The sequence below is a fragment of the Silurus meridionalis genome, chromosome 24, assembly GCF_014805685.1.
Source record: "Silurus meridionalis isolate SWU-2019-XX chromosome 24, ASM1480568v1, whole genome shotgun sequence".
Lineage (NCBI taxonomy): Eukaryota > Metazoa > Chordata > Actinopteri > Siluriformes > Siluridae > Silurus > Silurus meridionalis.
In genome coordinates, this window is record NC_060907.1 from 8288103 (window position 1) to 8360191 (window position 72089).

At 38.7% G+C, this 72089-nt stretch overlaps 5 protein-coding genes, 1 long non-coding RNA gene and 1 pseudogene across 14 annotated transcripts in view; 4 read left to right on the top strand and 3 right to left on the bottom strand.

Annotated features, from left to right (window-relative positions):
- Nucleotides 1-721: 721 nt before the first annotated feature.
- LOC124378206 (verrucotoxin subunit beta-like) lies at nt 722-7380 on the bottom strand. The gene is made up of 11 exons (XM_046837756.1): nt 7292-7380; nt 3875-5622; nt 3582-3701; nt 3259-3347; nt 2941-3136; nt 2075-2188; nt 1858-1959; nt 1632-1720; nt 1334-1529; nt 1141-1254; nt 722-1027 (listed from the first exon to the last, which is right to left on the bottom strand). Exons 1-11 carry the CDS (start codon nt 7359-7361, stop codon nt 983-985), a joined length of 2883 nt encoding a protein of 960 aa, XP_046693712.1. The 5' UTR covers nt 7362-7380; the 3' UTR covers nt 722-982.
- A 4959-nt stretch (nt 7381-12339) lies between these two features.
- LOC124378612 lies at nt 12340-33721 on the bottom strand. Its single transcript, XM_046838343.1, has 3 exons — nt 33608-33721; nt 27447-27582; nt 12340-13192 (listed from the first exon to the last, which is right to left on the bottom strand). Exons 1-3 carry the CDS (start codon nt 33719-33721, stop codon nt 12627-12629), a joined length of 816 nt encoding a protein of 271 aa, XP_046694299.1. The 3' UTR covers nt 12340-12626.
- LOC124378252 lies at nt 16689-23953 on the bottom strand. Its single transcript, XR_006924188.1, has 2 exons — nt 23715-23953; nt 16689-16757 (listed from the first exon to the last, which is right to left on the bottom strand). It is a non-coding gene; the product is annotated as an uncharacterized LOC124378252 (long non-coding RNA).
- Nucleotides 20511-22104, top strand: LOC124378251 (annotated as a pseudogene).
- A 7160-nt stretch (nt 33722-40881) lies between the features above and the next one.
- Nucleotides 40882-43057, top strand: lbx1b (ladybird homeobox 1b). Its single transcript, XM_046837711.1, has 2 exons — nt 40882-41454; nt 42314-43057. The coding sequence occupies exons 1-2, from the start codon at nt 41103-41105 to the stop codon at nt 42802-42804; spliced, it is 843 nt and encodes a 280-aa protein (XP_046693667.1). The 5' UTR covers nt 40882-41102; the 3' UTR covers nt 42805-43057.
- A 4239-nt stretch (nt 43058-47296) lies between these two features.
- cenpk (centromere protein K) lies at nt 47297-53361 on the top strand. Its single transcript, XM_046837644.1, has 10 exons — nt 47297-47476; nt 49488-49616; nt 49813-49869; nt 51249-51312; nt 51685-51731; nt 51815-51897; nt 52271-52369; nt 52681-52816; nt 52908-52961; nt 53052-53361. The coding sequence occupies exons 2-10, from the start codon at nt 49494-49496 to the stop codon at nt 53205-53207; spliced, it is 819 nt and encodes a 272-aa protein (XP_046693600.1). The 5' UTR covers nt 47297-47476; nt 49488-49493; the 3' UTR covers nt 53208-53361.
- Nucleotides 53362-59330: 5969 nt separating this feature from the next.
- The window catches only part of rims1b (regulating synaptic membrane exocytosis 1b), a 58603-nt gene continuing 45844 nt past the window's right edge, over nt 59331-72089 (top strand). For 7 of the 9 annotated variants that reach the window (XM_046837023.1, XM_046837024.1, XM_046837026.1 and 4 more), the window contains exons 1-2: nt 59331-59687; nt 70446-70659. In XM_046837023.1, coding sequence (XP_046692979.1) covers nt 59524-59687; nt 70446-70659 — 378 coding nt within the window. In that variant the 5' untranslated portion in view covers nt 59331-59523. The remainder of the gene's footprint in view (nt 59688-70445; nt 70660-72089) is intronic. The other 2 variants (XM_046837025.1, XM_046837030.1) reach the window with 2 other exon arrangements.

Here is a 72089-nt window from a genome sequence, read left to right on the forward strand (position 1 = left end):
AGAAGGATGATTTCTGGACTCTTCTGTTTACACGCCAAGCAGTAATGGGGATTCAGTGCGCAACAGACGGTGGACAGTGAAAACAGACTTTGTGTTAGATGAGAAATCCGAATCCGTTATGGATTCACATCCTTCTGAATCACTCAGTGAACTGACCCGATTCTCATGATTTTCTTGATTCAGTACTGATTCTGTCTGCTTTTTTCCATGGAATTCCACTAGCGGGCACTCACTGAATCCGTGGACTCATAAATCCTATTCACATTCACGCCACGAGTCTGACGGATCCACTGAATTCCATGGTTCAGGTCTTGAATCTTGTGTTTCTGACCATGCATCTGAACTCAGTCAGCTATTACAATAATCCCACTGCCATTAGTGCTTTTAGCAGGATCACCTTTAGTTTATTTGCTTCCTCTCTCTAGATATTTTTTACAATACATTATTATTTCTTTAAAGTAATCCAGCCATTAGGGTTGCACAAGCCAGTGCACTCTTAGTGCCGGTCCCAAGCTCGGATAAATGGGAGGGTTATATTAGGAAGGGCATCCAGCGTAAAACATGTACCAAATCTAACATGCGGATCACGAATACGGATGATCCGCTGTGGCAACCCCTAATGGGAGAAGCCGAAAGAAAGTTTTTATTATTTCTTTAAAGGAGAAGTCAGATCATATTCTTTTTTTTTCTCAGGAAAATAAAGAGCAGGCAATGTGTCAGTTTTTATTTAATGATTATGATGAGTACATGGGATAAAGAGTTAAGGCACAAAGTAAATAGTTTCCCAAATCATAACAACCCAAATCATATAGTATATTTGGCTAAATAATTGATGTAATATTTCATATAGTAATTTGTTTTTTTTAGACAGTGAGTGCTCTCAGGTTCAAAACAAGGCTGTGTTGCTTGGGGTATACTTGAGAATAGAGGACAACATAAGCTTTAAAAATGTCATCAGTGCTTCAGCGCCTAATTAGGATCCTCAAATTTTGACAGGAACGGTGGTGCTGACACTTACATTCTCCACCTGAGAGAAAAAAAGAAACATCTCTTTAATTTCCTTTTATATAATTTACAGTATACACACACACACAATTGTTAATAATGATTTCCCCTTGCAATCATATGAAAATGACTTACTTCACTAATGCCAAAGTTGTTTATGAATACATCTCCAGCAATATACATCGAATTCACCTTCTCTATTGCTACACGGTGTTTAAATGTGTAGCATCCCAGGCCATTCAATATTATCTGAACAAACAAAATATAACCTTCATTAATCCATCTGTTTAAAGTTGAGACTTTATTTCTTTTCTCTATAATATCATACCTCATAGCCTTCTGGTTTGACAAGCACAAAGATATCAAAGGCTGCTCCTTTGACAAAGGGGCACCAGTTAATAAGTTCTTCATTTCCCCATGCTCCATCCCTGCTACTGTTAAGGACTATATGGTCTTCACGGGCGCTGAAGTGTAAAGCGTTGTCATAACCATACCTCAGTGATGTCACAAAAGTAATTTCGAAGCTGCAAGAAATTATTGTCATATTTTAATAACAACATTTTTATGTCAGTTGATCCACATTAAATGATTCAAACTGTTGTAAAGTGAAAACACATTAAACATACATGCAACAGTCTGAAGGAACAACCCCTTGGAAGAACAAAGCCATGCCAGGTTTCATGGTTACTGAAAGTTTGCTGAAATAGCCCTTTGTCTGTTGTGGTCATAAGATTATTGGTTTATTAATGATAAATGCCTATTATTACAATTTTATTATTAAAATGCAAATGTGAAATTACTCAGTCATTTTTTAAAAGACATCACAATTTTCTTGATGTATCAGTTACTCACAGGGTTGCAGACTGCTTGTGGCACATCAGACTGGATGTTGGAATGCTTTACACGTGAGGTGCCAGAGTTTAATTCCTTAACAAAAGTAGAGTTGTTCCAGTTCTGTAGAGAGTAGACACATTTACAATGTTCATGAAAATTATGTTTATGAAAAAGGTTTTGAAACACACACAAAGACACAAATAACTGAAGAGTTTGAGTATGCAATATAACTTACAGGAACTGTACCAATGACATTCATAATGACGTCTCCACCAATGTAAAGAGTGGTCACTTTCTCTATCGGCATACGGTGCTTGAACAGGTAACGCCTCTGCCCATTTACATATATCTGTAAAGTACAGACGTGGCTTTCTTTAAATATATTACATTATTATTAAGTGCAGGGGACCTCTAAATACAGCCCCCACATTTGGAATGGCCCTATAAAACACACTAAAACACATTTTAACACCCTTACCAACGCTTAGCACTTCTCCTTGATACTGAGTATATATATAGTGTTGCTTATGATATACCACACATTCCAATGAAATGGAATTATAACCAAAAGTATATTTAAAATATTGCGCTATCAAATGTACTTAACACTCACCTTACAACACATGAACTAATTAGAGTAGCAGAGGACAGACCACAGAGAAACAGTCAGCCAATAGGAAACCACGGCTTACCACTACCCAATCATCTTTCAATCTTCCAATCTTTTCAATTATTCAACCACTTCATTATTAGCAAGTAAAGGCACATACTAGATAGATAGATAGATAGATAGATAGATAGATAGATAGATAGATAGATAGATAGATAGATAGATAGATAGATAGATAGATAGATAGATAGATAGATAGATAGATCGATCAAAACTGGTCCGTATGTGCATAACATAATAACTAATCTAGCATTAGAAGGCATAATAAATACATTTAAAATCATGATCAAATCTCCACTACTGGTACTTATTTCAGCTCATGCAATTATGTATTACAGACCAATCCATTCCCCCGTTAAATAAAGAAAAAATTATGTGGCCCTCGCAGAAAAAAGTTTGGTGACCCCGATTTAGTGGGTCCACTTTCATACCTCATAGCCTTCTGTTTTGATCACCAAAAAAACATCAAAGGCAGATCCTTTAGAAATGGGACATGATGTCTTTTCTTCACCCTCCCACTTCCCATTCCTGTAGCTGTTATAGATCGTCGCATCATTGATGCAAAATTTCAAGTGAAAAGCAACACCGCCAACTTCCCTTTGTCCGGCTATAAGATTTATTTCAAAGCTGTGTGTAGAACAAAAATTTATTTTAAAATACAGTACAAAAAATCCATAAAAAGTACATAATATTTATTATATAATAATATAATACAACTGTGTAATGTGGTCAGTAACATGAATACATACACATTTCCTGCTGCAGGAACAACCCCTTGGAAGTACAAAGCCATTCCTGATTTCAGTCCTCCTCTATTTGTATCAGTGTAAGGAATGCTCTGTGATGAGTAAAAGATCATACAAAAGAACATACATCAGAAGGTCTCATAAGGTTTGTTTTTTGTTTAGTTTTGATCTTAACCAAACAACACTGAATTCACTGATTCATCAAAAGTTGTACAAATTCTTGCAGCCTTCTTGCTCAGCTTTGGCCTAACAGAACAAATGAAATTTTTTGTTTTTGTAACTTTTTTTAATATGTTGAGTGTGATTTTGGAGCTGTTGCTACTCACAGGACTGCTGACAACATTTGTAACCTCTGACTTGATAGTAGAGAGAGACCATCTTGACATCCCCATACTGCTCATTATTTTATGCCTTATTTTATTAAAGAGCGAAGGCATAGAAAGGTCCTGTGGAAAATAAAATTATGTGCCACATGAATAAATGAAAATATAAAGTATGAATTACCAACATGCATAACCAACACATTATATATTTTAATCAATTTCTTTTGATAAAAATGGAAACCAAACCTATATTCATGCTTGAACATAAATAGAAGACTAAGATTATCTTAACTTACCCATTTGTCCACTGTGACATGGTCTTTCCCAAGGAGTGAGAAGGAGACAGCATCACTGGCTTCACTCACTCCTACATCACTAACAGCTCTGTATTGGACCCAGTATTGTTCTCCTGACTTTAGTCCGGTCAGTGTGAAGCTGGTCTGTGCATCTGAAGTGTTGATGACCGTCCATGCAGCAGCATCAGTTGGTGGTGTTGTCCTGTACTCAACTCTGAAACGTATTGTCTCTCCAGTTGGGGACTTTGAAAACTTTAGGAGGACTTTCCCTTCACTGGTTTCCACCACAGGTAGGGAAGGTTTGGATACAGGCTGGAACTTGGGAGTTTTTAGACTGCTGTTTTGGTAAAGTTGGATGGAGGTTCCTGGATTGCTGGGGTCAGAGAAGGCGGCAATGATGAACTTGATCCTCTTGTTATTTATATTGGCCTTAAAAAAACTTGTGAAGAGAGAAAGATTTTGCCTCATGCTTGCAGAAATGTCACGAGAAGTAAACCAAGGCTGTGTTGCTTGGAATGGGAATGCATTTACATTTTGTTGCCCCAAATTAGCAAACATGTTAGACTTTACAAAGTCTTTTATAGTCACTATGTAGGGGTCTTCATTCTTTAGAGATGTAAATGACAAGCAGACCACCACATCAACATCAGGATCAAAGAGGAAAGAATTAAGTGACCCTAAGGATCTGACAACTTTCACGTCCTTCAGCCCACTGGTATAAGAACTCAGTATGTTTAATTCAGCTGAAATGTCATCCAACCATTTGTTCATGTGGGTATTTGTGAAGGCTGTCAAGTAATGATTGTTCAAGATGTTCTGCAGATCTTTTTCCTCCACTTCCCCATTCCGAATAGTTGGCAAAACTTTGGCCAGTTCCTTCAGGAATGATGACTTATAATAACCCACTAGTTCCTGAAACTGTAGCAGCCTGTTTTTTATATCATGGAAAACATCTACTATTGGGTTTGTGATGAAATCATTGCTTCTTCTTTGTACTTCACCAAGGTCCTCCAACACATTTTCTGTTTTAGTCACCAGGTTCAAACTGATTTCTCTCACCAATTTAGCAGCCCTATCATTCAATAGTGTGAGAGGATACAACCACACTGTCACTGGTACTCCTTTACTCTTTCGTTCTTTCAGCAAAGTAGGCAATCTCCTGCATGCCCTCAAAGCCTCTGTGTATGTTGTGGGGTTTTCCTCAAGCTCATAGTCACCATAAAATGTGACATTCATATTCTCCGTTAGATTTTTTTCATTTTGATTCATTGTTAGGGACGCTTGTCCCTCAATAGAAATAGTAGGTATCTTCTTAATTGTTGCATAAAGGTTTCCTTCAATCTCCTGTTTGTTCTCATTTTCTGCACTTATATAATCAAACACTAAGAAAGCACTAGCACCGTACTGTACAGCTGTAATTACATGAGTGGCTGATTTCTGCTCAAAGACTTGTGGATAAGTGATATTGCCCAGCTCCTTCATAGTGAGTTGCTCAAATTTTGTTGTCTGGCTGTACTGCATGGTAACTCTGGACTGACGTGCTGAGGATTTGGTATCATGCAGGTATTTGGCCGATCCTCCAACTTCTACCAGCCCACATAAGAAACTTGCTTTTAGGGAAGCTTTCACATCTAGGAGGTTGGCCTTTTCACTAATACTGTCAGAGGCAACTAGCTTGACAAATGTTTTAGTCTGGTCATGAACATCAAGATTGTCATACATTGAATTCCTGTCCCATAAAGTAACACCTGAAACAAGAGAATTAAAACATTACTTTCCAGAATATTACTTGACTCTTGATCTACATGTGTGTGCCCCCCAAATTACTTGATTACTTGACTCTTTAGAAATAACCACTGGTGTAATTTTGTATAATTTTTGAATTTGTAATTGTATAATTGTGTTTTTTATTAACAATAACAAGGTTTAATCTAGCTTCGAGTCCAAAATGAGTCTTAATCCATATTTAACTAGTTTTACACACAAAGGTGTATACAACTAGACATCCAGTGACTCCTGTTCACTTTAAGACATATGCAATGACACCTACTGCACATCTCGCTTATCAAATGTCTCTTTGTGTCAATTTACATTTAGAGCTTTCGACCGACACAACACAACACAACACAACAACTGAGAAGTTGAGGGTTAAGGGCCTTGCTCAAGGGTGTAGCAGTGGCAGACATACATTTACTTGCAATGCTGAACAAAAGAGAAACAACTTAACACAAAAAACATCTAAAAGTTACCCCTACCACCCAATTTGTGTAAATGGTTTTGTGTTTTGAAAGTAACTTAATTAACCCCTTTTAAACGCTTCCGAATTACTAACAAAGTGGATGTTATTACTGCTTTAGCAAAAGGGATTCAAGAGTGATTTGCAGTTTTACTGTGTGTATAAATAGCAGTATAACACATGAGCAAAAGAACAATCATATTAGCATACAATCGCCATTGTTGATTGGAAATAAATAAATGAACAATTAGATGCCAAAAAGGTTCCAGTTGCAACTCGAATTTTATTTAATCGAACTAATTACTTCAAACTGAAGGAAAGCAGAATATGTACACAGACCTTTAAATGTTGGTACTGATAAATGATTTCATTAATTATTAATTAGTCCTAATTATTAATTACTCCTAAATTGCAATTTTATTTCTAAGACACCAGAATTAAAAGCCACAAAGAAGTGGGTTGCAATATGTTGCTTTATGTATCTTTTCATTTATGAGTGATGATTTGCTACAGCATTATTTCAATATGTCAATAATCTACTACACATTGTTGTAACTTCATGGTAACTTTGTTATTGTAACTTCATTTATACAGAAAAGTTATTTTACAAGCATTAAATGAATAAAGGTAAACAAAAGCAGATATTAATTTTAAAATAAACTAGACCTTATTAGAACATTTATCTAAGAATGAACACAAATATTAAAGCTACAACTTATATATATAATAAACCAATTTATGAATTTCTCTTTAGAATGAATAAAGTGATTAATGTATTAATCAGCTGCCAATATGAAGTTTGCAAAAGCCTTCTCCAATGTTTAATGCGAAAATGAAAGTTCTGCCACTGACACTTTCATACAGCTCTGATTTTTTTCGCTAATGTGCAAGAAACTTTAACTGCAATTATTTAGCTGCATAAACGACAAACTTGTTAGTCAGCAGATTTTTTTTTTTCTTTCTCTCTTAATCTTTTTATCTACACACAGCTACTTCTACACACATACTATTTCCAAAAAAAGCAGTGAATGTTCAGTTATATATATATATATATATATATATATATATATATATATATATATATATATATATATATATATATATAGTGTTCTTTCTTTATCATGTATAATGAACATTACAAACTACATAAATACACTAAAAGAAGAAAATAAGAGGTTTACCTGGAATAAAAGAATCAGTGCGGCAGTCGTACAACATGCCAGGATACAGGGCCCTTCCCAGGGCTGCCATCTCAATGATTTTTTTATCCATGTCTGTCAAGAAAAACAGTGTCATTAAAATGCTTTTCTGGATTATCTATGCTGAGTGGCCTCCGTATGAATGGAGCATGTTTAATTTTTTCAAGATTTATATAAATAAACATTTAAAATATGAATATAAATAGAAAGATTAAAGATTGATAGAGCTACTTAGATATAAAAAAAAATATATATATATATATATATATATATATATATATATATATATACAAGACCTTATGAGTAAACGAGACCTTTCGAGATCTGTTGAGACCAGCTGTGTTGTTCTATTCTTCTATGCAGTGTTCCTCTATTTATACTGTTTTAGAGACTTGTTTCCTTTGTCGATTTTATTATACAAATTAGTAAATAATCTAATAATGTCTTCGGGTGACAATTTGTGTGATCCACCCTGTTTTGCAAATGGGATGGTTATTATGTTATCCCATAAAGTAACAGGACACGTTTATTATGAAACTTCAAAGAAAATAATTTATGAGGTTTTCTGCCTAATCCCATGGCATTTCGTGGTTCAAAAACACGAATTTGCCTCTTTTTTCTTTTTATGTAATGTATTTCATTTAAAAGTATTTTTGGTGCCTTCACAGTTTCAAAGACGCTGTATTGTTTTTTTCTAGTTTGTTATTGTGTTGTTGTTTTTTAATCTTCAAGCACTATTACTCAACATTTAGGCAGGAGATTTTATACTTGTTTTTATTGCTTTATATTCAGTAAACTACTCACTATTAAGATCTTCAGTGGTTCCTTTCAATCAAAATACAATAAATATATTCACCCTGTTATTTAAGGACACTTTGTTCACTAGAGGCACACATTTATTACAATATAACCCGAACCCTTACCCCTAACCTAACCGTATATTTTCTGCCTTATTCTGTGTATGTGGGGGGGTTTTCCTCAAGCTCATAGTCACCATAAAATGTGACATTTATATTCTCAGTTAGTTTTTAAATTTTGATTCATTGTTAGGGATGCTTGACCCTCAATGGAAGGTATCTTTTTAATTGGGCTCAGGGTATTGTCGGAACTCAGAGCCCGTCTCTGAGGCGACACATCGAGGGTGGATTTCTTTGCTCAGAGGATTCCCAATAATGCCCAGCCAATTCTAGAAAAAACACAAATATAATAGACACAAACCGCCAATGAAGGATCCTCAGTCCTGGATGAGTAAAAGCAAAACTTCTTTATTTCCATGCACGTTCCAAAGAGCTCAGTAGAAGGTGGGTACTTCACATCAAAATGAACAGCACATCAACAAATGATAGAGCACGCCATAGTGAGGAAGTACACTGACTGTTCGTTTCGCGCTTGTATTTATACCCTGTAGCCACCGTGTCTTTTCTATTTTTTCAAATTCTTTGGCCTTGAGAAATTCCCTTATGTCTGCCTTCTTGCCGTTCCTTGTCCCCTTTGCCTATCCTTGTCAATTCCCTTATGTCTGCCTTCTTCTGCCAAGTCCCCTTATGTCTCGGATCTTGCCTATCCTTGTCAATTCCCCTTATCTTTGGCCTTGGTGTTCATTCTTCCAAATAACACCATATTTGGAGTTCCTGTTTTTCCAATTTCCTTATATTCGGCCCATAATTTTATACATAAAAAATATGAGTGAGTATAAAGCCCTTATTTCTCTCTGGATTCAACCATACGTTCTTCAGTCTCTCAAGTGTGAACAACCTTTTTGCGGCCTATTTTGTCCTCCTGCATTTGCAATGGGTAAGTGTTATGCTTTATTCTTTTATAATGCTGTTTTGCTATTCTACTTTCATTTAATTGAGTTATAGCATTGTTTGTATACTGTGCTTGATTATAATACTTTTAATTAATAGTTGTATGCGCCTAGGTTATATTTTAATTGTGCATTCTGAACTGAATGTTACACTGTGTGTAGAATCTTTTTTCTTGCATGAGTGTTATCTTTTGCTTATGCCCGTCGTCACCGTGATTTGACCCTGTCTAATATCTTATCTCTGTTGGTCTCTTTGCTCAGCTCCACCACGTTTGCCTCCCAGAACGACTCAGTTGGGCATTCTTCACGACAATTTCGCCAGTTTCAGCTCTCCTTACTTGCCGCTGAGCTTACTCATTTTCTTGAACATCTTTCCAGCCCAAGTGTCCCTGAGGATGCCTTCCTGCCTCCTCGCATTGTGCAGAGCACTTCTACGCGTGACAAGAGCACACAGACTTCTCCTGAGCTCAACAGCCGTCACGGATGCTCCTACTTCCTGACACTACACCACAGTTTTCTCCCTATCCTTCACACTGGCCTGTTGCTTTGCCAAGTCACCGTGCTCCTGTGCCTTCACCTGGCTTGGGCCAAGCCGCTCTTTCATGTCTCCTGCCCATGCTTCTGTGTCTTCACCCGGCCTTGGGCCTAGCTACTCCTACATGTCTCCTGCAGCTGCTGAAGCCCGTACGCCTTGCTATTTCAATAAAGATGCTTAATCTCCCTCAAGTTTGTTTCCTGTCCTTCTTTGCCTATTCTATACACTCATAACATTCAGTCAGATTCTATCCTACTCACACATGTAAATACCCTATTATTATTATTAATACTTGATGTAACTAAAGGTTTGATTAACATATAGATCAAATAGGTTTTGTCAGACTACTTCTATTATATCTAATAAGTTCTATATTGCTTTATTAAGTTAATTAGGTTAATTTAGTTTGATAATATTAGTTTGATTATAACACACGCTAGATATGGTTGATTAAAATATTTTTCTCGACATTACTCCCCCCTCTGAGACTTTATAGTCTCACATTCCGCTTATAACCACTTATAACCATTTCTCAATCATACATGTCATGTAATACAGCAGTAGAACAAAGTAAAAGTCTTTGACTTCTTTGGCATATGTAGTTTTCTTCTGACCCAGATACTTTGCGTATCGCAAGGGGTCTTGTTGGAGCCCTGGAAGAGGTTACTAGCACTTTACCAGGCACTCGTGTGTTGAAAAGAATAATAAAGCAAAACAAAAGTAAAAGAAATAAAAGCAAAATGATTAAGATCGACAATGCAACATTATAAGATCGACAATGCAACATTATAAGATCGACATTACTCCCACCCTCACACTAATGGGTGCGCCAAACCACAACATCGATGAACTAGGAGTGGGCGAAAAACCCTGTAGACAAACATGCCAGGAAAATTCCCACCTGCCCGCCAGTGGCGCGACCGTGGAATCACCACCAAGGTCATCCTTAGTCGTGGGTGTACATGCAGTTAAATATGAGACACATAAACAAAATGAAAATTGAAATTAAACAATGTAGTCCGCATAATGTGCGATATCTGTGAATCAGGATAGGGCGACAGTGCCAATCCCGATGTGTTGCTGGTTCCGTTGTCCATAGAACATAGCCTCCTAAGGTAATGGTGTAGTACGTTACAGTAGTGCGTTGCATGACGAAGGTCGTAAGCAGGAAACTATGGGTGTTTCGGGCTCTTGTTGAGAAGGAAAGAACCCCAAATGACTCAGCCAGGAGATTGCAACGTATTGTGAAGACTCGGGTGACCATCTGGAGTCCACCAGGAAGATTATAGACAGAGTTCTGAATGGAGTCTAACCACGTTCCCTCCGGAGAAAACATGTTAGCATGGCGCAAAATGGCGGTCACTGGTCTACGCTGGTCCTCATCTGTTTCCCAAGCAAACTCATCCTCTGTGGAGGAAAACCGAACCACTCATGGGGTCCATCATGGCACCGGTCACCCAAAGGACAGTCGTCACCGCCTTGGCACCACAAGCAATGTGTCTGATGGTCATAGGTTAGGGCTGCACACGCCTCACAGGGACCCCTGAATGTGTCGAAGGCGAAGCGATATCCCTCATAACATGTTTCTGCGAATGCACACACACCAGGAAACAGTCGCAGATTCGGCTGTAGCCACCTGGGTTCACCAGCGCCATGTTCCTGCACACAACATGAAGAACTCACAACAACAACATGGTTCATACAACATAATTTGGACAAGCAACGACTTAAAGCATTTGCCATGAAAGTGGGAAATATAGAAGTAAACCTCCACGGTATGTTATTAGTATCAAGATCAGTAATCAGGCACAGATAGATAGATGGCTAGACAGATATACATCTGTATACATAATACAAAGGATATTAGTAAAAGGATATGTTTGGTGTGCAGCACTACGTGAGTGCATCCAGTTGGCACCATAATCAACAGCAGCTGAACCCAAAAAACATATAGCTGGACAAAGATGAGTGGTGTCATAAGGTGCTTTGTCACATGCCTCTAACCCTACTGTCGGCATAACACGAGGTGGACGCCGAGATCTTCTGTCACATACAATGCACGTAGAGTGGGGCACTGCTGCATGCCCCGAATCCACCATCCATTGTCTGTACAGGTTAAGGTTTGGCTGAATGTTTGTAGTTTCAGCATATTGCTTTACTGATGTTACATTGATTCTTTCCGCGCATCTGAAACAGGTCGGGGCTTTTGGGTTAGAGGGATAGTTGGGGTTCTTGTATCTGAAACTAAATTGTATTCTAGGTAAGTTCATCCCTTCCTGCCAGTTAGGGACATATACTAGAATTTTATACAAAACATCCCCATACGCTAGAGATTCTACTGAGGTTCTTTCAAACGTGCCATGCGGGATCCCTACTTGGGGAAAACCGAAATACCATAAAAGCGTAATATCAATACAACTGCGGGTGCCTAATATGCGAGGTATAACTCTGTGGGGTACTCCAGTGACCACTATAATGTCTGTTTCTTTATCCGTGTCAGTCATTCGAGCCTCAAGTCTCATCTCGTATTCAGGAGTGTTTTTTATCTCTGTAGAGTTGCAGGGATGAAAAAGGGATATAGTATATGTTATAAACATATGTTGTGCAGTTACTGGAAAGGATGGTAGGACCTTGGTGTTATTTAAAACGCCCAATGCACACGGAACTGTTCTGCAAGCACGCTTTCTGGCCATATGTACCGAAACCTTTGCAGCCTGTTCTGAAGTGAGACTAGTTTTAGCAAGGTGACCTAGAGACCCTAGTGGTTTAGACCTTTTGTATCTATTTGTGGACATTGTGCGGGTTGGGAATAGTTATTTAGGGAAATGTTGGACAAAGGGACTGATATATCTGCTGGACGATGTAAATTACGGTTAATGAAAATGTAAGGGCAAATGAACCATACTGCTAAAGCCATAACGAGTACTGCCCAGTGTCTGTTGGTGAGAGTCCGTTTGGACTTTAGGAATTTTTCATCATGGTTCCACAGGTAGATCGATATCTAAGTCTACTAGATCTTGTAGATTAAGAGTGTCAAACTGTTCAGGTGGAGTGACAGTGTTTTCTTCGTTGCCTAGTAGTCTCTGCACAGTCTCTTCTAGTTTGTCAGAGTCTAGTGTGTCATGTGGTGGTCGTGAATCAACCTGATACGAACAACCTGGCCTCGGTTCTCCTTCAACTGGCCGTGGTTGTGTGGTTTTGGCACGTGTCCTGTATGCTGGTCCTCTGTCCTGTGCTGGGCCTGCGCCGTCGTCGTCGTCTTCTGAGTCATCAGAGTGGGCGCAGCGTGCCAACTCAGCCCGAGATTTCCTCCACTCTGGTCCTTTCACCGCAGCTCTGCAACAATGGTTAAGATGATACCAGTATTCCTTACCTTCAACCTTGACTGCGGTAGGAGTTGCTAGTACCACCTTGAATGGGCCTTCACGGCGTGGCTCACTCCAGTGTTTCCTTTTGAACACTTTGATATACACGTAGTCACCTGGTTGCACCTGCTGTAGTGGCTCATCAACCTGTGCCCCGTGTGTGGCTTCACGGACCTGTAAATATAAAGTTCTGTGTATTTGCGTCAGATGTTTGCAATAACTAGACATGTCTGCTTCAAGTTGTTCAAGTGAGGAGCCTGTGTAAGGTCCTTGTGTAAAAGCAACTGGCATGGGTCGTCCTGTCAGCAACTCATGTGGTTTCAGGTGTGTGTTGCGATTTGTTTGAGAGCGCATTTTCATCAATGCCAGTGGGAGAGCCTGTACCCAATTCAGATCTGTGCTAGCACAAATTTTTGCTATTTTCTCCTTCAACACTCCATTTGCTCTCTCAACCATTCCTTGTGACTGTGGATGGTAAACACACCCCATTCTTTGCTTGATACACAAAGCTTCTGCAAATGCTTTGATCACATTATTTACAAAATGTGGTCCATTGTCAGAGCTCAGCTTGTCAGGTATCCCAAACCTTGGAATCACTTCCCTGATCAAAAACTTAGCTACAGTCTTTGCGTCATTCTTGGCAGTAGCTGTTGCCTCTACCCATCTGCTAAAACGATCTATTACTACCAAGATGTATATTTTCCCTTCCTTCCTATCTGCCATGTCCACAAAGTCCATCATCAAATGTCGAAATGGTCCCCTTGGTTCAGGAATGTGGCTGATTGGTGCTGTGAAATGTTTCCTGACATTTCGTGCTGCACATAGCTCACAGGACCTCAGGAATTTGTCCACCATACTGGCCAGATATGGCGACCACCAATTCCTTCGGATTGTGTCTATGGTCTCCCAAAGATTACAGTGATCTACCCCATGTGCTTCAGTAATGAGCTTGGTAAAGAGCTAATGGTGCTACCCACACTCCATCAATACTTCTCCATAACCCTGTGTTGGGGTCTTGTACTGCCCTCGTTTTTCCATCTCTTTCTCCTCTCCACTTGCTACATCCTGATATTCCCCAAGATCTTCCTCTGTTACCTGCCCTCGCACTTCCTCATGTTCTTCATCTTGTACCATCATCACTTTCACACAGTCTTTTTCTACTGCTGCACTTTTAGCTGCCTCATCTGCTGCCGCATTACCTCTACTGACCATATCTCCATCAGATTTGTGGGCTTTACACTTCACAATGGCTAATGCCTTTGGAAGCATCATTGCTTTGAGCAAATCCGAAATTGCAGGACCATGTAAAATGGATGATCCATCAGCTCTCTGGAAACCCCTTTGTTCCCAGATGGGTCCAAATGTGTGACATACCCCATGTGCATATGTTGAATCAGTGTAAATAGTACACCTTCCTCCTGCTCCCAGCCTACATGCTGCTGTTAACGCTTTTATTTCTGCCAATTGGGCAGAACAAGGTTGTGGTACACTTACACTAGCTAGTACTCAAACGAGTCATCTTCCTCATTGTGCATGACCACAGCATATCCTGCTTTATTGCCATCATTCGCACGATAGCAAGAACCGTCCACAGACAAAACAATTTGGGCATTTTGCAATGGTTGGTTCTCTAGGTCATCTCTAGCTTTTAGAAATTTCTCTGCTTCTGTAGTGCACTCATGGGGAATTCCCTCATCTGATAAGACCACTCGATCAGCTGGATTGATTGTGAGGCACCTCTCAATTGTTAGTTCTGGTGCAGACAGGATGACATCATACCCTGTCTTTCGTGCATTCGTGATCACAAACTTTTGACTTGTCAGCAGAGCATGTAATGCATGAGAAGTGTACAGGGTCACTGGATGACCCATCGTGATTGTTGATGCTTTTCGATAGGCAAATGCTGCGGCTGCCAATCCTCTGTAACAAGGTGGCATGCCTTTTTCCACATTGTCAAGAGCCGTACTATAGTATGCAATTGGCTTCTTTCCCATGCTCTGTTGCTGTTGTGCTAAAATGGCTGATGCAAAACCTCGCCTTTCTGACACATAGAGGTGAAATGGTTTTGTGTAGTCTGGACAGGCTAGTGCTGGGGCAGATTTTAGATCACTTTTGATTGTTTCAAAAGCCTTTTTTTCTTCCTCTGTCCAGACTACACGTGCGCTAGACTTTGTCTGATCAGCTGCTTTCATCATGTCTCTGAGAGGTTGTGTTTTCAACGCAAAGTCACAAATCCACGGTCTGCTAAAACCTGCTAAACCCAGGAATGACAACATATGTTGCACTGTTTGAGGTTGTGGTGTTTTCTGAATTGCCTCTACATGAGAGGGCGAGATTTTGCGTGTAGTGCCTTGAGCACTCTACCCAAATATTCTACCTTTTGTTGGCAGAATTGCAATTTTTCCTTACTGACCTTGTGTCCATTATGAGCTAGGGTTTCCAGGACCTTTAACGAGTCCTTCATGCACTGTTCTTTAGTTTGACTACAAATCAGTAGGTCATCCACATTTTGAAGCAAACTGCTTTGAATGTCTAGATCTGCCAGATCTCGTGCTAACACCTGGTTAAAATTGATGGACTTTCACAATACCCTTGTGGCAGACGCGTGTAGGTGTATTGTTTTCCCCCGTATGTGAATGCAAACAGAAACTGAGACTCAGGATGCAGAGGTACACTAAAAAATGCTGAGCATAAATCAATCACCGTGTAACATTTAGTCCCTTCAGGGATGTTTGTTAACAGTGTGTGTGGATCGGGTACTACAGGATTTTCTGCTACCACCACACGATTTATTGGTCTTAAATCATGGACCAATCTCCACTTGTCTGAATTTGGTTTTCTGACCGGAAAAATGGGGTGTTGCAAGGGCTGTTTGTTGGAATTAACACTCCTGCTTCAACTAGTCCTTCAATGGTTGGTCTTATCCTTCTATCGCTTGTTGCGACAATTGGTATTGCTTCTGGTAAGGTAACTGCACATTGGGTTTTAATTGAATTTTCTCCAACCCTGATGACTTAACTAACCCTACATCTGTCTGATGTTTAGTCCATAGCTTTTCCGGAATTTGTTTCAGTACCTGTTCTTCTTCTAGTTCAGCCTGTTCTTCCTTCTGTTGCCATTGTCCTACCTGTCCTACTTGTGTTCTCACTTGCATCTGTCTGTTGATCAAAATAGTGTGAGCTACCACACTGTCTTCAGCTGTTAGTTTTATTCTGAGATATTTCCTGTCTAATGTCATGCTCATATTTTCTACCACTGGTATCCATTCAGTTATCTGGCTTGCTTCTCTGACCATTGGCCCTAAGTCTTTTGATTTAAAATTTTGCCCGATCATTAGGGAGACATGTGGAACAGAGTTCTCGACTGAATACCACTGTGCAATGTGGTCTGGTAGTTGTACTGTTGCAGCTATCCCTTGGGGACCAAGGATCATGTTCTCTGCTTTGAGACTGTACTGGTTCCCTTCTACATGTTCTCCCCACAAAGTCTCATATTCTTCATCTTGTCCCCCCTCATCGTACCTTATTGTGCAATGCCATGGTTTTCTGGTTTCTTCACAGTCTGGACGCATGTTTGTAAACCATATTTTCCAGTGGTCATATAGCTTGTGAATTTCTGAGGATGTCCCGTCGAGTTCCAGCCAATAGACTTTATCCAGTGTTTGTTGTTCTATTTTTCTTTCTACCATCACACACTGTTGAGCTAGGATTTCAGGAAGTTCGACCCACACTCCTGTAGGTCCTGTAAGACTTTTGCTTGATCCTGACCAAAAGGTCGGCCCGCCCCCGAGAACACAGCATGGATGCCCGAGAGGGGTGTGGGCCAGGATGTGGGCCCTAACACGTTTTCCTCCAGGACTCACGGCAGGGGACTAACGACCCCGCAACCCCCCTTTCGAGAACCAGAACATTTCCTGGAATACAGTAGGCTCCCCGGAGAGCTACCCTTGGTCTTGACCACCACATCTCCATACAAATGGTGGATCTGCAGACAAGTGTCTGACCCTCTTCCCTCCTTTTCCTGTTACATCCTCAACACAGAACATTCTACAGCACACGGATGATTATGTGTAAGAAAGGTCATATCACATGTAAATAACGACAGAAAATGTTCATGTTTCATTTCTTTACAAAGGTTTATCGCGACTGGTACACAGGTCCCATTCCCACAGCAATAGAACAAATAATAAAAAAAGGTTTTAATAAAGTTAAAGAAAACATAACTCTATACAAGGCGTGCCCACTACAGATGTATACAGGCGAGGTGCCTCCCACAGGTCTGTAAGAACCAATCAATGCAAACTTCCATGACTAAATAATGTTTACATAATGCTTACTCTATCTGGGTATTTAAGGAGAACTGACCAACAATTCAGGGAATCTGTAAACAGATATCCCGCACGATTACTGTGTGTAGTCTCGTACCAGGTATGAAAGGTTTATATTTCCTGTTTAAATGTAAATACTATTGGTTTGTATTTATGTTTTATTTTAATTGAACTATAAATTGGCTTTGAATTGTGATTTTCTTACCTGGTTAATAAATTGTTATGTTTAATTTTATTCTGTGTTGCTCGGTAAATGTTGACACTGCAAGTAATAACGTTGCATCCGCAGTTACCGTAAGGACTGGAAATCAGGCTAGGATCGGCCTAAATCCCAGTTAGATAGTGAATAACACATCAACTGAGGATTTTAGAGATACGACTAGCACTTGGCGTTAGTTTAAGTGTACTTAGAAGCGTGGAGGCTAACAATATGTATTTCCGTTTAGAGTAACATTTCTAATCACTCTAAATAGGGTCAGCCTCAACCTCTGATTATTTCAATATTATTCTATTCATTATCTGTGGTTAGAAATAATTATTGTAATAATTAAGTGTCACCTCTAAGGGGACTAAATAAAGTATGTTTAAAGTTGAGCACGCAGAGAGCGGCCGCTACATATAGTCCAACCTCTGGCAGCGACCAATACTGATTCGCTTATGACCGTTGACCAGTATGTTAATTATAGGGCCCATACTAGGATCTTGTGCGACTGTGTGAACCGAATGAACGAGTGTAATGCCAGAGCTTAATCAGAATAACTAGACAAACATCCATCAAAATTATACTATTAGTAAAATAACAACCTATGCAAATATTTATTGTTTTATCTAAATGGAGTCAGATAAAGGTCAATAACAAAAATGAATAATACATTAATCCAAATCTTATTATCTAATGTGAAAGGAAAGATTAGAACGCGAGAATCCTTCGCCACGCCTCTGGAAACCGTCGTTGGACCAGTGGGTGGTTCCCCGCCTACAAAGTTGGTGACCTCGACGTGATCTCTACCTGCACAGGCGAGTGACATCTTTCCGACGCAACTACTCAGTTTGGATTCCCACAGAAGATATGAGGTTTGATCTTCTCCTTCTCTGCCTACAGCTGCTATGGTAAGTTCCTTCCTTTTTGCCTATTAGAAGTGTTGAGGGAAAGTTTTGCACACCCAATATAGACACATAAATTAGAACGGGCCGGTATGCCCATTGTTAGACCGGAGACCGTAGAAATCCGGTGGGGCATAAGAATTTAGAGGAAACATGGATTCTCAGGGACATTATAGAAGCAGTATAGAGGAGGAACTCATAGAAACAGCCACGTTAAAGCTAAAAAACACCCTTGTTCTGTTAAAAGAATAGGGACTAAATCTCACATAGAGCAATAATTAAAACGTATCCTGGTATTTTGCCACGGGCCATAAACTGGAAACAAAATCTAAATATAAACTCAGAGATGGGAAATACATCATCCCAGAGGCCCTCCAGAAACCAGTGATTAAATTATACCATGATTATGCACATGTATCAGCTCCCAAAACACAACAGCTGATACAGAAAAACTTCTGGTGGCCAAAAATGGCATCAGACATTGAGAGATGGTGCGACACATGTCTCATATGTGCCACCATCAACCATGGTAAAACTGGACGTACAAACTTGTGTCGCCCAGAACCACCCAAAGGACCATGGGAATTCTTACAGCTAGAATTTATTGGTCCATTACCCACTGCCAAGGGGGGATATCGCTATTGTCTCGTCATAATTGATAAATTCTCTAAATGGGTAGACGCAATTCCAACTCGCGACAACAGCGCACGCACCGTGGCACGAGTAATGGCAAATCAAATCCTGCCAATCTGGGGAACACCAACTCAGATCGAGTCTGACCAAGGAACACACTTCACAGGTCAGATAATGAAACACATATGTGAAATGCTACATATCAAACAAAGATTTCACGTTCCATACAGGCCGCAGAGCTCAGGTATGGTGGAACGGGCAAATCGTTCGATAAAAGAAAGCATCTCAAACAAATAATGCAACATCAAAACAGGTGGACTGATGCACTGCCAACAGTTCTGACAGTCTTGCGAGCAACCCCATCCAAAGCCACAGGCATCAGCCCGTTTGAACTCATGACAGGCAGAGTCATGAAACTACCCATAGACCCAGAAATCACCCCAGCAGATCTGGGACCCCTTGTGCTTGCAAAACAACAGACTGTACTAACACAATTACAACAAAGACTGGCAGTGTTACAAACACAAACCACCTTAAAACAGCAACAGTCTGACCTAATGAATGATGCACAATTTAACCCAACTTCTGAGATCAAATTTACCGAGGGTGACATGATCATGATTCGGGTGTTTATAAAACAGGGTCCATTCACACCCAGATGGCATGGACCACATGAGATAAAAGCTTTATGCAATAGCTGTGTGGCCATAAGTGTCAAGGGGAAGTTGAAATGGTACCACATGTCCCAGTGCAAAATCTTCAAAGGTTCTGCTAATCAATAATTATTAAAGTTTCTCTCTGTTTCATCTCCTAGGTTGACTGCAGCAATTCCATGGAGACCGGACGAGAGGAAAGTTTCTGGACCCACTTGCATCAAGCTGGGTCAAAGGGTTTCACTCACACACACACTGGAATGTGGGAGATGGGTATGGAAATACACTAAGAGGTCATCCACATTTTTCAGTACACTTTCAACCAGAGAACTAGTCACGTGGCCTCCCGGAGTAGTACCGGAACCAAATTGCGCAACTAAAATTTGCTGTAAAGTAGGCTCCGACCATCTCCCTATAGTAAACATTTCAGGTGACACACCGGCACGCACATCTTTTCACAACATAACGGCCTGGTATCAACTTAAAGCAGAACCAGGAGCAAAAATTGGGAGTATGCGCACTCTCTATGAAAAAATCAACAATGGATTAGATCCTAAAATCTGTTATTTAACCAAAAATTTAGAACCCGCAATATATAGGTGTACACACACTGAAACAATCAACACTACGCATATGAGTTATACCGAATATAAATTTGATATAACTTCATATGTACCTCATAACAATCAACCTGAAGCCTTTGTCTGGACTAGCCGGAGAGAAGGCATGTATTATGGGAAAATGTGTCAATGACCCAGATAATTACACCGGCCACAGAATTGCTCATGGATAATGAAACATTGTTTTAATTTAACCACTTGTGGATATAGCAAACCAAAGGAATGTCCAAAACTATATCCTATTCCTCCTGGTGGACTGATTAAAGGGAATATTAACAAGACATTATTTCATGATGTGAATCTAGTGATGACACATGTATCATACAATATTTCCAACATCCTATCTGCTTATATCAATCACTGTGATTACAATGATAAGACCTATGCATGGCTACAGTCACGAATCGATGATTTAATTTATGACTACAAAACAGACTTGCCGTGCAAATCTCACCTGCGCTCAAAACGAGACCTGCTCGGAAACATAGCAGGTCTCTTCGGCTCAGTTAATTCCATTGCTAACAACTACAAAATTACCAAACAATCACAATTCTCAACATGGTTTGCGAACCAGGTGGCCACTGGTTTTCAACATATCACAAATAGCAATGAAAATATCATAAAAGCGGTTCGATCCGAGCGCAGGCGCTTCTTGCGATCAGCCACATTATTCAATCAAACCCGTACCATTGAACGTGACTTAGCCTGTAGGACATATGCACAAGATCTATTCACTGCTGCTAGACAAGAAATCCTAGATCTTCGCCTGTACAAAACGCCTAGACATGTTTTGAATGACCTCATAGACATCTTAGATCTACATAGGTGGTATGAATCAGGAAAATGAAAATGTAAGATATTCTGAGTTACTATCCACCATAATGATGTTTACAGGAAATGAATGTAATGGATGTATTGGATTTTTCGTCAGTTTTCCTTTGATACACCCAGATCAGGTTTTCCAAATTCCACTACCATACGCTCGATTGGCGTGGTAGTGAAGGATCAGGTAATTAAATGGGATCACCTCACTGGATACATGACACAAAAGGGTACTGAGACCTTGTTTACCAGTCGCACATGTTGCCATGAAACACACAATTATGTTATCTGTACATGTAACACTTTGCAACCTTTCTCTCCCAACAACACCAAACTTATTAATGTTCAGTCACTGCATGGTTATTCTGATGTTGTCCAGGTGTCTCACACACAGTGGTGCGTTGTCAGTGAAATGAATTCCTTTACCTACGGAGGACTGACCTGCTCTGCTAATCACTCGTTCTGTTTGGAAGTGACAGAGGACTTTCAATGGGCCAAGTCAACATTTTAGGAAGAATGCCACTGGACACAGAGACCTCACCATGGTGGGATGACACTTTCTATGAGCAAGGCACCCAAGCTGTGGTTGACGCGATGGACCTGACACAAAGACTGAACCTGCAAACTGAATACCACCTAAACCAAGCACAGGTTGAAACCAACCTGGCACGACAGACGGCACAACTTTTATCCAGTTCATCCACTCAGTCAGCACAGTACACCTACACCTGGTGGGACTGGATGTTCGAGGATGTGCCATTGGCAGTGCCCTGATCTTCACCTTCACCATGCTCCAGTGCTGTTACTTCAGACACCTCATACGATCTACACACGAATCCACACACGCTGCCCTTGCCCTCAGCCCACTGCAGATACCCGTGTTCCAAAGACTCTAAAAAATAAATAAATAAATTGCTTTGTCTGACCCCGCAGGTACCCTATTCAAATTCGCCCACGGGCCAAGTGGGAAACTGTAAGACTTTGCTTGATCCTGACCAAAAGGTCGGCCCGCCCCCGAGAACACAGCATGGATGCCCGAGAGGGGTGTGGGCCAGGATGTGGGCCCTAACACGTTTTCCTCCAGGACTCACGGCAGGGGACTAACGACCCGCAACCCCCTTTCGAGAACCAGAACATTTCCTGGAATACAGTAGGCTCCCCGGAGAGCTACCCTTGGTCTTGACCACCACATCTCCATACAAATGGTGGATCTGCAGACAAGTGTCTGACCCTCTTCCCCTCCTTTTCCTGTTACATCCTCAACACAGAACATTCTACAGCACACGGATGATTATGTGTAAGAAAGGTCATATCACATGTAAATAACGACAGAAAATGTTCATGTTTCATTTCTTTACAAAGGTTTATCGCGACTGGTACACAGGTCCCATTCCCACAGCAATAGAACAAATAATAAAAAGGTTTTAATAAAGTTAAAGAAAACATAACTCTATACAAGGCGTGCCCACTACAGATGTATACAGGCGAGGTGCCTCCCACAGGTCTGTAAGAACCAATCAATGCAAACTTCCATGACTAAATAATGTTTACATAATGCTTACTCTATCTGGGTATTTAAGGAGAACTGACCAACAATTCAGGGAATCTGTAAACAGATATCCCGCACGATTACTGTGTGTAGTCTCGTACCAGGTATGAAAGGTTTATATTTCCTGTTTAAATGTAAATACTATTGGTTTGTATTTATGTTTTATTTTAATTGAACTATAAATTGGCTTTGAATTGTGATTTTCTTACCTGGTTAATAAATTGTTATGTTTAATTTTATTCTGTGTTGCTCGGTAAATGTTGACACTGCAAGTAATAACGTTGCATCCGCAGTTACCGTAAGGACTGGAAATCAGGCTAGGATCGGCCTAAATCCCAGTTAGATAGTGAATAACACATCAACTGAGGATTTTAGAGATCGACTAGCACTTGGCGTTAGTTTAAGTGTACTTAGAAGCGTGGAGGCTAACAATATGTATTTCCGTTTAGAGTAACATTTCTAATCACTCTAAATAGGGTCAGCCTCAACCTCTGATTATTTCAATATTATTCTATTCATTATCTGTGGTTAGAAATAATTATTGTAATAATTAAGTGTCACCTCTAAGGGGACTAAATAAAGTATGTTTAAAGTTGAGCACGCAGAGAGCGGCCGCAAGCATATAGTCCAACCTCTGGCAGCGACCAATACTGATTCGCTTATGACCGTTGACCAGTATGTTAATTATAGGGCCCATACTAGGATCTTGTGCGACTGTGTGAACCGAATGAACGAGTGTAATGCCAGAGCTTAATCAGAATAACTAGACAAACATCCATCAAAATTATACTATTAGTAAAATAACAACCTATGCAAATATTTATTGTTTTATCTAAATGGAGTCAGATAAAGGTCAATAACAAAATGAAGTAATACATTAATCCAAATCGTATTATCTAATGTGAAAGGAAAGATTAGAACGCGCGAGAATCCTTCGCCACGCCTCTGGAAACCGTCGTTGGACCAGTGGGTGGTTCCCCGCCTTACAACCACAGAAGATTTTTGCTCCTAGCTTACACAGTACATCTCTGCCTAATAGATTTGTTGGGGTATTGGGGAATACAACAATGGTGCTTGTATTGTGATTCCTTCTACTGTTATGTCTTGTGGCTCTGTGAAATGCAAAGTTTGAGTTTTACCCGAGAAGCCTACTGTCTTTACTGCTTTGCGTGAGAGGGGGAGCTTAGAGCCTTCTTTTCCAATGCTTGTAAATGTTGCTCCTGTGTCAATCAAAACGATGTCTGAGCTGGTTATTCACATCCACCATTATGGTTGGTTCTTGTGCAGGGTACAGTGAGGTGGGGCACTGTACCAGCTCCCCCTCTGGCTTCTCTGGGCATCTTCACATGTTACCTTGAGGTGGTCCCGAGTTTGTTGATTCTGCTGATTCTGGCCCATCCATGGTCCTGCCCAATTTCGCGGGGTCTTGCCAGCTTTGATTTTGTTGCTGGTTTCCTTGCTGTTGTCTTATTGGATAGGGGCAGTTTCTCATCATGTGATTGGGATCTTGACAGTTCCAGCATCTTCCTCCTCTCGGTGGTTGATAATTTCTTGGTTGAAACATTCCTCCTCTTCCTCTGCCTCTTCCTTGCCCTTGCCCCCACCCTCTGTTTTGTGGTGGATATTGTTGATACATTGGATAGGTCATTATTGGTTGTCCCACAGGCATTAGTTGCTGATTTCCTTGATCTGATATGGTTTGACTAGCTGGATCCTGCTGTGCATTTGTTGGTATCATCATGACTGCTGCTTGTTTAGCTGAACTTTTCTCTTCTTTGCGTTTCTCTTGATTTTCTTGTTTGCTCCGTGCTATCTCTCCGAGCTGTGCTTTGTGCAGCAATGTTATTAAATCTTCTGCTGCTTGTTTACTTGCTTCCTTCTTTTCCTGTGCATTTCCACAGCATGTGTGACATTTGCCTGGAAAGCTGCCCAGGGCAGTGCATTAAGTCCCACAACTGATTCAAGCTGTTCTTGTACTTCACTTGGGCGCCCTCTTCAAAATTATTTTGAATAATGTGAGGTTAGCCGTTGTCTCATCCCATGCTGACCCCATCTCTTCAGCCCATGCTTTCTGTAACTTAAGAATGAAGGCCGCAGCTCCTTCTTTTTCGTCCATTTTCAGGTTTTCCACCTTGGTTAGATCAGATTGAGTTGGGTATGCAGATCAAGTGCATTCCATACGTCATTTCTTTTCACTCCAAATGTCCAGCGATCATAATCTTTCTTGTACTTTAGGGGTGCTTTCACACCTTTCTTGCCTCTGTTTTTTGCTTTTTCTGGCGATGTCTTTGATTCTGGTCATGCTCAGGTGGTTCTAGTTCCTCTCGCTTTCTTTCCCATTCTTCAGGTGGGATATCTAAGTCATAATCATGTTCATAATCATATCTCCCTTCATTGCCGCTTTCTTCATTATCTCCCTCTTCTCCTTCAAGATTCTGAAATAACACTGTTTGTTTGTCTTGCTCTTCCTTTGTTCATTTTGTTGTCTGAAGCTAGTAATTCCATCCTCCCTTCAATGCGTCCTCCTGTTATGTCTAGTTGTATGTCGTGATACTCTCTCTTTCCTAGTACTGGGTAGAAGCTAATCACCTTTGGCTTCTTTACTTCAGCATATGGTGGTGCTTTCTTCTGTTCCTCAAACTCCTCCAATGGTGGGGCTGAGGCCTTTTCTGACCCTTTTCCCTCCTTACTTCCTGTTCCCTTCTCTGTCTTTTCTTTGTGCACTTTTAACATCTCCCCCTCATGCTCAAACCATTCAATGATGTCTAATTTCCGTTTTGTCTTTTCCTTCTTCTCTTTTTTTATTTCTCCCCAATTTCTTATTCTGGTCTTCATTACATCACACTTTTCTTTGTTAAATGTTCCTCTTCTGGCCATTGCAAATCCCAGTTGTCAGGTTTTTCCATTTTTCATGTATTTTTTGATCTCCTTTTCAGCCCCTTTATGCCTTATAATTATCACATCTACAGGTGTGATTGGGGATTCCTCCTTGCTCATGATGCACCCCTGTCTCGCTCTGTGTGCTTCTCACGGTGGCCTGGGTTTCTATTTTGAGCAGACCACTTTAGATGGACGTTTATCCGTCTCACTGTCTTACAAGGTCGTGTTGGATTCTTTCGGCTTTGTCCACTTAACGAGTTGATTTTATCGATTAGAATCGAGGTGGCTACACCTCTTTCCCACAAAACCTCTTTAGGTTCTACTACAACAGTTGCCGTCAGTCCTGAGCAATAATTAGATTGTTCAGGTACTTCTGCATTTAATTCTATCAATGGTTCCTCGTCTTCGTTGTGTGGGTCTGCTATGAAATCAAACAGGTGTATCACGGCTTTACTAGGTTTAGGGGCTTTCACTAGGGTGCGCAATACTGGGCTTAACAGTTGAGGTTTCAGACGCTTTTATTTTTCATACCAGTTTTCCTCTGGGAATATCTGGAGTAACACCTCTATGCCATGTAATCGTGTAATAGCCCACAATTTGTCTTGTATCTACTTCTCTGTCTGCCTCCTCTCTATACCGTTTCTATCTTTATATGTTCTTTCATCCCAAAATGAGTTCTAAGTCCGTTCGTCTCTATCTCTATGTCTATCAAATCCATACATTTATCTTGCTATATTTTCTCTATTTGATTTATTCGTTTATTCGCACTGTGTATGTCCGAGTGTATGCATGTATGTGTGTGTGTGTCAGCGAGCGAACACTATGTGTGTGCTATACTCCGTGCGCCTATGCGCATGCGCACCCCCCTTCGTGCGCTCCGTGTCTATACGCGCGTGCCCGCGCCCCCTCCTTTTCTGCTCCGTCCCTCGTCCACGCGCAGCTCTCCTGTGCTTCTAATGTGTGCGCGTATATACCATGCTATTTTATCAATAGTACAGATATGCAAATAATATGAGTATACTCACAAACTCAGCATCATCCCAAGCAGCGTAAGCAAACAGCAAGCAACAATACAAACACAGGCATACATATAAATTCATAGACAAAACATCAACATACAGAAAACACAACTATAAATCCGGTTTTTACAAAAACACGCTTTTCACGAACAATATGACAACAACACTTACACAACTGCAGTTACAACGTTTCTCTTTTTACCGTACATGTACACATGGCCATCACTTCATCTCAATAATCTCAATATCCTCGGTCCCACCCGTACTCGTAACGGTGACTCTCCGAGCCCTTTACTCTTATACTGACAACTCACGACCTTTTAAATGTACCCTTTCCACACCAGGTTACGAATCTGGATCCCCTAGTAAAGACCTATGGTATCTTTCCTGTTTTTAGACCATATGAGAAGTGTTGTCTTCTCACATCGGGACTTGCACCCGAATCACCAAGACTTCACTTTTGGGTTTACACGATTTCGGTCTGCTTAGTCTGCAACCTAATTAGACCATATGGAAAGTCCGACAGACTAAGGTACAAACAATTAGCCGTAGTTTCACGTGGGTCCCACCCTGCGTCTCTATACGCAGTGACTCTCCACCTCACAACTTTATTCACGTGGGTCCCACCCTGCGTCTCTATACGCAGTGACTCTCCACCTCACAACTTATGTCTTTACTTTTGCTTATACTCATCCAACACTAATTTTCCACCCGATAGTTCTTTGGCCCTAGGCCAGCAGTCTATACCCTCCCCGGGGCCGACAACCTCATAGGCATACAGTTACTAATCACAGACTTTGAGTATAACAGGTGTCTGCTTACCTTTTTTCTCTGAATTTTTGTTTCCAGCGGCTGTAGCCCACAGGATGCTCGGTCCCCTGTTCAGGTTTTCGACCTTTGTGCTGACCTTCAGGGCCCCACGTTACGCCAATAAATATGTCGGAACTCAGAGCCCGTCTCTGAGGCGACACATCGAGGGTGGATTTCTTTGCTCAGAGGATTCCCAATAATGCCCAGCCAATTCTAGAAAAAACACAAATATAATAGACACAAACCGCCAATGAAGGATCCTCAGTCCTGGATGAGTAAAAGCAAAACTTCTTTATTTCCATGCACGTTCCAAAGAGCTCAGTAGAAGGTGGGTACTTCACATCAAAATGAACAGCACATCAACAAATGATAGAGCACGCCATAGTGAGGAAGTACACTGACTGTTCGTTTCGCTTGTATTTATACCCTGTAGCCACCGTGTCTTTTCTATTTTTCAAATTCTTTGGCCTTGAGAAATTCCCTTATGTCTGCCTTCTTGCCGTTCCTTGTCCCCTTTGCCTATCCTTGTCAATTCCCTTATGTCTGCCTTCTTCTGCCAAGTCCCTTATGTCTCGGATCTTGCCTATCCTTGTCAATTCCCTTATCTTTGGCCTTGGTGTTCATTCTTCCAAATAACACCATATTTGGAGTTCCTGTTTTTTCCAATTTCCCTTATATTCGGCCCATAATTTTATACATAAAAAAAATATGAGTGAGTATAAAGCCCTTATTTCTCTCTGGATTCAACCATACGTTCTTCAGTCTCTCAAGTGTGAACAACCTTTTGCGGCCTATTTTGTCCTCCTGCATTTGCAATGGGTAAGTGTTATGCTTTATTCTTTTATAATGCTGTTTTGCTATTCTACTTTCATTTAATTGAGTTATAGCATTGTTTGTATACTGTGCTTGATTATAATACTTTTAATTAATAGTTGTATGCGCCTAGGTTATATTTTAATTGTGCATTCTGAACTGAATGTTACACTGTGTGTAGAATCTTTTTTCTTGCATGAGTGTTATCTTTTGCTTATGCCCGTCGTCACCGTGATTTGACCCTGTCTAATATCTTATCTCTGTTGGTCTCTTTTGCTCAGCTCCACCACGTTTGCCTCCCAGAACGACTCAGTTGGGCATTCTTCGCCGACAATTTCGCCAGTTTCAGCTCTCCTTACTTGCCGCTGAGCTTACTCATTTTCTTGAACATCTTTCCAGCCCAAGTGTCCCTGAGGATGCCTTCCTGCCTCCTCGCATTGTGCAGAGCACTTCACGCGTGACAAGAGCACACAGACTTCTCCTGAGCTCAACAGCCGTCACGGATGCTCCTACTTCCTGACACTACACCACAGTTTTCTCCCTATCCTTCACACTGGCCTGTTGCTTTGCCAAGTCACCGTGCTCCTGTGCCTTCACCTGGCTTCGGGCCAAGCCGCTCTTTCATGTCTCCTGCCCATGCTTCTGTGTCTTCACCCGGCCTTGGGCCTAGCTACTCCTACATGTCTCCTGCAGCTGCTGAAGCCCGTACGCCTTGCTATTTCAATAAAGATGCTTAATCTCCCTCAAGTTTGTTTCCTGTCCTTCTTTGCCTATTCTATACACTCATAACATTCAGTCAGATTCTATCCTACTCACACATGTAAATACCCAATTATTATTATTAATACTTGATGTAACTAAAGGTTTGATTAACATATAGATCAAATAGGTTTTGTCAGACTACTTCTATTATATCTAATAAGTTCTATATTGCTTTATTAAGTTAATTAGGTTAATTTAGTTTGATAATATTAGTTTGATTATAACACACGCTAGATATGGTTGATTAAAATATTTTTCTCGACAGTATGACAGCCTGAAAACTCCCTTCTGTCACAGATATTCTTCCTTTGGAAATTAATTTAAGGTAGTCTTCTATCATCCCATCAGTGGTTACAAGGTGTCTAAGCAATAATGGTGGGCGAAGTACAAAAACCATGTACTAGACTTAAAGTAGAGATAAACTAGGTAAAATATTACTCCAGTAAAGGTAAAAGTACTCCCTTTAAACATTCACTTAAGTAAAAAAAAAAAGTATTTGCCTTCAAATGTACTTAAGTAGCAATATATTATCGCTATTTGTTCTTGCTAAATCAACTCAGTTTATATGAAAAGCCTCTATTGTTATCCTTAGCACACAGGTCTATTAGTATAATGATATTAATAAGTACAACGTTGATTAATATCTATTCAAATTATCATGAGCCCAAAACCCTAAACCTACTAAAAAAAATTGTGCAAAGTTAGAATCAGGAGTTTCTTCCATCATTTATTCCTCTCCATATGTTCTGCTTGCTATTGAACTAAGTAGATACCACCCAGCGACAATGAAAAGAAGCTCTACCCTGATTGGTGGCTTGGCCAGTTAAGGTTTTATCCACTCATAAATAAAAAGGAATGACTGATTTCACAAAATGTAGTTGAGTAAAATGTGAGTAAGAGATTTGACTTTTAAATGTAATGAAGTTGAAGTAAAAGTCTTCCCAAATGGAAATACTTAAGTAAAGTACAGATATGCAAAAAAGCTACTTAAGTACAATAACACATTAGATTTACTTTGTTACTGTCCACCACTGCTAAGCAACTACTAACCCTCTAGCAAGGCAACCACACGGTGACAGGGTATGCCACCCAGTTTTGCAGACAAGTCACATTTTTTTTATTTTAAATGGACTCTCTGAGGCTCTCCATATAAAACTATCATAAACCTGACAGTTTTTCTGAAAATTGACTAGTTCCTAATAAGAGATCTGAGAATTTACAACAATCCAAAGAATTCTCCCCTCCCACCCCATGGGGTAGCTGGGTAATATTTAGATCTCTCTCTCTTGTCTCTCAGACAACTCCATGTGGCAGTAGTGTCATTGTGGTTGGCCTGGGGACCTTTCATTATCAGATTCCTTCTGACTTCTTTACTATTAAAACCATGCTTAATAGAAGTCCCATAGATTAGGCGAAAGCAACTTAAAAGTTCTTATAAGTTTGGCATTCTCCAACACAATTTGCTCATTTTCATCACAGGTTAATTTACATCATGTTTGATACGAATATGATACTTGCATACAACCCCAATTCTAAAAATGTTTGGGAAAATTTAAATACCACCTGAGAAGACCAGTTGCTGAAGTTTTGGTAGAGGAACATTTAAATCATATCTAATACAGGATTTAAGGTGCTCAACAGTCACAGAACATAAATTGGTGGTTGGCAGCATGTCTTAATTTTTCATGCCAATGAAACTTTAAGCCTGCTTCATTTACAGACACTGTGTACTTTATGTTCTGAGAACATTGTAATATCTCTTGTTTCCTATATAAAATTAAGCCTGATACAATATGCAAAATCAATATTGTATCAGGCTTAATTTTATATAGGAAACAAGAGAACTGATTGCCTTCAGTTGAAATTACCCAAACAAATAAAAAAGAAAACTTAAAAGGGAAAAACAGCATTGCAGCCCTTAACATTGAATGGTTCAGATCATCTTTCCAACAAAACAATTTTTGGTTATGTATTCAGAGCACATTTTCACATTTAGTAATCTTGCAGCCTAATGATAAATTGCTGTAAAATATTTTTTATTACTCTAATACACAAATCTTTACTCATTGTAAGGAATGTTTTATCCTCTGCTGCTTGGGCAGGATTGCCTTCTGTCCCCTGGACAGGATAACCCTTAATTCAGCATTTCCGTCTCGATCTCTGCTCTCCTACGTATACGGGGAAGTCTCAATGAAACACACAAGTCGGAAAAGTTCCAAAGTTTATTGTTACACACATGAAGATATACTTCCAGAGAGATGGAGAGAAAAAGGGAGGGCTGCCTGGTGTGTGTGTGTGTGTGTGTGTGTGTGTGTGTGTGTGTGTGTGTGTGTGTGTGTGTGTGTGTGTGTGTGTGTGTGTGAGTGTGTGTGTGAGTGTGTGTGTGTGTGAGTGTGTTTGTGTGAGACAATCCCACAAGGTCATGTTGGGCCTGCAAAAGATAAGCCTAAAACAGAAACAAAGGAACCACTTTGTGTGTACGAGCGAAGTAACACATCATGCCACAAAAGGATAGTTCAGGGTATGGTCAACAGAAACATACACAAAAAGTTTATTCTAGAAGCATACAGCAGTTCTGGGTCAACCTCATCTAGGACTAGTGATCATGGATATCTTACACTCATAATGACAAATTTTATTTTTTTTCTAGTATGTGAATTTGCAACATTTATCTTTCTTACACTGTAAAGATGCTTTCGTTTGGCCATGTCATAAAACCCATATAGGTGTAGTGTTGCAGTGATATTTAACCTGGGCTCAGCATACAATTTGTGCCTTGGTATGACAAAGCAAAAAGCAAATATTTTAAATTTGCTAATTTCAAACATGTTTTCATGTATCTTGCATTAAAGAGAGGGTTCTTTTTGGCAACTGTGCCAAGAAGCTCAGATTGTTGGTGTAAACTTTCTGCAAGTTTCTTCAATCACCACACATGATCCTTGGAGCTCAGAAAAATTTATAATTGTGTTATTTGTAACCTCTCTTTTTAAGCACCTTCACCCATGATTGCTCAATTTTCCTAGATGATCAGCTTTAGGAAAGTCTGACCACAGAACTTTACACCTAACAGTTTTGGAATGACCCAGCCAAATCTCAGCCCTAAATCCTATAGGGAATCCTGTGGGGGGACATGAAGATGGCTTTGTCTCAGAGATACAATATGACAGTAAAATTTATATAAAAGTTTTAAGTCAAGATTTACTATAAGCTGATAGCCTTGTACATCAAACGACTGAATGTTGAAAAGAGCCTGCAGTGGTCATTTGAGTATCAGAACTAGACTATATTAATAGTAAAAATAGTAGAAGGTAGTCTTTTCTTATGCATCAAGATTTCTTTAATATGTGGACAGCCAAGTGGATGTGCATTGCTAACCTGGCAATGAGGTTATTGGTAACCTTTCTTACAAAGGCCATTTTTCTCTTATTGCTCAACTTGCTTGCACAGCCAGCTATAAGACTTCTGGTTGTTTTAAACATCTTCCATTTATGGAATATTGAAGACTATATATTATTCTTGAACAATTTTTGCAGTGTGGGAAAAAGTCCACTGCCTTAAGAAATGCCTTTGCCATGAAGGGTTGTACTTAGTTTGCAACAGTAATCTGCTATATGGTACATGCAAATTAACATCAACATGAATGCCCAGATCTAAAGTTTTCTTTCAGTTTAACCAAGATACATTATGCAAAATTAGTACTGTGAGAGCAACTATGTTATTTAATTTCAGTTTATATTTGCTTGAAAAAATATGTTGCAATATATTTATATGCTGTCTTTTTTTCAGAGAGTAACAAAATGTACCTAGTTGGTTTATATTATTTAGATTACAACTTGCTTGCACAGCCAGCTATAAGACTTCTGGTTGTTTCAAACATCTTCTATTTATGGAATATTGAAGACTATATATTATTCTTGAACAATTTTTGCAGTGTGGGAAAAAGTCCACTGCCTTAAGAAATGCCTTTGCCATGAAGGGTTGTACTTCGTTTGCAACAGTAATCTGCTATATTATACATGCAAATTAACATCAACATGAATGCCCAGATCTAAAGTTTTCTTTTAGTTTAATCAAGATACATTATGCAAAATTAGTACTGTGAGAGCAACTGTGTTATTTAATTTCAGTTTATATTTGCTTAAAAAAATATGTTGCAATATGTTATATAATATAGGGTGTTCCCCTAATGCTCAAGTTTTGGACATACACAGTACATTCAGAAAATATTCGGACATATACATACAATATACATTTTGTTCTGTTGCAGCCTTTTGCTGAAATGCATTAATTTCTTTTCACATGGGTCTACACTCCATGCTTTACATTGACAAAGCAAAAACCAAATATTCAGTCTTCATGTGTCTTGCATTGAAAAGAGGCTTCTGTTTGGCAACTGTGCTATAAAGCCCAGATCCCTTTTAGGAACTCGAGCTGCGTCGGAACGCTTTGGGAATGCGACTGCGTTGTTCATGCTCTGAGTAATGAGTCTAATTAGTCAAAATTGAAGACAGGCTGTCACTGGCGGAGTGACGTCACAACCAGGAAGTATAAAGCGCACCTGGAGAGAAGCCGGCTTAAGCTGTTGTTTCAGGCTCTTACAAACCCGTTAGCAAGGAGCTGCTGGAGGTTGTGACACGTGCCTTTCAAAAGCTTGATATAGCTTGGCCGGCCGGTGAGCATAAAGCCCCTCCCTCGGGCAAGCTCGATGAGCATTTTTTGCTACCAGCGTCACAGCCTCCCCGTCAGGGCTTGCCAATCTTTCCTGACCCGCACACCGAGGTGTCCTTCAGCCCCCAGACCGCGGTTATACCATCGTCTTGGGGCTTAGGGATTATGGCTATGGTGTCATGTCATGGGTTGAAAAGATGCTAGCATGCTATCTCTCCCCAGGTGTGGCATCTTCCCCAAAATCCCCAACATTACCGACCAAACCCCTGCGTAGTTCCTCGTCGCTGTTGGGTAAAGCTTACGCCTTAGCAGGTCAGGCCGCTGGATCTCTGCACACCATGTTGGTACTGCAGGCATACCAAGCCAACCTGCTGTGGGGATCTTTTCTCTGTGCCCGTTTCCCCCCGGCTCCTTCGGGGACCTGGTTTGTTAACCCTGCCACAAAATGTGCTTCAGGGCACGGCCAGCCTACAAAGCTCCCTTCAGTTTCACTTGGCATCATTGCGGACCAGAAGGTCTCATTTCTAGAGCCGAGTCTGGGCATTGTCCCCCCTCTGGACACACAGGAGGTCAGTTTCGAGAGACTAATACCCTTAAGGGAGAATCTGGCAGCCTGGACAGCCTGCCAGACATGTCTCAGTGGGTCCTGCATACTGTAGAGCGAGGCTACGTGATTTAGTTTGGGTCTTACCCGCTACGGGCTCTCTCTCACTCTGGTGAGAAGCGAACAGGCTCTGTTTTTGGAACGAGAAGTAGACACTCTCCTTAGGAAGGAGGTCATTGAGGTGGTCCCTTTGTCAGACAGAAAGTCCGGGGTTCTACAACCGGTACTTCATAGCTCCCAAAAAGGACGGTGGGTTGCGTCTTATAATAAATGGTTTGGTTGCGTCCCAAAACTGCCAGATAATCATTGCCTTGCTTACCATGAAAAGAGATTAGTACTAGTATGCACAATGCAAAGAAAGAAAATACTTGGGTCCTGACAACCATATATCTAAACATTGTTGCACATTGTATTGTTGTTGTAGTTACAATAATGTGCTCGGCCACACAGCAAATATTTTTTCAAAAAGATTTTAAGAACTTGACAAAGAGTTCAAGGTGTTGACTCTGCTAATGAATACAATGAGATCTCAATCTGAGAATGTGCGATGTGCAATGTGTTGGACAAACAGATCCAATCAATAGAGTCCCCACACTTCAATTTATGGGATTTAAAGAATCAGCTGTTAACACGTTGGTGCCAGATGCCACAGCACTCAAATCATAAAAAAATCATATGTACTGAAAACTGACTCTTCAAGTGATGCCTAATACATACATAATATTACTCTTTGAGATATTCATTGAAAATTCAGCCACAGTTACCAGCAATAACCATTCAATCATCCAATTATTTTCTGGTGCAAGTACTCCTCTGACTGCAGGTATATTTTTTAATTTTAACATAACCTTTTAACTAATACATTTTAAAATAATAATTCATAACTAATTTTTGTAACAGGCTCTTTCTTTTAGAGTGATGCAAATCCAGGCCCCACCAGGATTGTTCTTGAATGTAATTATAAGACACTAAATAGTTGCACTATAAAGGTCTGTTGTAAGCTTACCATTGACTTTCCACTTCTCTGATGCAAACAGGCACAAAAAATGTTATCTTTAAATGATCTTTATTGCAGCTTCATTAGATATATAGGTGTCATATATACATCTCATCTCATCTCATCTCATCTCATCTCATCTCATCTCATCTCATTTCATCTCATCTTATTTGCCACTTGAATTCTAAATACACAAACCCATGAATGTGACCCAAGGTCAACTAATAGATAATTTGCCCAAATCCACTAATAACCTACATGCATACAGAATATTTTTAAAAAGCGGCATCTGAGACATCTAGTGGAAACTGTAAGAATTCCAGTTTGGATTTGACTTATAGGTCTGCTTAATGTTAATCAAAGATTATTGTTTAAAGTCCAATTTAGAATACATGTTACCCTCAATTATTAAAGTTTTATAATGGGACATATTTCGTGTAATTATTTTAGAACAAGACAATGTGTTTCTACACCTTTAGTAACAAGCTCTTGTTTCTTTTTTTTTGTTCTCATTGTTACTAGCTCATTAAAAATAGTGCCAGGATTGTTAGGTTAAGTGGGCATGTGGCTTGATGTGGCTTAGTATAATACCAATATCTAGGTACTATGTAAATCTCCTCTAATACGTGCTTATTTTGTATGTATTCACATGTCTACTTAAATGTATTCATTCATGTCCACCACATTTGCTTAAACTTTTTTATGGTTTAGAAAACTATTACAGCTGTCTCACCCTGTCTCAACCCTGATTTCTTCTTACCCAACAGTATCTACCCACAACACTTCATGAACGCCTACCTGCCAGTTCCATGTTGTCTGACCTTATGTTTGATGTCTTACCACATACCACATACAAGTCAAGCACTCCCAATTGAGCTGTGTATCCGCAGAAAACTGCACAGTTAGTGGTATAGCAGATAAAAGCACTGTTGCAGCTGGCTGTCCTTCATGATGAAGCACCCTTTCCATCATTGCTGGTGACAGGTTTTACCATCCTCCCATATTTATCCTACCACATCTTCTTCAGTGCTCCATTGGGGGGACACTTAATGTACCCTGAGTCTGAACCCCCTGTCACCTGCTCGCTCATAGAGCTCTACAGTCTCTACTGTGAGACAGCTGAGGAAAGTAAGAGCCAGCATCAGAGGACATGTTAATGCGTAGCTTCTCTTTGTAACTCAGGCCTTTAATGGGACAATAGAGGAGACAGGCGTGAAGAGGAAACTGAGCCGGTGTGTGTACAGAGTCAGTTCATTAAAACAAAAAGATAGACTGTGGGATTCATCATTGTCTTATTTGTTTTAGTGTGTGGGAGAGTGCTTAATAAAAGTATGGTGGAGTCTGTGGTTTGGGACAAAACTCTTTGGAGAGTCAGACAGTCAAGTTTAGTAAAAAACATTAATGCTCTTTCAGTGTTTTGTGAGCTCATTCATCCCCCCACACACACACACACACACACACACACACACACACACACACACACACACACACTATCAGGCATAATGAGGTGGAAAAGGCTGGGTCATGAAGACAAAAGAAATAACACCACACTGCTTTGTGATAGATCATTGCTAGACCTGCACAATGTGGCAAAGTGCCAAATAATGTGGAATTAATGCTGCATTTTGGTAAAACAATATTATATAAAAGATCATTAATATATATAATATAAAAGATTATTTTTAGGCTGTTTGTCATATCAAACCGCATTTCAGTTAACTGGCCAATCTCCAAGATCTTTACTCATCCAGAGCGTAGAAAAGGGCTAAGAAAATCACTTTGGACCCCACACACACCCAGTCCACTCTCTCTTCAGACTGTTGCCCTCTGGTCGGCGCTACAGAGCTCCGTCCACCAGAACAGCCAGGCACAAAAAAAGTTTTTTCCCGCAGACTATACTCAGCATAAACAATTCAAAAATTAATAATTACACATTGTCCATCATAACTGACACATTTGTACATAGAACCCAAATGGTCCATTGTAAACTGAACACTTATTTGTAGGTTTATTTAACATCATTTTTACTCTGTATATATTGCATTATTTAACTGTCTGGTTTACTATTCTGTTACATTATGTCTTTACTTCTCCTGCACTTGAAGCTCCTGGCGCCAAGTCAAATTCCTTGTGTGTGTAAGCATTCTTGGTAATAAAGCTATTTCTGATTCTGATTTCTGATCAATATAGTCTAGCAATACTTAAGCTAATATCAAAATTTTACAGAGCAACCCCATACTTTCTTTTCTTTTATCTATTTTGCTCCATTTTATGAAGAGTGTAATCTTTCATGTGTCTTTGTCAGGACACAATAATGAATGAAATGCGCTGACCCTGAAAATGGTGTTTTAGAAAGTAAAAAACGGAACATCAATCTTCTGTATGAGGTATGTGTAAAGTTAATAAAATTAGATATGTAATAGTTCAGATTTTAAGAACACTGCATTACAGAAGCTTGACATATGCACGTTGTATGAAATTGAAATTAAATGGTGGTCAAAAAAGTTTAATTCCTCACCCCACAATGCTTTCTTTTTCACATATTGTCTTATAAATGCTTAAAATAATTTGAGTCCAAGGTCTATGTGAAAGTTTTCTAGGTGAGTTAAAATTAATGGCTATTAAGATTATTTGAGAAATATTCAATAATTTGAGGTTTTGACAACATAAGCTTCTTTTTAATGGCTGAATCACAATCCAGACTTTAATCTAGAAAATCTGGAGGACGTTTACTGAAAGAAAACACACATTCCAATGGCAATCAAAATTAGGTTAATTGATTGATTGTAACTTTTTTAGAGGTTTCTTCATCTGAAAGGGCTTACATTTGTTATCGATCCTACTTTTTCTGATATTGCTTTGCTTGCATTCAATGAATGATGATAATAGGCTGCACAAAATTTGACTATAAGACACACACTGGTCAATTTCTTCTTATGTTGAGTTATTGGATGATACATTTTATTAGGTTTGTTTCATGGTGTCATGGTAGTACACTTCAGACAAGCCTTTTATTTTTTTTATTTTTTTTAATGAAGCAAAAATTAATTAGCCGGATCATGTTCTAATCACAGAAATTTAGTGATCATTAGAAGTTAAAGCCATTTAATTGTAATGCTTATAAATGCAAAATCACAGCAGGAAGAATTACTCAATGAGGGAGCCTTATTGCCTAAGGATATGCCATAATTACCTACACTTTTAAATTCATTGGTTAACAAGGCAAAACATGGCACACCACATGAGAAATAAGTAGTCTTCTTTTGGTAAATTAATATTATACGTGTTAATGCAAAGCACAGTTATATGGCTCGACATATACCCATTGATTTTTCTTTAATGCTGCACACACTGTTTGGATATTTTTAAGACCTTTTTTTATTTGCACCAATAGTGTGCTTCTGCTGAGAATGGCTCCAATTAACATTACTTTCACTTTAGGGGGAAATGTTTTATATTCATTAATGTTCTTTGCTATAGGTCATTAAGCGCTGAAAAAAAGAACATGCTCCCACTTTTCTGTTCATCTGCTCTTGATGAGCTTTTGCAAAGAGTAATGTAACCTCCTAATTATAATAAAATTAGAATCTAATTATTCAATAGGCATGAAGTGATTATGAAATGACATGTTTCACATGCATGCAGATATCTTTGAATGTCTTTGAATGTTTTTACCTGATTTTAGTCCTTTTAGCTTCACTGAAAACACACTTTTTTTCTATTAATTAGACTTCACATACCATTTTTTAGTTGTTGTTTTGTTTTTTTTATGTTAAAATCTAATCAATATATCAAATTTAATTAATTAGATTTTATGTTAAATATATATTACATGTAGTGAATTGTTTAATTATTTGCCTCTTGTTTAATAAATTATGCAGTAAAATTACTAATTTATAAAAAAATATATATTTATACAATACAAAAGGCCTGGATGTTACAAAAGAAAACCTTAATTTTATTTTTTTAACTTTGAAATGTTTTTGCAGCATTCAGGGTGGAATTGTTTTTAATTACGCTACTAATTTGTTTGTACATTTGAAAGAGGTTTCTAAATTCATTTACCTCATGGGCATGTAGATGTTGAATTCAGGCCATGAAAACCTTGTATTTAAATCTAAATTCACATACTAATCAACTACAGATACAATATCCCTTATCTTTAGCGTGAGGTGGCATGTAGTTTTCTTGGCATGTTGACATACATTTTATGAGGAAGGGTGGATATACCCTGACAGCTATATACAGTTTCACCCCAAACACAACTATTTCTAATGCTTTCATATGCTATAGCATTGAAATGTCTCTTCTCTGGAACAAAGAAAACAGAGCTCAACAATGTTGATGTGAAACATCACACAGTCCTGCACAGAACCCTGACCTTAACCCCACTAAACACCTTGGGGACCCCTTTGCCCGACATCAGTGCTGTGACCTCACTGATGCTCTCATGGCTGAATGAACACAAATCCTCAGTCACACTTCAAAATCTTTTGTGGAAAGTCTTCCCAAAACTGTGGTGGTTATTATAACAGGTGACCAGATTCATGTTAAAGCCAATAGTTTTGGAGTGAGCTGTTCAATATTCAGGTGTCCACATACTTCTGATGTTAGTGTGTATTTGCAAACATTTAGTTCATAGCAGAACCCATTCAGATTCGACAGGTATAATATATAGAAATATGTTTGTAAATAATAGACTCTAAATAAATGAAGCAGTGGCATCTGATCCCCTGTTAAATCAAACACTGCAACCATATATGTGGGTAAATGTCAGGCCTTTGTTATGCATTGCCTCTTATAATAATAAAATCTAACCTAAAATGACAATAAGCTGGAGCCTGCCTATAACACTAAATCTGCAAAAACAGAACTAATTTATATTCCCAATTTCATCGTGTGTCCATGTGTGTGTCCGCCTGCGTGTGTGTCCATGTGTGTGTGTGTGTGTGTGTGTGTGTGTGTGTGTGTGTGCACGTTGACCTGCTTGTCTGACCCTCTCACCATGGGTTTTAAGAGGCCATCTGAGTCATATTGTCTCTGAGTTCATTCAGATCCCTTATAAAGCGCATGCTGAGCTTATATTGTAGGGCATATTTGGAGTGCTGAGGTAGTGACAGTTTCCAGATTTCACCATGTGAGGTTTCCACATGCTTCTCGGTCAAAGAAGACATGCAAAATATGTGCTTGTGAATATAAATATCAATCCAAAGTCAAGTCACAGCTTAGGAAATCATTATTAAAAGATCAAGGCTGAGAGACCATATTGATATTCAAGGTACCTTATAATCATATTAACCAAAAATATATATACTGCATACTAAATATTAATAATATTATTATTAGACATTAACTTAATTTTCCTTTACTCTAAAGTAAAAATGATTCATTCACTTACACTGTATTAGAAAAACTGGAGTGGACATTTTGGTAGCCCTTTACTACTGATAATGAGATTTACACTCAGGTCCCAACTGCTATTGTAGACAATTAATCAAGACTTCCGGACCAATCAGAATCAAGAATCTAAAAGCTCTGTACTGAAGGTCTTATTGACCGTAACTCCTCCTACTGGACGTATAGGCTAATTAAGGAACCTCAAACTGCACCATTTTCTCACCAAACTGCGCAAGAGAAGAGAGAATCCAGAGCCTGCATCTGCATCCTGCACCAGTTTGAGTTCTTTTTCTTTCTTTTTCTCCCTGCAACACTGAGTGGATGAAATACTTGCAAGTGGATTGGGAAGCACCCTGACTCTAAATTCACCTCCGAGTGAGTTCACATTTCAAACCCTAAAGCATGACACCGACAGACTTGGTTCTTGAATGTCCATTGCAGCACTGAGATATCTTTTGCACGTCGAGATGAACCCCGCTTTTGCGCTAATGCCGTCCGCCACGGGAAACCTGAGCAAGGTGAATCGCGAGGGCTGCGAGCCAAACCCGTTGGAGCGACTTCCGCCAGCCGCGAGCTCGAACAAACCCCTCACGCCTTTCAGCATCGCAGACATCCTCTGCAAACCGAGCGCAGGTGCACGCGATCACCTGAGTTCACCTGCGCGCGTCAAGCGCAGCGTAGCGTCTCCTCTGAGCCACACGTCACCGCTGTGCGCCCTCCAGGAGCTCACTAGTAAAACCTTCAGGGATCTGGAGCTCGGTGTGCTGCAAGCTGCAGAGGGTAAGACTCAGTGAAGCCTAATAATGCATTACATTTAATTTGCCCCGATTTATTATTATTATTATTATTATTATTATTATTATTATTATTATTATTATTAATATTACTATTATCATTATAGTTATATCTATATATCTATATCCCCCCTCTATTTATTTATCTCTCGTTCTCTCTCTCTCTCTCTCTCTCTCTCTCTCTCTCTCTCTCTCTCTCTCTCTCTCTCTCTCTCTCTCTCTCTCTCTCTCTATATATATATATATATATATATAGATAGATAGATAGATAGATAGATAGATCATCTCTGATTGACAGAGCTCATCTATAGATAGATAGATAGATAGATAGATAGATAGATAGATAGATAGATAGATAGATGATAGATAGATAGATAGATAGATAGATAGATAGATAGATAGATAGATAGATAGATAGATAGATAGATCATCTCTGATTGACAGAGCTCATCTATAGATAGATAGATAGATAGATAGATGATAGATAGATAGATAGATAGATAGATAGATAGATAGATAGATAGATAGATAGATATTACTATTATATATAACTGTTGTAAAACAAACAAATACTGGGCAAACTATAAAGAAATAAATGTGCTAAATTAATTTAATTAATATAATTGTTTATTTAATGTTTAGTACTTCTTAACTGTAATTGCAAAAATACAAAAACAAAATGTTTTAAATAGAATAACTGGAATTTCTCCTTTGTCTTCTTCTTCTTCCTCTTATTATTGTTGTTGTTGTTATTATTATTTAAGTTATGGTAAAGAAATGCTGTATAAAAAAAATTATAATTTATTTTGCATTTACAAAAGAACCCATTCTTGTACAACTCGCAGGAAGAGAGGGCCGCGGCGTCTTTAGCCAAAGAAGCAACCCCAAAAAGCGCAGAAAATCCAGGACCGCGTTTACGCATCACCAGATCTACGAGCTGGAGAAACGGTTTTTGCGTCAGAAGTATTTGTCTCCAGTGGACCGGGACCAGGTGGCGCAGCAGCTGGCGTTATCCAGCGCGCAGGTCATCACTTGGTTCCAGAACCGGCGCGCCAAACTGAAGCGGGACATAGAGGAGCTGAAAGCGGACGTGGAGTCGGCCAGGGCTGTGGGAGCCGTGTCTTTAGAGGAGGAAACAGCCGCAATGGGTGAGCTGGAAGGTAATGCTTTAAAAAGCAGGGGACACATGGCGACACAGTGGTCCTCCGAGCTAAGACACGAGCTGCCGAGCGCGCACAAATTGCGCATGTTGCGCGCCACGTCGTCCTCCTATTCAGACCACACGAGTCACACTGACTCTGAAGACGAGGACGTGGAAATAGACGTGGATGACTGATTGCCGGGTGGAACAAGGAAATAAATGGCACACTTTTTTTTATTTACATTATTCATATTCATGCATTGTTTCTAATGTCATCGATTAAAGATATACATACACATGTCCTTTCATTCCCTGTGATTTGGGGATGAACCAGAACAAATAACTGAACTCAGATATGAATATTTATAACAGATCTGTTTATCCTGTTTGTACAGCGAGAGTTGTATAATATTTTAGGATGCAAACTTATTACCTCTATTTTTCTATTTTATAGGCCAATTTCTCATTTAATGTGTTGGAGAATAAAATGAATTATTTGCAAACTATTCAAGTTGTCCCGATTCTTATTGCTGTTGTTATTACACCTAATAATGATCGTATCCGACTTTGACCTTCTTTTTTTATAACGTAAAAGAAATGGCATTATATAACAAATCAAAACATTACATACCCCAAAACTTATACACACGCTCATTCGTGTAAATCGAGCCTGCAGCCAAACCCAGATCCAAAAATTGCATTCAGAAATCATGTTTCACATTTTTCATACATAGAGCCTGTATTTGTTTTGGTCACGTGATTCATTTATTTCTATATTCTTGCACAGGTTTCTATTATTTTCCATTACTTAATTTATGTCTACCTGCTTTCCCCTCTAATCAGATTCATTTATATTTACATTTTAATTCTTGATATATTTTTTTAATTATATGTTTATTTATTTTTAAAGCCCCTTCACGTGTTTGTTATGTGATCACATAATAATAACAAATCTAAATTTCTTTAAATAGATAATTTGCTAGGGTTTTTTTTTTTAGTGGGGGGGAGGGGGTGCTTTTTTATTTATTATTTATTTATGTATTTATTTATTTATTTATTTATGTATTTTGTGTATTTTATGTATTTATTTATTTATGTATTTATTTATTTATTTATTTTTTACCAGGTGCATCTTAACTTCATTAAGAATATTTGTCATTCTAGTTAACTAATTGTGTTCAGCCGTCAGGAAACAAAAGGTTAAAAAACAAAACTTGGGCCTACTCTTTAGCAAGCGCTAACTACCGCATCTTTCTCTCCTTCGTTTTGCAGCCATTCTTACTATTGTTTCTATTCTGTTTCAATAGCAGTTCGCTCTGCTTTCTTCTTTCTGTTCCTTCTATAAGCGTGTCTCGGCTTTTTGACCCTGCATCGTGTGTTTTGGCCATTCGGGCCCGAAATTTATGTGAGAAACACCAATCTGGGAGTCTGGTGGAGAAAGGAAGCCACAAAAAAACCACAAAGTTTGGGTCCAGTTTTTTTTCACTCTAGCATTTTTTTTGTTCGCACACAGACGAGGCCGTAATTTTCGCTTAAAAAGCATGAAGGCTGATGTGACACAGTGTGAAAGGCTGAGGGAGAACCTCCTGCGGTGCGCCATACTGAAACAAGCGCGTCCCGGCGCACGGAAAAAGACGCAAACGCTTGCGGGCCATATGGTTTTTAGAAATTTCCCCACAATTTCAGACAATTTGATGGATTGCGTTAACCCTTCCTTTTAAAGCCGTTTAACACTGCACAGACAAAAGGCACACAGTGGCTTTTTTTTTGTACAGAGGGCATCTGTACTCATGAATGTCCGCTCTTTTCTTTTCCCTTTTTAAACCCGGCATTTTTTAACAAGTCAATGAATTACAATGAAACGCTCTCTCTCTCTCTTTCTCTCTCTCTCTCTCTCTCTCTGGGTTCGTGTGAGTGGGTGGGTGGGTGGGTGTGTATTTGAAGGGAGATTTACATTATATGTTTAACTTTTTCTTATTTGTGTGTGTGTGTGTGTGTGTGCTTTTCATGTGAAGTGTTGTTCAAACCTCCATTATTATTATTGTTGTTGTTTAGATTACATTAGATTGGATTAGATTAAATCTTATTGTTATTGTGCACAGTAAAAGTACAGAGCCAATGAAATGCACTTATCAAATGTTATGTTGCATAAAATATGCAGAAATCAGGTCTTGAATAAAGACCAGTTAAGTGCAAACGACACAATGTGCAAATATAAAGACCTAATGTCCTAAAAAAATGCCCAGTGACCAACTGGTGATTATACATAGATTACATAGATGATTATAGAGCAAAATGTGCAAAGAAGCATGAAAATTAGGCAATCACATGGCAGTGCAAATCGCAGGTGTGCAAACAGCATTTATAATGAACAATAAAAGTTTTTTTTAAACATAGATCAGAGTGAAAATGTACAGTTCAGTGTCTGAAATCAGCATTGTGTCATAAAGGTATACTTCAGCATTTGAGTTCAGTTTTTATTAGGCTGACAGTTAATGAGATTTCTAGTGCAACAGTGAAGACTTCTATAGTATTTTCCAGATGGTAAAGGAGAAAACTGATCATGATTGGGATGAGACTTTGTATTTGATTATGGTTCAAACTCTCTGTAGGCCTTGTGGTGGCAGTATTTGATTGTTGCTTGCTGTTTGTAATAATCTCACATATTATGTTCCCCATGGAGTAAAGTGAGAGTCAGATAAAACTGAAAAAAAATTGTATGTTATATTTATTTTGGCAAAATGTAAACAGTCAAAAAGTTCAGGCTAGGCTCTTTTCTATAAAACATCTGTATTAATTACAAGGAATCCAGCCATGCTTTAACATTGGATTGATGCTTTACCATATAGACTTTGATGTATAGATTGATTCAGTGAAGAATAATAAGCGATTACATATCAATCTCAATCATTTCACCTAACACCATTTAAAAATCTTTCAAATCTCGCTTATATTTTGTGAGTCACATTAAAAGTGAAGGAACTGGTGAACATGCCCACAACTGAATGATTTCTCAAAACTTTGAACTGTATGAATTAGTCTATGCTCACACTACAGATAAAGGTGCAATATTGACATATTTGTTACTTATTAACCAAAATAAAATAAAATAAAACTGTTTGACATTGAATTTGCTCCTTCCGGCATTTCACACCTCATTCAATTTGGCCTTGCACAAATATCAAAGTCACCAGGAGGGGATAAACAACTATGTGCTAATTCTTTTCATCATCCACAGTTCAGGAATCAATACCCTCATGCCCGCAAAGCTCCTCACTCATCTACAGGGTCTGGGTCTGGACAGCTGTGCAACTGGATATGGCAGTGCAGCTAGAATACCTGGTATGTCAGCTGTTCCACATAGATTAAAAAAACAGCTTTTAAGTGTATTTTTTTGGCATGGATGCTCTGGTAGCACCTGCCAATTGGAAAGTGCTACTAGAGCATCCATGCCAAAAAAATACACTTAAAAACAGTTATTTTCCCAAGACCATCTAACATTCAATGACAGCATGTTGTATTGTATGTTCCTCACACACACTGTGAATCTTCTGAACATGTATCATTTGCACATATACTTTCACTACTTTCTATTGTATACTTACTATCACTTACTCTGTACACTATTCACCAATGTAGCATATATTCTGTATTCTCTCTCTCTCTCTCTCTCTCTCTCTCTCTCTCTCTCTTTCTCTCTCGGGGGGGGGGGGTTCCCCTGGAATCTCCCCAGAATGGAATCAATCCAGTTTGTGTCACCCATTGGCATCACTGTCTGTAAATTCCTCAAGAAAACACGATGTGGCGCACTTCAGCATTTAATTTTTGTAAAGCCTGTAGGGGGCGCTCCTAATGCTTATGAGAGCCACTACAGGTAGTCGTCTTACGACCATTCGACTTTACGACCACAATCGCTAGCCGCGGCGTACGACAGTGCGTACCAGCTTCCGGCATAATTTCACAGAACTGTACATATAGCCTACTCTACTTACGACAAAACGGTCGTGTTACGACCGGTCTGTCGGTCCCAATCGTGGTCGTAAGTCGACGACTACCTGTATCTGATCTCCACTGGCCCATTCATTAGAGATAAACTTATAACGTTAAACTTATAGGCACTAACATATAAAGTCATATTCTATAACCTATTTATCTCTGTAAATCTGCTTTGGAACAATGACAATTGTTAAAACAGCCATAAAAAATAAAACTGAATTGAATTGAAACTGAATTACATGTATGTGTAGGATGTCTTTATTCGTTGTGTCATTGCCATTTCGCTTCACTGGAACTGAGAGGTCTAAACCTGTTCCATCATCACTCATGTGCACAAAGCAAGTTCCATAATAAGGTTGATGACTGCACCCCAGGTCTCCACAACATTAAGACCACACAGATGATCTTGTGTCTGAATGACTCTACACCATGTCTAGGACTTGTCAGTGCTTCTTAAAGAAAAAATTCAAGGAGCACTTTTCCAACTTTAACATGCACATTATTGTGTTTTTATTTATTAATTTAAGTTTAACAGTTTACTGGCACTCTTCCTTGTACACTAAAATCTAGTTATGTTTCTTTCTTATTTTAAATAGGGTGAATAATTGAGCGGCTTAAAAAAAAAAAAACTAGCCAACTGCGCATAACTTGTGCATGAAAACTGCGCAAATGTCGTGCCGTTACAATGCTCATGAACCTCCCAACCGGAAGTTGCGTTACGGCGGTACAGCTGGCGGCATTTTTGTTTTGGATGTGACTAGAAACAGCTACAGAAGAAGAATGTAGATGCTTCGAAGAGACATTCTGAAAGCTGGAAATATAAACAAATATTAATAAAACAAAAACATAACATATTAAAAACTCGCGTGTGGTAAGTGTTTACGCTCTAAACATTTTTCTATGCATATTAGCATAGCTAGCTAGCTTAGCAACGAAACAGGAGGTACGTTTCAATCGGCCCTTTTATCTTTATATTTAGTGCACTACATAGGGTAGAAAGTAGCACCCGACGCATTATATATAGTACACTATATTTTATATAATGAGGCGTTTAATATCGAGCCATGTACGTGATTATACTGTATGCATAGTTGTATAGCTTGTGTAATATACCTTGTACGTGTAATATACCTGACACGAAATCTACCACTTGCATATTATCTTACAATTATTTGAGCACACTTTCTTTTTTAGTGTTTTTTCAGTATTTTTTTTTTTTAATTTTTATTGTACATTAATACCGAATACATACATATTATGAAGAACACGTATGGAATTATGTAGGAAACAACAGCGTCTTAAATAACACACTGTTTTGTATTTTCGATTCTTCATATTAGAAACCTTTTGCTTTGATGAAAACTTTGCACGCTCTTAGCATTTTCTTAGTCACCCATTCTCATGAGGAATGGTTTATCAACAATCTCGAGGAGTTCCCAGTGGTGTTAAGTGTTTGTTGTCTGCTTTTCCTTCACTCACCAGCTGAACTAATCCCAAACTATCTCTGTTGGGTTTAGATGGGTTATTTGTGGAAGCCAGGTCATCTGATATTCAATTCTTCTTGTACAAATATCTCTTACATAACCTAGAGGGGTGTGTTTGGGGTCATTGTCCTGATGGAAAACATATGACAGTCCCACTAAATGCAAAATAGATAGGGTGGCATGATGCTGCAGAATGCTATGGTAGCCATGCTGGTTAAGTGTGCCCTAAATTTTGACTAAATCACTAAGAGTACAATTGCAAATCACAGTGGGAACCACACAAAGACATCAGAGTTAGAATCAAGAATTTCACTCTTCAGGCCAAATGACAATTTTCACTGATCTAATGTCTTTTTCTTGTGTTTCTTGGCCCAAGCAAATCTCTTCTGCTGGTTGTTTTTCCAAAGTAATAGTTTCTTTGCCGCAATCCGACCACGAAGGCCTGGCTTACGCAGTCTCCTCTGAATAGTGGATGTTGAAATATGTCTGCCACTTAAACACTGAGAAGCATTAATGTAAATCAACAGTTTTCTGAGGCTGGTGATTCTAATAAACGTATCCTGCAGCAGAGGTAGCTCTTGGACTTTCTTTCCTGGAACAGTCCTCATGTGGGCCTGTTTTCTCATTGCTATTGATGGTTTTGGGGATAGATTTTAAGGTCTTGTGATTTTTTGGGACCGACTGACCTTATTTCTCAGAGTAACAATTGAATTGCTTTATAGACATTCCATATCATTTAATGACGAATAAAAATGTGCTCTGTCATTTTCAAGTTACTACTGTCTTTAAGCTGTAAACATGAATAGAAACAAAATAAGCCTTTATTTGGTCAAATAACTTTTATGCTATGTATTACTTTTGTGACCATATGTGTTTAATTCCTCACAAAAAGATTTTGATGTTGGTTAAGTTTTACTTACTTTTAATAGGCTAAGGATTACTGTAATAACACAATCTGCAGTTTAAATGATTCATGGCAAGGCTTCTTTATGAGAATAAGAGTTATAATATGGTGGTCCAGCAGTTTAATTATCTCTACTATATCTACAATAAACTAATTAATAACAAATGGTTACACAGTACATTTTAAAGACTAATTTGTTCAGATCAGTCACAGTCTTCCCAAGAATTAATTCAGTCAACCCATATAATAATTTTTAAACTGTTATGACAAGAGGTGTAATTATTACATAACACTTTTGTTAACAGTCTCGCCTATTTGTCATAGGTGTAAATTCGGTGGTCTGACGAGAGAGATTAAAAATTTGGTTCCTACTCAGGCACAGTACACGTAGGGGAAATGTGTTTTGACAGTTTCTTTTCAGTTCAGTGCACAGCATCCACCTTACACACTAGTCTACTCTGTAAGGTGTTTTGACATTTATTTATTTTAAACAGACAGGAATGGAGAAGGAGAGTGAGGCTGCTGAGGCCGCTGAGGCCTCTGTCCTCTCCTCAGGGTGTGCTGAGGCAGTGCGTGCTGAGCTGCTGGACGAGTGCGAAGAACACTTTGAGTTTTTACAAAAGGTCATTTATGTAATTCTGTTTTTTTTTCTTTTTTTATTATTATTTTTTTTATTATTATTATTAAAGTCGAGTTTATTCTACATTAGTGGATGTGTAGAAGAAATGTGAAGTCATGCCTACTAAGATACATACATACACACATAGAGATTCCTAATGATAAACTGCTCACTCTGTATTTTAAAATTGTGTTTTTCAGCTTCAGAATGAAATTGTCTCATCAGATGAAGGGTCTGGCGATGGAGAATCAAATGAGGTGAAACGTCTTTCATTATCAGTACTAGGGCTGCAACTAACCATTATTTTGATTATCAATTCATCGATTATTTTTTCTTTGATTAATTAGATTTTTAAAATTGATTATTATTTTTTTCATTAGATGTTTTGCTTATTATAACTATAAAACCCTAATTCAGGGTACTTATGTATATAAATGTACTTAAAAAAATGCAAAAGCTACATATGGAGTTTTTTGGGTTTTTTTGCGCCATTTTAACGCTTATAGTGGCTGCATGTTGAGGAGTGCATGGAGAGGTTTTCCCCTGTGAACAAATTCACTCATGCTCATTTGAGTATGCAGGGTGAATCAATTTGTTTAAATCAAAATTTGTGATGTTTTTTAATGATAATTGCAGATGGCAAGTTGACAACCATGCAAAAAAGATCTATAAAATGTAATACAACATTTGTTTTGACAATGAAAAAAAAAATACACAGACATTTTGTTCAGTTGTGAAGATATAAGTCGTAGCACAGTCGTTAAGGCTTTGGAGATCGGATTGTCACAATTTCAAATCCCACCACCACCAAAGCTGCCACTCATGGGCCCTTAAACAAGGCCCTTAACCCTCCCCTGCTCAGTTGTAAGTTGCTCTGGATAAGGGTGTCTCCCGAATGCTATACATATAAATATAAGCATCTAGGATATGTAATTTAGTATAAATAATAATTTAGTATAATAATTAAATGATAAATGCACAAATTAAATATACAAACATTTGAAAACATGAATTTGAAGGTGGATATGAAATCACATAGTTAACTGTTGTACTATAAAATGAGAATAAAATGAAGAAATGCTTCAAGCTAACAGGCCTGATTTAAAAAGAAAAAAAAAAGGAAAAAATATGCATTGGTGTACAAATGCATGAGAATTCGCTGAAAACCACCACAGCGACTAAAAATGAAATCGTTTGTTATTTGCTGCTTTTAAATTTATTTTGTTCGCACCATTTAAATCGAATCCTTCACTACGTCGCGAGCGAGCCAATGACGCAACCTGATGCTCCCGAGTCACGACAGAACAGATCCAGTGCGACTGTCACAAAGTTACAGTTTCCACAGTAGCACTTTATTAAACTAGACTATTTTCACATGATGATGATTATACAGTTTTTGCTTACCGTGCTGATTTTTCCGCCTTCATCCGTGACACCAGTGTGTTTTCTGTTCACATGCTCGTGCATCAATGTGGCCATTTTGCACCGACTGTGTCATCTTGCCTTGACGCTAACCCCTGTAACCTGAGCAGCCCAACAAATCGATAATTGCAAAAGCTAATACTGCAATATTGTGAAGCATATTTGTTCTTTTTTAGTATATAAAAATGCAACCTTTTTTTTTTAACCCTGGCAGGCAATAAACCGTTTGAATGCCATCATGACAGAGCTGGAACAGTGGCAGGAAATGGAGCCCAAATGTAAGTCATTATTAGTTACATTTTATTCATGTAGCAGGTTTAATTACAGAGATTGTTATAAAGTAGCTTTACATATATTAAGGTGAAGATTTAGATCCCTACTGTGCAAGAGAGCGGTAGAAAAAAAAAATTCAAGAAGCCACCCTCTTTTGGGTGACACCAGATATAGAATAATAAGACATTACAGTATGTAGGTGTAGAGGAGCAAAGACTCACTGTAGTAAGGAAAGGAGTGCAAAGGAGGTTCAGTATGAGCACATTGTGAATAAAATGAAATACAAATCTGCTTTGATTTGGGGAATAAAATATTTTGTACGTTTTCAAAATATACCACCAGTGTAAATGCTTTCTTCTGCTGCTTTTCTTTGTCAGTACTGTCAACAAACCCTGACATTTTATTGGCCATCGGAAAGCAAGAGGTGAGCTTTCATTATTTAGAAGTAGCAGTTCACAATTTCTTGTAATTTTTTCCAACATATTTTATGTATTTTTTTGTCTTTAGCTGAAAAAACTCAACAGTCAGCTGAAGATGGTCCTTTCCTGCTCCCAAGCAAGGCGAGATGCCCTGAAAGACCTTTTGCAAAGGTGTCATTTTCTTCAATAACAGCACAAATCGATACATTATCACTGTTGGATCTTTAAATTTGATTGGCCAGAAGGTTTTATTTTAAATATTTATTTATTTATAACAGGGACTGTGACTTAGGGTCAATGTAGTTTATCAGTAGCTTGAAAAACTGCAAATATTATTTTCCCTGAAATGATACAGTAAAGAAATGACAGTGTGTCATTCATTAACTAATTAATTGGACAATATCTGTGGTATAAGAGGATTAAAACACTCTGGGTCTTGCTGTTCCCGTTGATCTTAGGGGGGGGAGCCAGTACACTCCCAAGTGTTTTATTTCTTTCATGAAAACACACCACAAATACACACATTTTATTTGTTCGTTTTTAGAGAGCAGGCATGGCTGGAAGAGAAGAAGGAGGTACAAAGCGCAGTGACTGAACGCGCCCTAACGTTGCGTGAGGAAAATGAGAAGCTCTCCGAACACAGGTACTTCAATAATATTGAAGTAGTACTGGGTATTTTATGTGTTTAAATATTCAGAAGAATTTTAAGATTTTTTTTTTAATGAAATAGGAAAAAAAAAATCTCAATCGTTTGTTTGAATGGATGCTTTAGTGAATTTAGTGGCTCCCGTGGGACTGTCGCAATAATTCCTAATCTTCTTAATCCTGGGGAATTTAATCTACCAGAGAAAGTGATTGTATGAAACTGGGTGTGTTTTATATAACAAATTGTCCTGAATTAATTGTAATGGTTCATTTGGCATGCAATTCTTTTTTTTTTTTTTTTTTTTGCAGCATTCTACAGGACATTAAAAGAAAAATCACCAAGGTGAAGGATTATCATGGCACTCTCATGGAGACGCTAAGCGACATGTTAGTCGAGCATTTTCCTCTCCCTGGTCAACAAGCGGTCGCCACCAAGAAAAAGAAGGTGCTTGTTATTCCCTGAGGCTGTACCATAGACAGCACTTTGGTCATAAGACATTTTTGGTTACTAATCATTATTCTGTTTATTCTTATAGGGTGCTGTTCCAGATTATGGACCAAACCTCATCTCACTCAGTGAGATCCTTGAGGTACATACATTTTTTTTTTACGTAAATTCTTAAGAAGGTGTGTATCATGTGTCAATCGTGCAATGTGTTATTTCTGTTTGTCTAATGCAGCAATTAACAAACAAAACCTTGGAAACACCTCACGAGCCTTACGTGATGATTGATGACTCCTTTTGGCCACCGTACATAGAAATGCTTCTTCGTAACGGAATTGCGATCAGACACCCGGAGGACTGCAATAAAATTCGTCTGGAAATGTTTCGTTAATTTTTTAAATATATAAATCTTTTTTTTTTTTTTAATTGATCAGGTTTAATTAGTCAGCCCATCATGAGATATATGTACAGTCTTTTATACTCTGATCTTTGTTTTAATGTGTATTTAAAAAGCAAATTGGTAAATAAAATGGCTAAAAACTAAACCAGGATCACTGAGTGGTATCATGATGCATCCCTGCACTGTAATGTGGTTTTTGAAAAGGAAGGGGATAAACAGTAAATGTTTAACATGATAAGTAGTGTTTTAGGTACAACCCCATTATCTATATGTATATTTCGAGGACAAGGGCACCCAGGCTAGACTGTTCTTGGGGCTATGATGGGTGTTAAGCTTGTATTTAGTGTATGTTTTGCTGCTGACCTCTAGTGGTAGATGGATATTAGGAGTAAATAACATCTGGAGTAGTTTTTATACATTCTACACTCCATTATAAAGTCTGATCTAGTCAGAAAACACTGGATATGGATCCTTTAAAGCAGCATAGATGCATACACAAAAAGTCTTGACACGTGTAATCCTCAGATATATAAATACATTTATTTTTAAGTATAAACAATAACAGCCATGTGGGGTCACATCACTATATGGGAAATGACATTATTCGGCAATCTAGGTCTCTCATATTTGTTATATCCATGTTTAGAACACGTAAACTGCCTATTTTTTATACGGTTAAAAAATGCTTGTAGGACGTGTGTTGTCTTGTGGCAGCCTGCAGCTGCAAACATCAGACTGAAAGCTCATTGAGCTAGTCCAGCTTCCAGTCAGAAGATGTTTACAGATGCCCCACTACCCCGAGATTCTTTTTTTCCTCCAACTTCGAACAGCGTGTCAAGGTCACAGATTATAAGTGTAAAAAACAGAAAGGTGACAAGTCATTTTAGTATTAGCAGTGTAGTCAGCATAGCTTGGGAATTATTCTGATCATTCCGAAAAAAATTAGGATATCCACAGTCCCTGAAAAGTCTTGATTTATAGTGGGTTTTTTTTATATGTGTGTGTGTGTGTGTGTGTGTGTGTGTGTGTGTGTGTGTGTATGGTCCTCAATCTGGCATCACACAAACTTAGAATAAAAGTGTGGGTGTTAAACAAGGGATAACTATTTCTATCTGAAAAACATGAAGTACTCCAGTGAAGTTTGGTTCCTTTTTCTTACTGAAAAATATACATACACGTTCTTTATGTTATAATTTGAGACATCATTTCTGTAATTTTGGACATACATTTCTCCATTTCTACTTAGGATTGAAAAAATTCATTCAAAGACATAAATGTTTTGTGAACATAAATAAAACCCGGACACTGATCGTTATCCAAGAACTGCATTTTCATCATAAAGCATGGTGGTGGGGGAATCATATTAAGGACATTCTTATAATCTACAGAGACTGAGAAACTGGTCAGGATTGACAGCATGGCAGATGGGACCAGACACATGTCAACTCCCTTTTTACTCAGTGTCTATCTCTTGATTACGCATTGATCCAATTAATCCTTAGACCCAATGTGATTTAACCTGGAAATTAAAAGAAAACGCTTTCTGCAGGTCGTTCAGCCCAAACCACGTGATGTCCATATGGTTATATTCAGAGAGAGAAAGTGTGTGTGTCTGATGTGCTATAGATATGCCCCTTAATATGTCCTTTTCCTTGCGTGCATTTATTTATTTATTCACAAAAGCTTTTTATGAAATTGTTGCACTGCATGAATGACTTGATAACAGTAATCAGCAATGTACTTACTTTTTAAACTGATTTTTCACCTCGCGCGTGGTTCACTACTGAGCCTCGTGCGTCTCGTGCACTAAAGAAACTGGTTATAAAGATATAAGTCGGCGATACTAATAATACATTGAGGTCGTTCGGTCCATGCATTACTTCGAAAAATGTGTGGGTCGTACTTACTTTTTCAGGTTGATAAAAAATTGAAATCAGTTTTCTTCGACTTGTCACCTCGCGCGTCCTTCAGCATCGCTGATTTTTCGTGCACCTAATGCATGCACGGTTATGTCATTGCAAGCAATCAGGACAAGAAGCACTGGGGATGCGCATGCGCACGCAAGTTGACCTTCATGGCATTGTAAAGAGTTTCTCCCCCTCCGCCGCTTGGTTGACGTCACTTTTATGTTTTTATGATGTAACAGGCTAGACAGGGCCTGGGGCTTTTGCACTTGGCTTGAGCTGACTGTGCCTCATTTCTCGCAGTTATCTGACCATCTATGCATCGATGCAAACACTGCTTTAAGACGGCAACGTCTGTGGTGGCCAGATTGGAAAGACTCATTTCAATCACTTTAAGTCCAGGCTAATTCACCATAATCCTAGATCAGATTTATATCTTTAAAGGAAGACAAAGCTAAATCTGCTTGAGGTGCAATTTTCTTAATCCCAGTATACTTTAATTTAAAGTTAGTGTTGTTAACAAAATGTTTTCCTTCAACAGAACAAATTGCCATTTTTACATGTTCCTTTTTGTGATGAAGTTACCCAAACCCAGGTTGTATGTGTTCAGTTTCATTATGCCTCATTTTTTTAATGACTTATTAAAAAAAAACATAGATTGTATTAAAAAGGGTACAGTTTAAATCCTGCTCAAAATACAGTTTAAAAAAATTATGAACACAAAAAAAATCCATCAAAATGTATATAGTATGTGTGAATCACATGTATCATTGCTTTTAGATCAATTAAATTATTGGTCAACTCAATAAATATGAGAATAGACTTGTAATGTAATTAATATACAGTAAACTGTCTGCTACAATGGTTTAAGACTACAATTTGCATGAATAGTCCTTTTTATAGACCCGTTACTGAACAGCACACCACAACAATGATGAAACTGTAATGAATGGACAAATGGATAATGTCCATTGTTAAAAGCGCTATACAAATAAAAATGGAATGAAATGAAATGTAATTGTTTACCAGATATCTATAATCTAGTATCACTTCTATATCCAGCCTCACCCAGATGAGTGAGATCCCTTTTGTTCCTCTCAAGGTTTCTTCCTCATATCATCTCATGAAGTTTTTTTTGCCACTTTTGCCACTTTTGCCATTGAATTACTTATTAGGGACAGCTAAATAGAGATAAACTCATATGGATACATTTATCTATTCATCTATTTATTTATTTAAAGCTAATTTGTCACAATGTCCATTCTTAAAAGTGTTATAAAAAAAAAAAAAAAGAACCAAACTGAATACAACACAAAACCCTCTTTGTCATGAGATTATTTATTAAGGCAAAATCTTGGAAAACATTATTATCTGTTTTTGTAATAAGAAAATTAGACATTTTGGTTGTTTAAAATTAACAGTGTTAAAATTGAATAGTATTTTGCATTATTAAGAAGAAACTTGGCCACCAAACAAGAATTTTAACTATCAGCAACTCAGTTGTATTAATAAGTTATTTTTATTTTACACTCTTTATAAGGCAGTTTGCCAAGTGCTCTAAATGTAATGTAATATATTTGAACATGAAATTACACACACAAACACACCTTTAATAAATTGCTGCCTTATTGTAAACCAAATATCTGTTTGTTACTCAAAAAAACTTTTATAGTGAATACAAGAATTTAGGGCATGGTGTGAATTTAAACACTAGAAAACAGATGGCTCAAGTGAGACAGTGGGAAAGAACACATCTGTCATTGTGGAGTGTACATATAGTCTACTAAAGCTGGGTGTTCATTTATTTTTCTTAGATATATTGCCTTTCCAGAATTACCTCACATCTACACAGAAAAACTAACAAGCATAGCAGAAAATCTATTGAAGTACCACCTGAGTAAACCTGTGTTGAATGGCCTGTATCTATTTAATGCAACCAGTGGATTTATCCTTCTAATTTCAAGACATTAGTTCATCTTAATGCTCCAATATGCAATTCACAAACAGTGCTTTCCTATGAGAAATTTTAGGTAACTAATCTCAGAATGCAAAACTTACCTAAAGATCTAAATAGTTCCCATAGTGGGTGGTATGAACAATACAATCATGTATTTTTGTTGCAGTGGCATAAATCACAACCCTTAATAGTTATTAAGCTATTTAATTGTTTAAATTGTATTTTATTAATCCAAATCATAATAACTAAAAACAAAAACCCTGCTAATAATGCATTGAGCCAAATTAGTAAATCAGACTGTGGCTCTATATATTGAATGTAGAAATTACTAAAACTAATATCATCTTTACAAATGATTAATTTCTGTGAAAGGGGAACGGAAAAGCAAAAATATTTGAGAAACACTAATCTAATACTCTTTATATGCACTCAAAGACACGACCCTAGAGAAACTTTCTCATCAGTTGTGGGCTCACTGACACGCCCTTCTGAAAAGGCAGGCGTTCTGTGGTCTACTTGCAGCTTTACAAATATTGTATAATGTAGTGTAGATCAGAAAATTGTATAGCATTTTGGTTTTAATGTCGTTGCTAATAAAATAAACAAGGCCAGGCACTGTCGCTGTCCGCGGTCCTGAAAGCAATCCCTCCGGTCTAATGATTAAAAAACCGCAGAAAATATTTTAACACGTCTTTATAAATAAACGCATCTGACACGCCCATGTTTTTTCCTGGTTTATTTCAGTCTGATTATATATATATATATATATATATATATATATATATATATATATATATATATATATATATATATATATATACACACATAAGCTCATGTCTGAGTATTTTACCATGACGCATAGTGCTTAGCGCTGTCTGGTGCTTTGGCTCATTCCGGGGCCACTCAGCTCCTAAAAATCATTTTCCAACTGGCAAAAACGTGTGTATTGATTGGGATTAAAAATATCCCCCTCATTGTCGAGAGTTCGGCCCGTTTAAGTGATGCCGAAAATAGACTGTGGTGGGCGGGCACGGGACTTACTCTGAACACAACCAGGAGTGTCAGGCATCATGACTCTTTTTACTGAATCGATTCTTTCAAACCAACCCGTTCTGTTGAATTGAACGATGAGATTAATTTACAAAGCAGAGTTTACTCCCCAAAAGTGTAAATTTTACAGTAACCAATGTTCATGGTTTTTAACAGTCACTCATCGTTTGCGAAAATTATGATAAAAAAAATCACTTCTCATTCATTGGCATGATGTAGCAAGTCTGGCCTTTACCACGGAGCATTACAACCACTTGAAACACAACACTGTTATCAAACTTCTTAAATATTTTTTTTAAACAGAAAGCTTAAGGACCAACCGAGAAGTGAAAGGCACAACTAATAATGTTGCCATACATAGTGTCCTCTAAATGGAGATTTTCAGGGCACTCTGCATAATATTTTGGTTCATTCTTTAAATGGATTATTGATCGTATTTCCACTGATAATTGTATCCAATGTTTGTAGATTACAATTAGAGATTACATTAGTACGGAAATTAGGAAGCATCAGTCCTAATAATGATACATACATATTTTTAATATTTTTTTAATTGAACATTTAAGTTTGAAACGGTTTTATTGGCTGTAGGACATGTTTTATGGTTTGCTACATCAAATATGAATGGAAGTTTTTAATTTGTACACAATTTTCTCCCAAACAGAACTTCCTGGTCTATCCAGGAAGTAAGGAACTGCCAGGTCAAGTGAGAAATTTTAGTTTTTTAGTTTTAATAATAATAGAGTTGTCCAAGCTTTCGATTCGCACTTGTAAATCAAAATCAAAGAGACTCAAAAGAACCGATTCGTTACAGAAATATCCATGATCACTGATGCGCCACCGAGCAGACACCAGGCGCGCCCGTGGATCTATAGGAGAGGGAGAAGGAGCGACGGGCGGCTGGCTCTCGCTGTCTCCGGTGCCGGTGACTTGTCCAGCTTCCCCAGGATTCAAGGAAGCGCCAGGTTTTTTATGCTTTTATAAATTGAAAGCCAAGATGCTAAAAGGAGGGTAGGGAGGGAATACAGAAAACACACCGAGAGCAACCGTCTGAGATATCAGAGCGGAGCGTGAACCAGGGAGTTCCAGCATCCGCGCCGCGTACAGAAGATGGGCTTCCCGTAACCGGAGGTGGAAAAGAGAGGCGGGGAGACGGGGGGGTTGGGGTTGGGGTGGGGGTTGGGGAGGGTGGAAGAGTACGAGAAGAGAGCAAGATACGAGATAGGGGTGGGTAAGTGGTGTGTGTGGTGGGGGATAGGAAAGACACCGAACGAACGGAGACAAAAGCTCAATGGTGGTCGCCCGCAAGCATGAGACGCTGTACGGGAGAGCCGAGCGTGGCCTGAGGCGACACCGCCAGTAGGACACGCACCGGAGTGAGGGAGGCGGAAGAAACATGGCCGCCTCGGTAGGGCCCCAGGGTGGCCCCCGGGCTTCCGTCCCGACTCCTATGCCTGACATACCGGACTTGAGCCATCTCACGGAGGAGGAACGGAAAATAATCCTGGCGGTGATGGCGCGCCAGAAGGAGGAAGAGGAGAAGGAGCAAGCCATGTTGAAGTAAGGCTGGATTATCTCCTTTCACACTCTCACGCCCATTCACAAGTGTAGCGTGCGACTACAAAGGAAAGGGGGAAAAAAACTGCTTCACGACATAGCCCACTCCTCCCTGCCTTACATCATTCCATTATAACGGTGTGCTCTTCAATTGTCATCCATCTTCCATGCACTGAGCGTGCAGTGGGCATTCTGCACCCTGGGCTTGGATGCAGATCCTAAATCAGGATATAGTTTATTAACAGACCATAGACTTACAGAGGTGTGTTTGGTCGTTCATTATGTGTGTGTGTGTGAGGAGCCTGAAGAGTGTGTTACAGGTGTGGGGAAATGGGGCGTGACGCACAGGGGCTTGAGGATGAATCATAGGATGCGTCCTACAGCTCCAATCTACTAGTGTACTATAGGACAGGTTAAAAGAGTAAGGTAGCCCAGATGTCCTGCTTTTACGCACTGTTAAGGTTCAGGGTGGTCCTAGACCACTTGGCCGGAGTAATCAGTGCGTCTCCATCGACCAGACCGTCTTTCTTGTGGCCGACATCAAAGAACTACAAAATTTAATTCCCAGTGGAGGCGGAAAACACCACCTTTACACACAAGCACACGAGTAGTCAATCATATTTTCTCAAAGTTTCAAGAGTAGAAGGTAAAAAGATATCAATTATTAGTTATATATATAAAAGATGTCCGTCTTTGTCGCGCACGGGGTGTGGTTCAGTGTTACAAATGTAGCCGGAGCTCACCAGACGACGCGCGCGAGGGCGTTCATATTCAGTCTTTTGAGAATGTTCACCACCGATCCTAAGAGAACCCTTGTCCATTTTATTCGGGGTTTCACGTCTTTATTTTTAAAATGAGCTTTGACCGTGACGTTTTCTTTCGTACTCATGGTTTGTATCTTCAAACGGAAGTGACGTTGTGTGTGTGTGTGTGTGTGTGTGTGTGAGAGAGAGAGAGAGTGTGTGTGTGTGTATGGGGGGAATAAAGAGATGTTGTGTAATCTTTCAGCACCAACTGATGACGACTAGCCTATGACGAATGAAAGTCCAAAAGAGGACTGAGTCACAGCCATGCTGTATCACGACTTAGTCTTTGTACAGAGGGAACACTGAGTAGGTCTGATTGTCATATTAAGTGTTTCTGAAAACCACAAATACATTAAAACCTCTTTTACGCAATGCATTCAAGATTTTCAGTGTAATGTGACCGTAATATAACAGAAAACCCAATAAGACATTGCGAGAGTAAAAGCAATGTGTCGATTTTCTTACTTATTTGGTAAGTAGGTGGTGTATTAGTGTGTAATAGACACAAATGAGAAGATGCTTAGCTAGAGAACATATATTTAGGTAGTGATTAAAGGAAATTCTGGTGAATTTTAAACATGGTTTTGTATATTGGGTTATTTAATGATCCAGGCATGCATTATAAAGACAATGGCATCTATTAAAATACCATTGATTATGTTCATTCATAGATAAGATTTCTATGAAAGCATGGTTGACTTGGGTTCCAAGTGGCACAAGAGACAAAGCTTTTACTATAGCATCAGGAATAAGTGAGTTGAGCAGCTGTGGCACGGAGTCAGAACATAATTGGTCATGGTTTCAGGGTGGGGGTGGATGGCATTCCCTGTCTTGCCAAATTACATTGAAGAGAGTGCTGTTAGTGCTCTCGTCTAAGCGTGTTTATGTACATAATAGTAAGAGGTATTACTGTATGTGTTTGTCCTTACTCTTCCCTTCCTGACTGTATGCTTGTTAACCAGTAATTTATACGATGTTCCACTACGGTCAGCAAATCTCCACAGGTTGGTGTTATTCCTCAGCCAATTATGAAGCCTTTAAAAGTTATTGACCTGGTCTGGCAATTAAAATCATTTCCTCCTTTCCAAGTCATTTCCTTTATTGTGATATATACAGTTAAAAGGATTTCTGGAGCATCAGGTTCAACTGTCGATGAGATTTGCTATGTATACACCTTGGCTTATTTAGTTAGTTTTTTGCCTTTGGCTGGTAGAAGAATGGTGGTTATTTGTATTGGTCTCTTGGGGGTTAGACAGTGTGAGTAGACTAGGAGTGTACACATTTCCACTGGTTTGTTTCTGAGAACAAACCATCTGGCAAAGTTTACCCTATAAGGTCTTGGTTTGTGTGGCCTTGAGTACAGGCTAAGGTTTTTCTCATTAATAAAGAGAAATGGTCAAATAAAGTATACCATTTTAAGAGCAGTACCTGGGTAAAGAACATGTGCAAAAAATTACTCCCAGAGCATTATGGTTATCTGAGCAAAGCAAGATTGACTATCGTTGCACTTTAGGCTAGAACAGTCAATTTTAATCTTTGTTGTAGCATACATCACTGTAAAGGGCTTGAATTTGCTTCATGACATAAATGTAATGTGTTAGAAAATGCAAGAAAATTGATGTACTGTTCGGTCAGGATTTCTTGTGGTACAATAAGGTGGTCTTGATCAAGCTGTGGTTGTAATGTCATTGCATAAACCCAGCTGAATAGTCATGTTTATATAATTATGAAAAGATAGTTTTACACATCCATTTAAATTAAACACCCATTCACACAATGAACAGTTTTGAAGATACAGGATATGAGCACATTTTTGTGAGCTCCTTACCACAACATCCATATGTGGCTCATTCATTTCTCTTCTGTAGCACCAAGAGGCACAAACCTGTTATAGAATGACAATGTTCCTATGCATTAAGTGAGCTCCATGAAGACATGGTTCTTAAAGTTTTGTGGGTGAACTTGACTGATCTTTCTAAAGCCTGGACCTCAACCCCACTGTACACCTTCAGTATGAACTGGAACTTAGACCATACAGAGTATCTCTGTCCACACAAAAGCACACAACCAGAACCCATTGAAAATCTGGATAAGTCTATATCTGAAACTTTATACTGCCTGATGCTGTTCCAGTAAGTAATATATAAAGTATTACAGCATTATATGTTACCACAGTCATTACAAGTTATGTATTTGGATGTACGGTAGTATGCACTTTTGGCTGTAGGCCAGTTCTTTTGAATTGATTAACTGACTGTGTGCCTTTTGTTTTCCTGCATAATGGAGCATATGTTGTGACTAAGAGATCCCTTTAGACCCTTTAATGTTAATTTTGACACCATGTGAGCGAGGCAACAGCAACAGCAAAAGTTCAAGTTTAAGTTAAGTTTACATCTATAACACTTTTCACAATAGACATTGTCTCAAAGCAGCTTTACAGAATTTAAGAATTAAAGTGAATGATGTGTGTTTATCCCTGATGAGCAGCCGTGGAGCTGTGAAGGGGCGACCGTGGCAAGGAAAACTTCTCTTAGATGTTATGATGAATAAACCTTGAGAGAAACCAGACTCAAAAGGGGAACCCATCCTCCTTTGGGTGGTATCAAGAGTGTGATTATAAATCTTAAAACAGTACAAAACACCAGAGAGTGAGAACTAACATGAGCACCGGAGTGTGGGATTATAACTAATGTCCTTTCTACAGTCTTATACAATCAGTTGACGTTATGGAACCAGAAGCTACTGAGCAGCTCATAAAATATCTCAACATTTGAGATCATCATAGGTCCACCTGCTTCTCCATGCCAGAGCTTTTAAACGCTCAAAGAGGTCCAATTTCCAAACTCTACATGAAGTGTGATTCAAATGTCTCTACAATGGTTCAGGATGTTTGCGGGATTTTTGAAGGTCCATAATCTTCATAAGGTGGGAAACAACTGAAGCTGGCTCAACCTCAGGATGCCTTGGGATAGATAGAGAAAGAGAAGAGTGAAGAGGAATTAGCATAGCTGCTGTTCATGATATTAACAAGCACAAGTTGATAATGTGCATTTTAGCAGATGTACTCAAAGGTACAAGAGCATGTCAGTCAGCCTAGCAGTTGGGACACAGTATTGCATTTTGAGATACACAGTGAATAAAATCATACACACATTCACACACACACACACACACACACACACACACACACACACACACACACACAAAGGCTATGTATGATTTCTTTTATCAGTGTGCAAAAGGCAGACCCCTGCCAACAACACAATTGACAGGAAGCACACGTCTCTGATGCCGACATGCTCCTCGTTGCCAGGGGTAATCAGCGACACCATGGAAACAAGGGACCAGAGTATGGTCAGGACTCTTCAGATCTTTCTTTAGCTCCAGAAGCTACAGCCAGGTTGTTTGTAGAAGTGTGAAATTCACACACACAATTGTAATCTCTGTGACTCTGAGGATTAAGTTGTGCTTTCTAACCCTGATCTCCATTTTCACCAGTTTTTACCTTTAGTGTTACAGAACTAACAGCCATCGTCTGCACTCCAACAAGTCTAACGACAAACCCGGATTGAAAGCAACCACAAAATTTTGCTCACTCAGAAGTTCTTTGCAGTGGGTGAGATATGTGACTAAAGCTAGACTAGTCAAGTTATAAAAAAAATTACATTATCATTTCTTGTGGGGTTTTTTGTTCTTTATTTTTTAAATGAGGAGAAGGTTTCATGGTTTCTAGGAGAAAATGGTGGTTCCTAAATTATAAATTGGTACTAGAAATAGCTCACATTTGGAAGCCTAACCTGAAAAAAGAATAGCAGCTTCTTCACTAACTTCTGTTAAAATTCCAAATTTCTATCCTTTCCTTTAGTCTATGTGTGTGTGTGTGTGTGTGTGTGTGTGTGTGTGTGTGAGCAGCCCTGTGTGTGCGCAGCCATATGTGTGTTTGTGTTTGGTCTTTGTTCAGTGTTGGGAACATTCACAGCTGAAGTTCTTTGGTAAACATGCCATGATGTAACTAGTTAATTATTATACCTGTACTTTCCCTTTATTAAATAGGTGTACATAACAATTTATATTTTTGAACCAACAATACTGCATTGCACCTCGCATGGCCTTAGTTTGGTGAAATGGAAAATCTATTGTAAAATATAACTGCAAAGAAAATTAAGAGCAGGTTAGAAATGAAATAAGACTGTACTAAAGAACAGTACAAATCATGTCAATATGAACAGAAAGAAATCTTGACAGCAGAAATTGACCTCATGAAGGGGTCAAGGTTCCTGAAAGGTTTCTGTAAGATAAGGCAGTCATAACGTTATGGGTGGGCATATAAAATACATAGAGTATATTAGTTATATATACACTACATTCATATAAAGTACAAAGTGTTGTGGCTGGGAGCCAGTCATGTACTTGAAAGCATGAATGTTTAATGTCCAGTCAAGAAAATCATTGGCTTAATTGTCTGTAGTTTTAGGTTGTTTAGTGAGGGAGAAATTTCTACCAAATACAGGAAATTTGAAATATTTAAAAATTGTGGGAATATATCTGATGGGTTGTATTAGATACAAGAATGTTGAACCACTGTAGCTTCAGATTCTTGTTCTTGGCTGACAGGAGTGAAACCTGAGGTAAGTCTTTTGCTGGTGTGAATCTTAAGGTTCGGTGTGTTGCTAATTCTGAGATGCTTTTCTTCTCACTACGGTTGTAAAGAGTAGTTATTTAAGAGTAACCCCTTTCTCTTAAAATCAGTTTCCCCATATTGTCTTGTATGATAGCCTGTATCTGCATGATGTTACGCACATCTGCTTTATGACCGGCTGTATGATTGCATGAATAATCAGGTAAACAGATGTTCCTATTTTAGTGGCATTAAGTGTATGTATATCATAAGAATAGATATCACGAATCAACAAGGAACATGTTTTGGCAATGCTAATCCCTGAAGGCACCAAACTTGCTGAAAAAAAGTATCAGTGAGAGTAAGAAAGTGTGAGCAAGAAAACAGAGAGTGGGTAGAGTCTATTGCAAAAAGCACTTTGTTCTATAAATACTTGAACAGCAAATACAAAAAACTATTTCTGAAATGTAGTCTATGAATATGGTTAATTTGCATAAACGTTTAATAATATTGTTAATTTTGTTTAAGAATATGGTTAATAAATCGTCAAATGATTTGCACATGAATTAATATTTAAAATACAGCAGTATTCATAATATCAGCAATGCCTGATTTGCTCTCTCTGGTTGGGTCTCTCTTTCTCCTCCTTCATGCACCCACCTTAGTTTCCATATAACTGGAAAGGCAACACTCCGATTTACTAGAATTCGCAAGAAATAATTTGCAAAAAAACTTTCCAGTCGCATTAAGATCGGATTGCTCAATCTTTCCACTCAGATAAGTAGTTTAGCATTTCAGTGCCCGGTATAAATAAGAGATGTGGAAGTGGTGGACATGGTCACTCTTTCCATAGATCAGATCTTGCATTTATTGTTAGGCCTGTATTATTTGAAAAACCTTTCTCTGCTTTGAAGGTCTAATATTAGGAATCGAAACAAATTACATTTGTCTGCTTGTGAAAAGGAGAGCGAGAGGAAACAGATCATCAAGGGACTTCCGGCTACACTCATCATCTCCCGAGGTCATTTATCTTACTGGTCACTTTCCTGCTTCCTATATGTATATCACTACTTCTATGTAATTTATTTTCCCTTCTTCTCTCTCTCTCTCTCTCTCTCTTTCTCTCAGTTTCACTCTCAATAGAATGCACATATCCCTCCTTTTCACAGGCACTCCTCTTACCAGGATAAGAATAGACACTGTATTATGAAACTCCACTTGCTGATCGATATGGTTTCCTGCCAGCATTGGTTCTTTGTTTTCCATCTATGAAGTAGAAAGCACATATCTTCCGTTATATTTTCATAGTTTTAATACATCAGACAGAATTCATGTTGAGTGCCAAATTCAGGGTAAGAGTAGTAGTATTTAATGGGCAAGTCACCAAACTGTGATGACTATAACACATGCTTTTGCCAAACATTATTCACATTGAAACATATGATAGCTTTTGGGATTCTGCAACGAACATTATGTGCGCAGTTAAATACTTTGAACGATGTGGCCTAGGGCTATCGCTGGAGCATATGGAATGGCTGCTCTTTGAGTTTAATCGGAAAGCAGACAGGGTTGGAGACAAGCCGATTTTACAATGCAACTGTCAGAAACACAATATAAAACCCTCTACTGTTTACCTGAGAGTGGTGCCCACAGGCAAGCACCTGATGATGGGATACCCTTGAAAAGGCATCATGGAGACCTTTTGTGTCCTCACCCTCAGGTAAATACACAATGGGGGCTAGTTTGGTGTTGGACCTGTGGTAGACATTCTGTGATAGGCAGTCTTAGATAGACTCCTTTGTCAATGGAGACTGATTTTGAGAATGTGATTTCTTTTCTGGTTGAGTAAGTGTTTCAGATAGTCTAGAGATAGACAAGTATAGTCTTGCACCCATAAACAGTGTGTGCAACAGCATTAGGCACTGTGTCTGGATACCCACAGGTCTCTATGCGCAAATGAGCTGAAAATGCTTTTTCAGCCTTTTTGGTAAAGGTGAAGTCACCCTAGAGGATCCTCTTATTGACTCCACAGTATGATTGGGAAACTATGACAAACACTAGCAAAGAATGTTTTGTTTTGTTTTAGCATGCTTGGTACATCATACCAGAGAAAGTGTACATCATAGCAGTGTCAGTGATGGATGGTGTGACTTATTGTTGGTATATCTTCAGATTTCAGAGCCCATATGCAGCCAAGACTAATTTAAAGGTTTAAGTCAAATAATCACCAGTTGTGTGAATTTAAGCTCAAAACAAGGCATCAGTTGGATTTACTTGGTTTACCCAAGAAAGTCTTTGGCTGTTTTTTAAGCTAGAAACTGTGTTGAGAATTGGCTGTGTTTAACACACTTCCTCAGGGTTGCACAGGACTCTGTCCAGTGGGGTGCTATGGTGGACTTTATTGGTAAAAAATGAGAATAGACAGAGTGTGCCAGTTATAAAGGAAAGTCCTCTCACTCCAGGGAAATTATATGCCAGGCAGCAGCATTTTATACATAGCTGGCCATGTTCACCAAGGTTTTAGATTAGGCTTAATCCAAAAATCAGTTATACTGCATATTGTTGGTAGAAAAAGTAAGATAACCTTGGCATATGGTGTAATCTTAGAATGTGTTTGTGTGTTTGATTTCCCAACTATAACACTAAAAGTGAGAGAAGGATGGGAAGGAGGGAAAACAGCATTGGGGAAAAACTGAACGTGAGAGCCACCCTTCCAAGGCATGGGCCAAGAACCAGCTGGCAGGATAGAAATAGTTCCTCTTCTTTCTTCACATCATACGTTCCTTCATTCTTGCATCTTTCGTTCTTTTATCTTTTTACTTAACCGCCATCTCCCAATCAATCTTTTGCTCCAGTGTATTCATGGGGTGGTAATTATACAGATATTAATGTAATAAAATAATGTATAAGTTTGTTCCTTATAACTGTAAGTTTGTCTCTAATAAGTGAACCAGTAGCAATTGTGACAAAGGAAAAAAAGCCTTGAGATGGAAGTGGTATGAGGAAGAAATTTTGAGAGGAACCAGACTCAAAAGGGAACCTGTCCTCATCTTGGCGGCACCAAATGTCCATTCATTACAGTTCCATCACTGTTTAGGTATGCAGTAATAGGATATTAAATGCAACCTATGGTCCAGTGCTATTGTAGTAGACTTTAAATATTAATTACAGTCTAAATCCGTCCTCAATGTTCTTGCTTAGTAATTTCATGCATCTTTTAACTGTTCTTTTGGCCCAAATTCTTTTTAAGTTATTTGACTGTAATTTTTTAATCTCTATGTCAAGAACACAGACATAGTAAATTTCACATTCTGAGTTTAATATGTATGTGAGTACAGAATGTATGTATGTTCAAATTTATTTTTAACCCTTTTGTAATATGCTCATAAATAAAAAAAAAGAAAAAATTTAAGGCATCTTTACCTTAAACCTGTTCTTGAATTAGTTTTGCCACTTAATTAAGGTGCTACTAAATTAAATACATAAAACACATGGCATTAGATATCACAGATAATTTGGTTCCAAATAAGCTTACATCATAATATTAACTTTGACTTCTAAGATATGTTTCTTGGGTCTGCATAAAACATGCATAGTCTAAACGTCCCGACATCAGGAGATCACATGTTCATATCCTAACAGTCTACAGAGATCATTATGGAACCTGCTCTGGACTAGCTAAGTCTATAACTCGTTGCTTGTCCAGCTTAATGCAGGCTTTTTGGCAAAAAGGCAAAACAATCTATTGAGTGGCAACTGGCAATGCCTACACTGGAAGAAAAGGGGAGATGGAAGAACTGTCTAAGCAGAAAAACTATTTAGAATGGCAGATGGATTTCACATTCAGAATTCCATGATTTTCTTACCGGCAGCAGTTTAGTGGTTCAAGGTGGCTGTCACTCTCTCTCTCTCTCTCTCTCTCTCTCTCTCTCTCTCTCTCACTCTATCCTGTGTGTCTGCTACTCTTCACTGCTGAAATGGAGTGCAGCCTCATAGTGGTGTTTCCATGACGACTGTTGCCTGGGACTCTTGCTACTATGACAGTTCCCATGGAGAGATGACTGACCCTAGAACCCTAGGATTCCTTATGCTTTCCAGTTCTATGTACATCACACCGGTCAAAGATCACCACCTATCAGTTGACTGACCTGAAATCAGTTCTGTTGTCCTAACATTACTGACTAACATAAAATAACATTGTCACTTACATCAAACCCAAACCTTACGCATGTATATCAGTGCTAGTGCTTCAGGTCCTCAGTGCTAATGACACTAGAATGCAGCGAGGAATAAAAGCCCTTTCTGAATATAGAAAGATCTTCTAGCCGTTCAGATTTCATATCCGTAGGTCTGTTAGCCATCATCCCTGCCACACCTCTCCCCCCGCCTTTACCATTCTACGTCATGGTTATATCCCCTCTGCGTAACACCATCTTTCAGGCCAAGACATGACAAAGTCACTTTAAGGCTCCAGCTACCTGGGGCTGCAGTCTGCTTCCTCTTTAGGTTTGAAGGCAGTGTGCTGCGAACACTAGTTAAAGGGCATGGAAGAGTGTAGCAACTGCTCTCTGTGGAATGTGGATTTATATTTGTTTGCTTCGGCTTTTCGGGGAATTGTAGCGAGTCTCCAGAGGGTATGGCAGTGCACTACAAAAGGAGGTAAACTTTCATATTTGTCTTCATGCCAGTAATTATTTATAGCTTGCGCATAAAGGATTTGATATTTTATCAAACGATTATCCGAGGACACGTTTAAAGGAAGTCTGTAGAGCAAAACATGGACAGTGCTTTTCAACTCTGTATTAGTTTTACCTTATCAAGATGGAATATTTTTTTTAAAGATAGTATCTATCTATCTATCTATCTATCTATCTATCTATCTATCTATCTATCTATCTATCTATCTATCACACACACACACACACACACACACACACACACACATATATATATATATATATATATATATATATATATATATATATATATATATATATATGTGTGTGTGTTTTATAAGTGAATAATGTTGTTCTTTGTTGAATGATGGCCAAAACAACACATGTTTTATCGGAAGTGTGTGTGTGTGTGTGTGTGTGTCTGTTTGTTTGTGTGTATGTGTGTGTATAATTGCTTACACTGCACAGTAAAATCAGTTTACTCATTGACCCTGATGTAAAGGGTTGGGTTCAAATACACAATAATGAGTAAAATTTTATGAGAAGGCACAAAGCAATCAAATAAATGATCTTGAGTGCTTTATTAGTATTCAGCTCTAGAATGGGCCACTACACTTGAAAAAAAGTTGTAAAATCTCTTTTTTCTGTCTCTTACATCCAGGACGCTTCATCAACAATTCGAAAGCTATAAAGAGCAGGTAAGGCGGATCGGGGCAGAGAACAAACGGCAACAGACCACCCACAAGGATGATGCCCCGACCTGCGGGATCTGCCGTAAAACCAAGTTCGCAGACGGCTGCGGGCACCTCTGCTCCTACTGCCAGACCAAGTTCTGTGCTCGCTGTGGTGGAAGAGTGTCTCTACGCTCCAACAATGTGAGGAACAGCCAATAAGCTCTTTTCTCTTGTAGCTAAACCATTTTCTGTTGCTATCACAGATTCAATCCCTACTATCCTTCCCTTACTCATTTTTAATTATCTTGTGCTGTCATGTCTCATTGCTTGCCCTGATGCCTGGCTTTTACCAGCATGCTTTACATATGTCAAAATGCCATTAGATAGTTTTTAAAATAGACACAAGCACACATACTAGAAATAGATTTAGGCCAGGTTCCAGGTCAGGCACCATCCAAAATACCCAAGAAATCTGACCATGTGCCAAGAAATAGATACAGGCTGGCCCTTATTCATCACAGTTCATTCGGCATTGCATTTGCATTACATCAGTAAAGTGTTGATTAGGGTGGGCTCCAGCTTCACGGCATGGGGTGGCATATTTTCAGCACTTGCTGCAACCTGCTGTGTCTAAAACAAGCATCTTTCCCGTCACATTACTTACCTGAGAATGGACTCGTCACTGGTCATGCTGAGTACCAATCTGCCCTGGTTCTGGCTTGCCCAGTTAGGTGATGTCCCCTGTGTTCAGACTATGAATTGCATAACATTTTCAATGACTCGAGTCAAATGGAATAACTGCGACCAAGTACACAGTATACACAGAATTCTTGTTCATTTTTAAAAAGATTATTAAAATCTTTTTAACTAAAAAATTACAGAAGACATGCAGTCTAACATTTTTTTAGAGTATAAATATGTTTGAATTCACACTAGCGTGTTAAAATATTTGTATAAAATGTGTATAAAAGTGTATAAAATAGTTAAAATATACCATTTTCCATACAGCTAATAAAAGGTTTTATATCCATAACCCTGTTTTGCCCCACGATAGTCTTTCTCACTATATCTATATCTCTCTGTCCGAATATAATATGATACTTTTCTTGATATTTGATCAGTGATCTGGTACATAAAAGATGTATTTAAAGCACCCAGTGATTGTATGATACTATTCCAAGCTTCAGTGATGTGAAGCGATGGGGCAATACAATGCACTTAAATGTGATCCAGTATTATGTTCATATGTGATGTTATGAAAAATGATCATTCATTCATACATTGATTTTCAGTAACCACTTTATCCTGGGCAGGTTTTTGGTCTTATGCAGGACACTATTCAGTGACATTTGCCTCCAAGATTTTGTACAACAAACACTAATTGGTGCAGCATTATCATAAATATTGAGTAAACATTTTACTTTTCCTTAGTCAAGTCAAGGGTAGTGTATATGAATATATTTCTAAATTAATATATGTGAAGTATTTTGGTTTACCAGAAAGTGTTTTCAGACACTTTCCCAGTAAAGTCTTATGCTTTAGGAAGTGTAGACTATTTAAATTGTATGATTCAGACCAGCACTTCCTATTCACCTTTTAAACCTAGTAATTAATTAATCATATTAATTGAT

Coding starts and splice junctions, on each gene's coding strand:
- LOC124378206 (XM_046837756.1), bottom strand. CDS start 7,361: ATGGCAGCCCTGGGAAGGGCCCTGTATCCTGGCATGTTGTACGACTGC. Junction 3,137..3,258: donor GTTCCTGCAGCAGGAAATGT/GTATGTATTCAT, acceptor TTCTACACACAG/CTTTGAAATAAATCTTATAG. Junction 1,028..1,140: donor ACAACTTTGGCATTAGTGAA/GTAAGTCATTTT, acceptor TTTTTCTCTCAG/GTGGAGAATGTAAGTGTCAG.
- LOC124378612 (XM_046838343.1), bottom strand. CDS start 33,721: ATGCTCATCGAGCTTGCCCGAGGGAGGGGCTTTATGCTCACCGGCCGG. Junction 27,583..33,607: donor AGCTCCTTGCTAACGGGTTT/GTAAGAGCCTGA, acceptor GTGTCGCCTCAG/AGACGGGCTCTGAGTTCCGA. Junction 13,193..27,446: donor ACAAAAATTCAGAGAAAAAA/GGTAAGCAGACA, acceptor CTTTATATTTAC/AGGTCCGTGAAGCCACACAC.
- lbx1b (XM_046837711.1), top strand. CDS start 41,103: ATGTCCATTGCAGCACTGAGATATCTTTTGCACGTCGAGATGAACCCC. Junction 41,455..42,313: donor TGTGCTGCAAGCTGCAGAGG/GTAAGACTCAGT, acceptor TACAACTCGCAG/GAAGAGAGGGCCGCGGCGTC.
- cenpk (XM_046837644.1), top strand. CDS start 49,494: ATGGAGAAGGAGAGTGAGGCTGCTGAGGCCGCTGAGGCCTCTGTCCTC. Junction 52,370..52,680: donor GAGAAGCTCTCCGAACACAG/GTACTTCAATAA, acceptor TTTTTTTTGCAG/CATTCTACAGGACATTAAAA. Junction 52,817..52,907: donor TCGCCACCAAGAAAAAGAAG/GTGCTTGTTATT, acceptor TTATTCTTATAG/GGTGCTGTTCCAGATTATGG.